We start from the raw sequence: 60,948 nt of genomic DNA, 5'->3' as shown, positions 1-60,948 counted from the left end.
ATAGGCCCACAGCTTCATCTTAGAGCCCATATGTTTTAATAATTGAGCTGAGCTCTTCCTGTTTCCCCAGATGAAGAGTCGGCACAATCCAGCAAGGATCTTGCCAAGCAGCATTCTTTTCTACATGGAAAGGAAAGCATTCCTGTCTACTGTAGAAAATGTCACTGCATTTGCTTAAATGACTCATTGTAATGCAATAGCTGAGCTGACGGTGTACTTCAGTTTGCAGAACTGGGATCTTTAACTACAAAGAAAAATAATGGAAATCACTATGCCTGCCTCATGTGGAAAACATCTGCTACTATAACTTGTACTGTACTGTTATTATGGTGTGAGATTATTATCAGTATTAAAAAAGGAAAATAATTCAGTATGAACGTATTTGCTATCACTAACATGTGTCCATCCCCTTTTCTCTCCCCCCCCCTTAGCTGTTGGAGCATGCTCAGTAAGTAACCTTGAACTGTCTGCTTCTGGAAATTTCTCTGCAGTTCAGCCTTGCCCAGGGAGAGAAGAAGTATCTCCAGATGGCTTGAGGAGAGTACAGTACCATTTGTTAATTTGTATTTCTGCTTTTGAACTATTGTGGAGAGAAGAGTGAAGAAAGAACACTCCGTTTCTTCTGAAACACAACCTGAGGACCCAGAGGACTTTGAACTCTCTTATCTACAAGGACATATTTTTTTGAAAAAATATTTTACTGATTATAAACACAACATTGACTTTCTTTTTGTAATGCTGATGAAGGATGCAAATTAAATTGTGTACTGTGTTGAAAATTATTCTCTCTCTTGCTTTTTATACATCTATCTAGGGATATACACAAATGTATAAATACAGACTACATCTGGTATTTGTGTGTTTCTGAGGGATGACTATAGGTCAGAGCAAAAATCCCAGAGATACTTATGAGTGGACAATCACCCCCACAGATCGCTTGTGTTAAATCTAGGATCTGTAGGGTTTAAAATGTTAAAATAAAAGCATGCTATGTGATTAAAAGTGGGGAAAATTGAATTGAAAGTTTCCATGCCTTGCAAAGAAAACATACAGCTAGTACCAAAGTAGGGGACTGAAGGCTTTGCAGCTTCCTCAGAGCCCATGACCTCTTCTGCACACTCTAGTCATGATTCAGTTTCTGAATGCTGTAATCAGGTGGTAGCAGCCACATCCAAATTACAGTGATCATATAACTCCCCCGTTACAACAACTTCACTGGCTGGTTGTCTGCTTCCAAGCCCAATTAAAAATGCTTTTATGACCTATAAAGCTCTGTATGGCTTGGGTCCAGGCTATCTGAAGGACCTTATCTCCCTATTTGAGCCTTCTTTGCTCCTAAGATCTTCAGGGAAGGTCCTTCTTTTAGTCCCATCACATTCTCAAGGTGGGAATAGGAGAGAGAGTCCTCTGTGGCTGCTCAAAGGCTATAGAATGCCTTCCTTTGGAAGGCTTGGTTGGTCACTCCCTCTTATCTTTCCAATGACAGGTGAAAATCATTTTTCAACGGGCTTTGAACAAACAATGGGGGAATAAAGAATTTAGATCTTAGGTGCTGCACATTTTTATAATTGTATGTGTATTTTAATATATTTTGATGGATCTCGTGGCGCAGTGGTTAAAACGCTGTACGGCAGCTAAAACTGTGCTCACGACCTGGGGTTCAAATCCCAGGTAGCCGGCTCAAGGTTGACTCAGCCTTCCATCCTTCCGAGGTCGGTAAAATGAGTACCCAGCTTGCTGGGGGGGCAATGCGTAGCCTGTATAATTAAATTGTAAACCGCCCGGAGAGTGCTTGTAGCGCTATGGGGTGGTATATAAGTCCAATAAATAAATAAATAAATAAATATCTTTAATGGTATTTAATGGTTTAAATTCTATTATATGTCTAATTATTTTAAAAGTAATAATGCGTTTCTAGGTTATTTGTTTTTAAATATTTTATCACTCATCTTGGGTCCATTCATTAGAAGAAAGGTGGAGTAGAAAAGAGATTTAAATAAGTCAGTCAGTCAGTCAGTCAGTCAGTCAATCAATCAATCAATATTTTAAGCTGCATGCAAAGTGGAGGACTTTAACTTTTCTTTTTTCCCATTTTTAAAAGAATTTTTAGTTACACTGCTAGGACAGATTGTTCATATGTGCACATATCTGCCTGTATTCCTATATGGATTTTGAGTGCTTCCTTTTAGAATGCCAGAGTTTGTCTTTCTCCCCCCTGCCCTGGTTTCTCTTTTCTTGTTTGTGCAGTGGTGGCACTTCCCTGTTTTGAATGTTTTGTGTCCTCTGGGATGCAATGGACAAATAGCTCTGCTAGAAATAATTTCAATATTATTAGTGTTTTATTGGTTAGTTGTTAAATTAATTTTAGCAGTTTTACTTTTATTTTTGCAGTTTTACTGTATGTGGCTTTTTATTGTAAACCATTCATCAGCACCAATGGGAGTGGTATACAAATCAAATCAAATAAATAAATAAATAACCAACCCACACACCAAGTCAGTCATTTGCAATTTATCATTTAGAACAGTGGTTCCCAAACTTGGGTCCCTAGACGTTCTTGCACAAAAACTCCCGAAACCTTCACTGCTGGCTGTGCTGACAGTTGTAGTCCAAGAACATGTGGGGACCCATGGGGGGGAACCATTAATTTAGAGGATTGGTATTTTCCCTACAGATTCAGAAACACACAAACAACGAAGTGGACCCAGACAAGGTTCAAGTTGGAATGCACCTAAAATAGTACAAGGTGGAGTGGAAACCCATTCATGTGACCTTATGAGGGTATGGATCAGGGAGGGTAATGGACATCTGTACATATTACATAACCACATCTTTCTGTCTATCTCCCTATGATTTAGAAGCAGGAAACCCTGTCATGTAGTTCCATGTGTGCAACAATGATTAAGTCAGAGCTGCTGTAGGGGCCAGCTAAATTTTCCATACCATTTTCTATTGGTCAGTACATTACAACAGGAAAGCTGAAATGGCAGCTAGTCAGACAGGACTGTGTCCCTGGTTTCTTCCTCCAGAAAGGGATGCAATTGACAAATCAGGCAAAGGTAAAATAATGTAATCCTAGCAGTAGCCATTTCCTGGGCAATGTTAGATTCAAACTGTGCTTCTTTAGGGGCAGGGTGAATCCATTAAGAAGAGGTATAGCTCCATTATCCAGACCAGTGGGTCTAATATTTGGTAGACTCTGTATTTTTTATTTATTTCATTTTTCCAAGGAACAGGGCACACCTAAACACCACTCTGAAGGATAAATTTATATCTAGATTTTTTTAAAAAAATCTGGAAATACCAGGAACCTTTTGGCCACTGATCATTCCACTTCACTTCACTGCCTTTTTAACACATGGTTAGTTGGCCATAGCCATATAAATCTGCTCAAAGATCAGGGGATTTAGAGAAGGTGTTTTGAGGAGTAGGCCATGGGCTTTTGTAGCCTTCAACACAATCATTGTTGCTGAAACTGCTATCATGCCAGTGAAATTTGGAGGTGTGGTGATGATAAAAAGAGAAAGAGAGAAATCAGCATTTTCTTTTGAAAGCAAGATAGGCACTGAAAAAGGTTACCACTAAGAAGTGAATAAGATAGAGCCACAATAAAAGGTGGGGGCAGTTGACAGGAAGGAGGAGGAGAGTGCTATTGAGATATGGGAAGATGCTCCAGAGTGGACCCACTGAGAGTTGGACCTGATAAATCAGGGTGGTCTCATGGAGACCAAATGTAACCCTCCTTTTGTAGACTACATTCCAGATTACTTGAAGAACCTCAGCTTGGAGGCACAGAAGAAGCTCAAGGACCTGAGGACTAAGTCGCATGCCATATCATAGGCAGTGACGAAAGGAAGCCAGATCCAGTGAGACAGGTTGACCTTCACTCAACGGCTATGGATTTATCCGGAGTCATAGTTCCAAAAGCTATGCACATTGACAAAGGACATCAGAAAAGGGAGACTTTAGGTGTGTGAACATAACTGATGTGTTGGACTTTGGCTGATTCACCTTTTCCATGGCTTTGCAGGTGAATATATGTAAAGACACTGAATGTTATAAATAGTTTACAATAAAGGTTAGGTTCATTCTTTGAACTGTGATTCTGAGGTTTCAGTGATAAGATGGAAGAAGTTGGGATCACCTTTGTTACCCCCATTCACCAGGGAGGGGCCAACCCCTTCACATATGTTTTGACTGAAGTTTAAAAGATTATTTTATTCCCTCCGTTGTTATTGGCACTTTGGGAATTATTAGTCTTTCTTTGTAACTAATGATCTTTCTACCCATTTTGTTTTTCCCATACTCAGGGCACAGTACATTCCAGGCAATAAATAAATATAAAACAGTATTTTCAAATGTACAATTTGCTGCCTTCTCAGGTTATTCAAAACCTGGCTCTACAGCTTGACAATCTCTGTTTCCTTCTTATGTGCCAGCACCACATAACCCAGTCCGCATAAGCCCATGTTTCTAAGTGTATTCCGGATGCCCATATTTTGCAAAACAGGAGATCGTGTAGCTTTGGTTCTCAGTATTTAGCCAAACGACTAACTTTCTATTCTTCATTACATAATTCAAGACATTAAAAAAGAACAAGGACCACACTAATTGGAACAAAATGATCCTGGCCAACTTTGTATTTTATGCAATTATTCAAGGCCTGGTAGGTAAAACCCTCTACCCTCTCCAGATTGTGTCAGTATCTCATTAGTTAACAGCAAGCCCAAAAGGAGGAGCAGGCTTTAATATAAATGCAGCGGCTACTGTAAGTTGTTCTGCCAAGGTTTCCTCTCCTGATTGGCTCTCTAGACGTAAGTACCATTACTATCTTCATCAATAGATGAGTATAAACAACATCCAGCTTTGTGTGTGCTTAGAGGCTGATAGTTTAGACTGTCTTTGAAGCGCTGTCTTGTAATGGAATTTCACACCCAGACTGAACAGTTTTGCCGCAAGCCCAGCGTCACTGGTACACGATGCTACGGATCTGTGTAAAACTTTATCTTGTAATAAGGGTCATGAAAGTTGTGTCAAAGAAACCACACTGGACATGAACTTCACAGGGAAAGAATGCCAGGGGTCTCTCATTGAGAGGTTTTAAGGTAGAAGCACCCGATTGAAACACATGCCACAGAGAGTGCACTGAATTAAAGTCCTAGGATTAATCTAATTAATCTGTTTTGTTAATATTTTAAAGAGCTGAAAATTCATATTTCTTTCCCTAGTTTCTAAAGAACAATTGCAACATTCCTGGGAATAACTGAGTTCTGTTTGTGAAATGAAACAACACATGCTGGCTTTAAAAATCCTCTATATTTCCTTCTTATAAGACATTGAGGGGGGAAAAATCAATACAAAACATCAACACATATATGGGTGCAAGCTGTGGAAAAAGTTGTTCTTACAGTGATAAAGAAAAAAAAAAAACCTAATTGCTTAGATTCTGACTTCTTTTTAACAGCAATAATCACATGCCACCAAGTCTATTCTGACTCATGGTGACCATTTTCCAGGTTTTCTAGGTAGATAATATTCTGAAGTGAGGGTGCCCTGGAACTGTGCAGCTTGCCCAAGGCCACACAGGCTGGCTTTCCCCCACTAGAGGTATTGAATTCCCAGCGTCTGGCTCTGCAGCAAGATACCTAACTCACTACGTTATGCAGCCAGCTGAATTTAAAAAAAATGTTGTAAATTAACAGGCAAAAGCCACTGAGAATTTGTTCTACCCATCTCACATTGAAATGAATGACCAGAGATGTTCTTAGTAAATATTACCCTAAAGCATGGTGGCCCAAGCTGTCCTGCTGTCTGAGGTGGTGGACAAAGTGTCCTTCGCCCTGGCAGCACTGCCATCCCTTGTCAAGGGAGGAAAAGGAAGCAGCAGTGTCTGTAGTGCTCTTCCTCCCTCAGAAAAGAGGAAGAGGCCATAGCGCTGCCGGCCTCATCTGTAGCATAGCGTAATCCATTTTCCAGATCATCCCCCATCACCCCAATGTCAGGGCTCTAAGCCTATTGCACGAAATGTAGGTAGAACCAGCTCTCTATATAGCGAAGCCAGCTTCTGATCAAACTGAAGATGCCGCTGCTCTTGAGGTGGCGGTTGCAGCCAAGGTCTCCTTTTCTTTTCCTTCTGTGGGTGAGGAGAGGCCAGTGGTAGAGACAAAATTACCAGCAGTGCAGCACCACCACAGTGAAATGGGCCTTCCCTGTGTGGGGCAATAAACCACGAGTTTGCCTCTCACAGAGCCCCACCGCTTGAGGTGACTGCCTTACTCAGATTCATTCTGGGGCTTGTCCTGTTTCAAGGCCTCAATCCTGACTACATATTTAGGACTGAAACCACTGAACTCAGTTGGACTTAATATCTGACTCAGAATTACCAAGATATGGCTATAATCTTGGAACCCACGCTAATTATTGTAGCTTTTTGCTGATTCCCCTCATCTAATGCCCATTCCAATTCCTTGTTAAACATATTTATTTTCTTTGATTATATTTTTAAAACCTTACACATGAAAAACATTTCTTGTAAATAATCCTTAAATATAGCTTTGTTTTTCCATATTCTGGTGTTATAGCTTGTTAGGATACATTATACACTCTATCAAATCATACAACTTCATAGAAAGCCATGTGCTTTTGTTTTAAAATGAATGAATAGCTGGAACTCCCTGACCCAGATTTCTCTGCCCACGAGCTCAGCAAGAAAGAACGGTAAATTCATGTCAGCCCAAATCTATTTTAGCAAAGAAAACAAGCAGCACATTCTTTCACTTTCTTTTCTGATGGGACAGCCTTTGCATTGATGCATCCCAGGTGAAATGCTCATGTTAGATCACGTACACTTCCTTCCAGGCTGAGCGTTTCTTTTGTTTCTATACTTGAATGCCCATGAAGTGCTATTAAAAAATAAGCTTGTGGGAATCATGAGCGAACTTTCCCCACAACACTAGCTGCAGGATGAAGGCACCCGAGCAAGGAATCCTCATTTGACCTTTGTAACATGGAAGAGGTGGAAGATGTTCTCATGCTGCCTCTGGCCAGCTAGGGTGGGTCTTTGACCATTTTGGAAGCCTTCTATTGAAAGACAGAGTATCAGTATTTTGGACAGACAGAAGGCCCTTGGCTGGCATTGAGACTCTTTGGAGCTAGTCTTGCACTACCTTTTTCAGTATACTGTATATTTTCCTCTTCCTTTTTCCCCTCCCCTTTCATCTTTTTTTTTACTTTGTATCACATCTCTTATTGTTGAAATGTATGAGAATTTGTACACAGCGATTTAAGCATAGCATAAAAACAAGGTGTGAATGGTATTCCCCTCTTGTCTGTGCCAGTAGCTGAAATAATATTTGCTTTGTCTTGGTAAAAATGTTTAAGAACATCTACTGTATAGGACATGTAGAATAAACTAAAAGTGTTTCAAACATTTGTACTTGATGTAGACCTGTACCTGGCAGGCATTACAGACTCCTTCAGACCACTTATAACAAACATCTCTAACAGACAACTTCAGACTGCCACTAGATATGACTAGGCTGTCACAACCTGTTTTTTATCTATCTGGCAGTTAACTCTCTTAACATCTACTGTATTAGCTGACACCAGATAGAATCTGGCTACATAGATTAGATTATGTAAATTGCACATCTCTAACATTCTAATATTCTTATTTATTCACATACATATATATGCTGGGTTATTCAACTACATATATCCAACACTTATGTTTGTCATGAGGCATTCCATTTTACACTACACTTTCTTGTTTCCAAAAGGAAATGAAACAATTGATGGAATCCTGTTGTTTTGCATAGTAAATTACACTAGAGTAAGCCTGTCACTTAATATGCTAAGTAGAGTAGGCCCATTTGCATTAGTAAAACATATGGAGAAGTTGACCCACCAAATCCTCACTGGTTCAATGGCCTACTCTAGGGTGACTTACTATGCTAAGCAATAGGATCTCAGCCACTGACTTGGATCCAAACCTGAGAGTAGAACTATTTAAATTAATAAGACTTAAGTTAGTAATGAACTTAAGTTCTATTGACTTCAGTGAACCTGCTCTAACAATGAGTACATCAGAATCCAACTGATTTAAAATAATGCAGCAGAGTCCCATGGCTTACTATAGGTAACACCTTTATTATTATATACACTTCCAAGTACCGGAAATGCCTTTCAATTATTCCCTATGCAAGGATCAGTACAGAAGTTGATACCTTTCTTTATCCACTGAAGGAGTTGAAATAAATGGACATATTGTTTGACAAATCACCTTAACTTGCTAATATTAGTTTTGTGCCATCTTTTGGAAACACTCCCATCGATGTTAACCAGCCTAGGCAAAACGTTTTAAATCTTTCTTTTTAAAGGAACCCCGCCCCCCTTTTTTATGTTTAAAATATGGAGCAGAAACAATTCGGCATGGTTTTCATTTTGGGGACACTTGTATGCACAGGACAGAAATGTGCATCCCTTGGCTATTTGACAAGGCACGACAATGTGGTATTGACTAAGAAATGTAGGAGAATTTGTACTGAGTTGATAATGATGTGCCAAACTAAATCATTAGCGCTTATGCTCATTACAGAGTTTGGGATTAAAGCAGTGCAATACTAAACTCCAGTTGAAAGAGAGGAAGAACAGCAGTGACAGTAACAAAAGATACTATTGTCCGTTTGGAGCGATGCACAATAATAAGCCATTTATTTATCATAGGATTCCCACATCACCAATAACTTCTCTCTTAAATTCTTCTTTAAAAACACTTGTCTCTTATTCTCATAGCCTCTCAAGATAATAGCCCTATTCAAATGCTGTGTATGTGTATTACATAAAAATGTGTGGCAAGAAAGTACAGTGACCCTATCCTCTACTTTGACAGTTCTGTTGTAATCTATGACAGGGAGAGTTATGATTCTGAAGAAAGAGTCTCCACTATCCATAGAGACTCTTCACATGCTTTGGAACTGGGAGGGGGGGGAAATCAAAGTTTTAAAATAGGCAAAGCACCTTTCAACAGCAGAGATTTCAAAAAGTCAACCCTCCATATGTAGAGGCTGACAGAACTGGGGACAGAGAAGAGTGGGGTCAAGTACATGTCCCCTTCTCACACACATATTTAACAAAGATATATAATGCTTGAATAGGAAAATATATACAGGTGTGTGAGTGCAATCTGCTCTGATTTGGTCCAAATTGTTTGTCTTAGAAATCACAACCAGTTCACTTCAATCCAACTTGTAATTTGATTTCCATGCGAACGTTTTAAAGTGTTTGTACATATTCTTATTTGTCTGAATACTGAAGAAACATGAAAATGGGGAGAATGAAAGGACTCTGACCTGGGATGGGGGTGGGTTGAAACTCAGTACCATTCAACTCCTTGACTGCCGGTGTGCAGACAAAGCTCCCACCACTTCTCTTCGTTTCTCTCCTTAATTCTCAGCATTCATGGATGTCTGTTCTGAGTTCTTCTAGCATATCATCTGATCGTCTCCTTCCCTCCTTTGTTCACAAATGAGTTCTCTTTATTTTGTATTGGAGCAGGACAAGCCCATAAAAGAAAAAATCTTCTAGCATGCCAGGAGATGGCAAATTCTGTCATAGTCATCTGCATGCATGCACACACTTTTTGGGGACTCACATGATTCATTTTAGCCTCTAAAGGGTTATTGATATGACTCAGGGATTCATGAGGAAGAAGGATAGGCTGGCAGGGGGAAAGGTGCCATCAAATGGCCTTTATGTATTATTTTCCTTTCAAATGCTTTTATTTTGTTACTTATTCACTTTTATTGGAGGGACCAAACTAGCCATTTATCCCAGATTCCTAGGTATGTTTATCTTCAGATTTAGGAGTCACAAACTATCCTGCTTTGCAGTGTTTAGTGTTATGTTGTTACACACACAGAGAAACACACACAGAGCAACCATATGACTTTGATTTGAATATGACAAAAGACAGAGCTTTGCAGGAGGAGTTCTCCAAAGGGAGGGAAATTAATTCCCAGTGACTGCCACTGCCACTTGTTCTGTCCTATAAGATAGAGAACCATGCATTTACTGCTTGTGGACTGTGACACTCCAAAATCAAAGAGGAACAATTATTCAAGGCATATTTATAATTACTGAAGAGATAATGCAAGTTAGTCACAAATGCTGTGCACCACATTTGGGATGAATCGTAAATTACTAACTGAACTGGTCTGGTCAAGACTAAATAGTACAAACTCTATATTGAAGCAGAACAGTCAGATTCAGTTTCAGAGTGAGGAGAAATGAATGTACAGATCAGTTTGTATCTGGAGCACAAATAGAATCAGTTAGGGCACAAATTGCTCCAGCTTCCTTTCCTTTCCTGTCCTTTCCTTTCCTTCTTGAAAAAAAGAAAAGAAATACAAACTTCAAAGGTGCCTACTATGTAACCCCCAAACTGGGCAGTTTTAAAGTTGATCATATCTTCCAATGTCATGTTCATCACAAAAGGAAGGAAGGAAGGAAGGGTTTTAAGTTTTCCAATGCAAAGCAATGGGAAGCCTACAGACAGACTTGGATCAATAGCATAAAATTGGAGGGGACACAAATTGCTCTGGACTTAATCTGAATGCATCTCAAAATCCCGAATTGACCTCCAAATTGGATTGTGGAACCCGTGCATAGTTCTAGTAGTCACTATCCAGTGTGGCCTTTGACTTGCAGATGCAAAGATCAGTTGGCATTGACGTGCCTATGACCTATGAGAAGTATGTGTGGCTTTTCTAGGACAGTTGGGAGGGAGGTCAAAGGATGTAGTGCCATAGGCAATCATTACATTGAGTGGACAATATTTCAGAAATGCAGTTTCTTGGAAAAGGGGCCTATAACTTCCAGTAACCTCTCAGCCAATGTGGCTGCTGGGGTGCTAGGGGTTGCAGCCAACAAAATGATGTTTCCAAATTATGCACTGGACTGATGTGCATGACAGGGGTAATAAGAACACAAACACGAATGATAAGAAAACTATCCCATTTCTCCCAGCATTTGAAGGTTTGAAAAAATCTGTTACCAACATTCTAAAATTCTCTTCTGTAAGGAAGGTGTCTGGCATAGAACTCAGAACGTAACAAACTGATGGGATAATAATGGAACAGAACTCAGACAATCTTGGTTCCCTAATATATAGATAGCAGAGGCTGCTGGTGAAGAGGGATGTGGCTGTTTGGATGAGAGTCAGGGGTGGTTTGTTAGCAACCTGTTGTAGAAATCACAGGATAGAAATCAGGGAAATTGCTATGAAGGGTAAACATTTTCCAGTTGTGATATGGCTGTGGCTTACGGGCTTCCATTGCAGGCTTTGTTTGGCCTCTTTCAAGGGCCCTGATGGATATAACTGAGTGAGTAACAATATTTTAGTGTAAGTAATAGTGTGCATGAACAGTTGATGCACCTATTGGGTTGCATTGACTGCCACTGTGGCTCTTAGTGGACTTGGGAAAAGCATGTCTAGAGTTATTTCGACCTCCCCGTATGCTTTTGTTAGCATCAGCAATAGGATGCATGGTGCTTGGTGGACGAGGCAGTGGCCCTTTTCTGGAGAGTGGGGAACACCTGGCAACATATAGGACTGAAATTGAATGGTTGTGTCTCACCAGGATAACCTCTACTCTCTTCTCAGGCAGTCTAGTTGCTGTTGCTACTTATACTTGTCTTTTCTACAGTAAATAGTCACCTGCACCATTTTTGTAGCTCAACATCAGGTGAAATATATTGACACACCTTTTAGCTGTGGACATTCAGTTCTTGACCTCTGTCATGCAGGCACTGCTCCACAGAGATATGTGCTCTCTCTTGCTATCTTTCTGTGTGTGTGTATGCGAGAGAGAGAGCTGTTTTTGTGCATGCATACTAGAAAGGATAGGACTCATTCTAATGTCCATGCCATTGTTTCTTATCCAAATGGGCCATTTGGCGAGTTCCTTGCAATCCTTGCTTAGTTTGAAAAACAGAGTTCATTTGCCATATTTCCTTTCCTCTCTGTTTCCTCTGCAGTTTATGTCATAATAAAAGTGACCACCAGATCTTTGAAAAACAAGACAAAAGAGAATACTAGTTTATATAAAATTGTACCTGCTAATTTATATGTACAGATGCAAAATTTGAAATTATTTTTTACAACTTACACAGAATTAGAATGTGTTCTTGAGTTTGGGAGACAGTGATTTGTATGTCTTCTGAGTCTGTGGTCTGATGGACTGCTCATTATGGGTAGCCAACACTCAAAGTCCCTGATCCCCTTCCTTATACCTCCTTAATCACACTTGGAATTGAGGAAACCCCTTCAAATGGACAAAACCCTTAAAAGGATTATCCATTGGTACATCTTCAAATGAAGGCCTGTCTATTCTGAAAGAGGACATGTCACCACCCTCGTTGTAGTTCTGTTTTTATTGTGGTTTTCATCCCCTGTACTATTAACTATCTCCAGTTATGCTCCAGTTACAAACCCACCCACCCCATTTTTAGACCACATGCATATTGTATGCATTGGCAATCAGTATGGGAGTAATTTAAGAAGCAAAATATGGTCTTGTGGTCTTGTAATGAGGTGCAGTGCAGCATAGTAGTGCGGCTATGTAGTGGCATGGATTGATTGTTCTCCATCACCCGCCAGAGGATGTCTCTTTTCTTGCCCAGTGTATGATTGGAGCTCATTGGTGTCTGCAGGGTGAGCTACCACTATGCAGTAGCAAAAGGAGAAGAAAGCACAAATAACCAATGGTGCTGGAGAACAAGCACTCCATACAAAATTACATCATCATGTTCCTTCCTGCAAGTTCCGCATTTACCTTTCATGCACAGCTGATGGTACAGTGTACCACTTCTCTCTTTAGTCAAGAATGGCTGTTAGGCCAGTGCACAATTTATCTTACAGGCTGAGTAGCAAGAGACATTCTGTAAGTATATTGTTTGGACACGACATTGTTTGAGTGCTCTGTAGTCCAACATTTGTCCCTGAGAGAGAGGAGTGTGGGACTTTCAGGATTGCTCTGAGGCATATTCTTTTCTAGAAAGCTCCCCTCCCATGCTTACTTTTTTGGAGCACTTTGCCCAATTATCTCCAGCTGCTGGAGTTCATAGAGTGATCCTCAAGTTCCTGCTGGGTGGCCCCTAAGCTAGTGTACCTGTAAGTGCTCTGAGAATGTCAAGTGTACCTGCAAGTGCTCTGAGAAGTCAAGCAAAAAGAAATTTCCATGTTTGTTGTTCTCCTTGGCTGGTGGACAACATGCTCATTTTTTAGGCCAAGTGCTCTTTCACTACTACTAAGGTCCCTCCCACCCCTGTATGGGCTGAATGTTCTTTAGAAATCAAGTCAGATCAGTTGGGCCAAATGTTTTCTGGAAATCAAGTCAGATTAATGTAGCAACATGTTGCCTCATTCTTTAAAAAAACGAGACAGAGAGATGCATATTATCTTCCATGTGTGGGACTTATTCACTGTTGTGTTGATGTGCAATGATTTATAGAAGCTTTTAAAATAAATCTTGTGCTGGGGTAATGTGTAATTGCCAGTGTTGTTTAGTCGTGTCTGACTCTTCGTGACCCCATGGACCAGAGCATGCCAGGCCCTCCTGTCTTCCATTGCCTCCCGGAGTTGTGTCAAATTCATGTTGGTCGCTTTGGTGACACTGTCCAACCATCTTGTCCTCAGTCATCCCCTTCTCCTCTTGCCTTCACACTTTCCTAACATCAGGATCTGATGTTAGTATTTTCTTATTTTTCCTTTCTCTTGCTCTTTGTTGCATCTGGAAGGGACTCTAGGCAGTTGAGGGAGCAAGGGGGAATGTCATCAGGAACATGGTAATAGTTATAGCAGTGATAAGGGAGGCATGGTGGGAGAAGGACAGGCCATTAGAGGAGAAGGCAGGCCAGATGTTTAATACCTGAGTCACGCTCTGGTCTTCTTCTCACCTGGCAGAATCAAGGTAATCTTACCAGCTGATATGCACATGCTGCTGGTAAATGCAAGACTGGTCCAAAATAAATCAGGAGCGATAAATCAGAATAAATTAGCTTTGTGATCTTATAGAACAATGGTCCCCAACCTTGAGCCCCCGGTTCTCGGACTTCAACTCCCAGAAATCCTAACTAGCAGAGATGGTGGTGAAGGCTTCTGGGACTTGTAGTCCAAGAATATCTGGAAGCCCAAGGTTGGGGACCACTGTTATAGAAGATAAAAAGGCTGACCTGATTTGTTTAAGCAAAATGTGTGTGAATGTGGAAGGTGGAGTTGCCCTTTCCCAGACATGCCCTCCCCCCCCCAAGGGTATTTCATCCAGCATCATGGCAGATCAGAGGGACAGAGAAGAGGTTTTGCCACAGTCCATTGAACACCTATTAAGGTCAACAGGATCTCAGCTTCTTTGGACTCAGGCCTAGAATGCTTTCACCTGATGCTGAACCACTGGGATAGACTGGGAATTGGGTTGGTGCACTGCTTCTTCATGACCCATGCTTTCCCTACCAGAACTGATGATCCATCTCAGGTGTTCTGTTGAGGTCCCTGAGACTTTTATTTCTGGGAAACTTTAACATCCCACTGAGACTCAGGTTGCTGGGGTGGCCTTGGAGTTCATGGCCACTATGACATCTGTGGGCCTATCCCATCATGTCATGAGTTCTACACATGTGGCAGGTCCTCATATTCATGGCTGGGCAGATTTGAAGTTGGTAAACATTGAGTCTTCCATCCTGTCACAGTCAGATAATCACCTGCTGAGTTTTGGACTGTGTACATCTGTCCCCCTCCATGGGTTGAATGGACCTATTAGAATGGCCCGCCCTGAAGACTGATGGATCCAATTGGTTTCTAGAATGTCCTTAAGGGTTTACTGGCTGGTCTGACTGGCACTTTTGCTGCCCAGGCCACCCACTGGTACTCAGATGTGACCTGGGCAGTAGACACAACCACTCCCAAACAACCCCTCTTCATTGCAGAGCTCAGTCTTCACCGTGGTTTATGGAAAGGTTGAGGGCAATGAAGCAATTAAGAAGATGGCTAGAGAGAAGATGGACAAAAGCTCCTTTGGAATGCAATCTGGCTGCAGTCAGGGACATGTCTGGCAAATATTGTAGTTTATGTAAGGCAGCAAAAAGAGGCTATAATGCCATACTGATTGCTGGGGTTTCTTACCATCAGGTAGTTGTCTGCAGCCTTACAAATGCCAGTGAAATGCAAACTTTCCAACCAACGTATCCTCTAATTTTCAGCTCCGCTGGGCAGGGCTCTGCCTCTCTCTTTCTCCTGACTCCACCCCCTCATGTGCTAGGTTCCATTCCAACCAAAGCCTAACACGATTGCTGTGTGGAGAAGGAAGAGAGCTGTGCAGAGTGAAGCGGAGTCGTGCGCCCGAGCGCACAACTTAGCAGGAACCTTGTTTACAACCAAGTATAGAAAACTGCAGCCTACTGACAGCCCATCTCTACTTCTCACTCAAGGCCTTAGAACTGAGAACTAGGAGGGTGAGACCTGGCAGCCACAGAGACATTGCAGATGGGATACTGAGTGGCCGCATCCCCAGGTTTAGCTATCAATTTTCAGACAAATGCGGTAACCTTCAGATAGTTCTTTTAAGGACCTGCATACCAATTTTCAGGATGACATTTCCATGGCTTTCCTTACCATTAGCAAGAGAGAGGCTGTCATCTCAGGTGACATTACTAGATGGGGGTCACAATTGCCCTCCCTTATTCTTTCAAAGCCTACTTCCATTTGCACCTTTTTTTTGGCTTGGAGTCAGAATTCACTACCTTTGTTACCTATATTTTCATTTAATTTAACAACTTTATCTCAGAAAGAACTAGTCAGTAACATGCATTTATACATTTATGTTCACTCTTCCTAAACATTACCCTATCATGGAGATGATTATACATGGACAGACAGATCTTGTTCATCATGCTTGTTTGAAGCCACCTCTACAATACAACGCTATCATAATTTTATGAGAAATGTTTAGCATTTTGTGCCATGATTAGGATTGGCTTGAAACTCTTCAGGGGATCTACTGAAATTCTGTTCTGGAACAGATACATGAAATTGCACTGGCAGATTTGGAGACTGATTAAATTAAAATGTTCTTCTGGGCTGCAATCAGATTACATTAATCATGATTTAAATTGCAATCTGATATGTGTCCATTCAGAAGTATGTTCCACTGATCATAATGCAGGTTATCTTCAAGGAAGCAGTTTATTCTTTATTCTAGACCAGTGGTTCCCAACCTTGGGTAGCAGATATTCTTGGACTAAATCAACTCCCAGAAATCCTGGCCAACGCAACTAGTGGTAAAGGCTTATGGAAGTTTTACTTCAAGATCATCAGGGGACCCAAGGTTGGGAGCCACTGTTCTAGACCCAACTTACGTTTCTAGAGCTGCAACCTTCAATTGACAGATCATCCTGCCAATTCTTAACATCACAGTTTGCTCTTACATTAGTTTCTGCTAACTTATTTTTTTCCTGCTTTGTCTCCTTTGAGGAAGTAATCTCAACAGTATCAGGAGGAAAAAAGAATAATAGTATGTGCTACCTGTGGATTACATGCCTATCATTCTGGATATTACTGACAATGGTTGTCACTGAAGAGGGAAAAGTGCAGCAGACAAGAGCTCCTTTGTTCTCCCACAAACCTTTTGTAGTGTTGTGGAATGCACCTACTGACCAATGCCGGCTACGCTACAAGGTGGACTTAGATCTCCATATTTTTGACATCCAGACGAATGTCAATGAGACCCTGAGTGGGTCCACTGTGACCATATTTTATCACACCCACTTTGGGTACTACCCCTATTTTGATGACAATGGCGAGCCCATCAATGGAGGCATTCCTCAGAACCAGAGTCTTGTTAAGCACCTCTTCAAAGCAAAGTCTGATATGGATCGTTCCATACCAGTGAAGAAATTCCACGGACTTGGAGTCATTGACTGGGAAAACTGGAGACCCCAGTGGGACAGGAATTGGGGACAGAAAGTGATTTATAGAAACAAGTCTCTTGAACTTGTTAGGAAGCGACACCCTCAGTGGCCTGCGATCACGATTCTGAAAGCTGCTAAGGAAGAATTTGAATATGCTGGGAGAAGTTTTATGAACAGTACCCTTTTCCTGGCAAAAGATATGAGATCCAATGGCCTTTGGGGTTACTACCTGTATCCTGACTGCTACAACTATGATTACAAAGGCAATCCAGATTCATACACGGGCAAATGTCCAGATATTGAATCTACACGGAATGATCTTCTACTTTGGCTTTGGAAGGAAAGTACTGCCCTTTATCCTTCCATTTACCTGGAATATATGTTGAGGTCAAGCATGAATGCGTTGAAATTTGTGCACCATCGGGTTAAGGAGGCCATACGCATTGCTTCCATAGCAAGAAAGGACTATACTTTGCCTGTTTACGTGTACTCTAGGCCATTTTATGCCTATACTTTCGAGGCTTTGACAGAGGTAAGGGGAGCGTGGTGCGTATACTGGAATTGCATGACCTCTCAGAACCAGTTACTGTTGACAATTGTCTTAAACATTAGTCTGTAAGAATGAGAGCTGTGGTCTTGGACAATATGACCATCGTCATATGATACTTCCATATGAGGAATCATATGATCCTCACAAGGAACCCCTTCTCTTGGTCCTATTGCCATCACAGGCATGATTGATGGGGACAACAGTGAGGGTCCTCTCTGAGGCTAGTCCCAGATTGCAGAATGCTTTCGGTTGGGAGGTTAGACTGTGTCCCCTCCTGATTATCCTTTTTCTGACACTTAAAAACATGAACTTTTAATAGCCAAGTTTGAATCCCCCCTGGATGCTGGGCATATGTTCTTTTTAAAAGTTTTAATGAGCTTCTAGCTCCTAGCTTGCCCAACATTCCTATTTCTTTTTCTTAAAGACTATTAAAGGACACAAAAGGGGTTTCCTATAGAAAAACTCTCTCTTTTTTTAGAAAAATGGGAGGAATGCAGAAGAAGGTCAAGGGATGAGCATATGTGCCCCCCCCCAGGTCTCTGAATATTCCCTACACATACAGTATACCACCTGAGGGGAAATAGCAGAAGTGTGAATGTTGTTCTGTTTGTCTACATATAAGATCTTCTGTGTGATCAGTGTCTGGCTTGATGGTGTGGAGCATGTTTTGACCTCCACACAGTAGTTGCATCCATATAAATGCCTTTGTTCTCTCTAATGAAACCAATGTTGCAGGTTAAGCTTACGGAGCTGCAAAAGCTAGAATGACAAGGTAGAATGAAATTGCTTGAGGCATTTAGAAAATAAAGGCCAGAAGAAGCTAACAAGTGACTAAGCATGCCACTTATCAACCATTGTACAGAACCAGAGCACAAATTAGCATATCATCAAATAGAAGCATATAAAATAAGCTCATTAATTAACACAGTAAAAAGCCTCTAAATCCACATAGAGGTGACTGAAAATCAGAACTGCCTTCAGTATTCTCTACTTCATGTATGTGCTTTCAAGCACATACATTTCCACGCACAAGCAAAGGTATGTATGTTCATCCTTCTTCCAGCTCCTATGAATGAATTTTGCAGGGAGTGACCAAGAAACCAGAGGAACCAGATCACTCTCTACAGCAGTGGTTCCTAACCTTGCATTCCCAGATTTTCTTGGACTGCAACTCCTGGCCAGCACAGCTAATGATGAAGGCTTATGGGACTTTTAGTCCAAGAACATTTGGGGAGCCAAGGTTGAAAACCCACTGATCTAAAGCATGGGTAGGAGCACCTCTGCTTTTGTTCTTTGCTCTCTCTATATGCTGCTGTATCACTATTATGCATATCTGTATCTTACTTTTCAGGAGGACTTGGTGCACACTATTGGTGAGAGTGCTGCATTGGGGGCAGCGGGAATTGTCCTTTGGGGAAGCATGCAGTACGCCAGTACTTATGTGAGTAAATTTCACAAACCGTTCTAGAGAGACCTCCCACACGAAATGCACAAAGTGCTTTCAATCTTTGAACAGAAGCTTATGGCTCAGTGAGAGCTGCCAATATATGGGTTGGGATTTCTTTTGCCATTCATGAATGTCGTTACTGAGTCTGTTGGTGGGTCCAACTTCTTCTAAATAAGTTCCCAAAAGAATAGTAGAAAATAAACATATTAAAAGTAGTGTTGAAGGATTTGTGGTAGGAGAAAATAATTCTTTCATGTGTATCACAAGTGCAATAAAAGAAAGAAAGAAAGAAAGAAAGAAAGAAAGAAAGAAAGAAAGAAAGAAAGAAAGGAAGGAAGGAAGGAAGGAAGGAAGGAAGGAAGGAAGGAAGGAAGGAAGGAAGGAAGGAAGGAAGGAAGGAAGGAAGGAAGGAAGGAAGGAAGGAAGGAAGGAAGGAAGGAAGGAAGGAAGGAAGGAAGGAAGGAAGGAAGGAAGGAAGGAAGGAAGGAAAAGGAAAAGGAAAAGGAAAAGGAAAAGGAAAAGGAAAAGAAGGAAAAGGAAAAGGAAAAGGAAAGAAAAAATGGAAAAGAACAAAAGAAGTAAAGAATTAGCTCACATGAATTAAGCAAAGATACTACCTGCTTTGACTGTGTGGACCACAACAAACTATGGCAAGTTCTTAAAGAAATGGGAGTGCCTGACAACCTTATCCATCTCCTGAGGAACCTATATGTGGGACAGGAAGCAACAGTTAGAACTGGATATGGAACAACTAATTGGCTCAAAATTGGGAAAGGAGTATGACAAGGCTGTATATTGTCCCCCAGCTTATTTAACTTATATGCAGAATACATCTTGCGGAAGGCTGGACTGGATGAATCCCAAGCCGGAATTAAGATTGCTGGAAGAAATATCAACAACCTTCGATATGCAGATGATACCACTCTGATGGCAGAAACTGAGGAGGAATTAAAGCACCTCTTAATGAGGGTGAAAGAGGAGAGTGCAAAAAATGGTCTGAAGCTCAACATCAAAAAAAATTAGATCATGGCCACTGGTCCCATCAGCTCCTGGGAAATAGAAGGGGAAGATATGGAGTCAGTGACAGATTTTACTTTCTTGGGCTCCATGACCACTGCAGATGGGGAAAGCAGCCATGAAATTAAAAGACGCCTGCTTCTTGGGAGAAAAGTGATGACAAACCTCGACAGCATCTTAAAAAGCAGAGACATCAGCTTGCCAACAAAGGTCCTCATAGTCAAAGCTACGGTTTTTCCAGTAGTGATGTATGGAAGTGAGAGCTGGACCATAAAGAAAGCTGCTGAATAATTGATGCTTTTGAAATGTGGTGCTGGAGGAGACTCTTGAGAGTCCCCTGGACTTCAAGGAGAACAAACCTATCCATGCTGAAGGAAATCAACCTTGAGTGCTCACTGGGAGGACAGATCCTGAAGCTCAGGCTTCAGTAATTTGACCATCTCATGAGAAGAGAAGACTCCCTGGAAAAGATCCTGATGTTGGGAAAGTGTGAAGGCAAGAGGAGAATGGGACAACAGAGGATGAGATGGTTGGACAGTGACATTGAAGCTACCAACATGAATTTGACCCAGCTCTGGGAGGCAGAGGAAGACAGTGGCAAGTTGCTATTGACTAAAGACTTTCTTTGGTGATTTGCCACAGTGTGTACAAGTTTTGTGCACCTTGAAATTGCCTTTTATCATCACTAATGATGACATAATCACTGTTGGATACACAGCTGTGCAACAGGATTTCAGCCAATAAGTTCTAATATTAGAAATGGAATGAAATTAAACGATTTAAAAGCACATTGAGAAAAAGTATAAACAAAAAATATTACAGCATCCTCCCTGTGAGCCATGCTGGCCCTACCTGGGTAGGGTGACCCCTCCTCCATTCCCAGATCCATGGACTCAACAGATTGGGTTTCAAACAAAACAGGACTTATTATAACTTGGATAGGAAATTTAACATAAGTATTTTCAGGCAACGGACAAGTCCCAGAGCTAGTTAGTTACACTGCACTGGCTCAGCCCTGCTCTCCACTCCCTGAGTTGGCAGCACTGAGTGGTCAGAGTCCACAATCTGACTTACTGGTGGGTACCATGAATCATCAAATCTTAAGGCCCACACAAGTGAGGGCCTGTACACCTTTAATAGGGACAGGGCATGTTGTGCACTTGGGACCTTGACAAAGTGCTGGTTGGGGACAATGCCAGGGGCTGCTCTCACTGAAGATGATGTTGGCATTCTTTTTGATACTTCTGTCTCCAGCATTGTAGCTGGGTTGGGGTTGGCTCTCCTGAACCGGATCCTGCCTATGCTTGAGAGCCCTGCCTCTGCCATTGTTCCCAATTGTGTAGGTGAGGTGGAGGTCATGGGTACTGGTGTTTCTCCCCCTTAGGTACCCATAACTCCAGGAGAACCCCTGTCCATGATTGCTCCTTTATTTCACAGCCCTACTTCTTGGGTGTTTCTGGTTCTTCCTTTTTGTCCTTCTCCATATACTACTCCTTTCCCATCCTGAGCATCTCCCCAGGCTCCTCTTCTTTCCTTCTCTGGTAGTACTTGTGCTTCCTTTTCCTCCTCTCCCTTCAACTGGCTTCCCACTTCCTCTTGCACTTCTTTAATAGTTCTTACCTCCCAACGAGCATCCTTATCTTGCCCCTCCTGCAGGAATCACTCTAGATTTGCTGAGACACTTGCACCAATGGGTGCTTCTCCTATGGTCTCAACCAGCAATTTCTCTATGTGTGTCTTGCAGTCTTTGGTCCTTGGTTCCCTATAACTGGGTCAGGGTCCCTGAGCCGACCCCCAAACCAGTACAATGCAGGAAATGGAAATACCAAAAAGATCATCAGTGCCATCTTCAGTGTGAGCAGTCCTAGACATTTTTCCCAATCTACACTCTGTTAGGGCTCCAAGTGCCCTGCCCCTGACACTTGCTTTTGTGGGCCTCATATTTTGGCAGCTCAGAGGCACACTCATCAATGTCCTTCTCACAACTCAATTGAATGCTCTTTCCTCAGCCACCATTCAGTTCTCAAAATCTGAAATGGGCTCCAAGAACAAAATGTTGCAGTACAGCCTGTAATGGGGTGGCAGGTGTAATGGTCTAGGATAGCTATCACGTCAGTTTCTGGGAACATATCAAACTAGGTTCTCAGAATAGTCAATTCTGTTGGGGAGACAGGACAGGGACTAGTCAGAAAAGCAGTGAAATGGTACAGAGAATCCTGAAGTAAAGCTACAGGATAGGAACACTCCAACTGCAACATTTTGCTGCAGTTCTTATTTATATCTAATCATACAACTAATTCAATCAGAGATCTCAGTTTAACAGGGATTCATATGTGTGATAATACTTCTCGTCCCTGCAACTATCCATATCTTTGTCGTCGTCGTTTAGTCGTGTCCGACTCTTCGTGACCCCATGGACCAGAGCACGCCAGGCCCTCCTATCTTCCACTGCCTCCTGGAGTTGTGTCAAATTCATGTTGGTTGCTTCGCAGACACTGTCCAGCCATCTCATCCTCAGTCGTCCCCTTCTCTTCTTGCCTTCACACTTTCCTAACAATCCATATGCATTGATCATATTAATTCTCCTGCTGAATTTAAAACACATCTGAATATGACAGGAGCCTTCTTCCAGGCACTGAACAACACGTAAGGTCTCCACATGGAGATGGGTAGTAGGGGAAAACTTGTTAGCTCTAACTCACTGTGTTACATCCTTGTTGACCCCCCACCCTCAGATATAGAGGAGTACTATCTTCAACATAAGTTGCCTTTGGCCATGGATAATGTATATAATACTGTATTAAGAATCCTGTGAAGAGTTTATCTGGAAGATAGATAAACAGTGGATCAAGTAAAGTTCAAAGCAGAGGATAAAGTTACTGTTTCCTTAGCAACAGGGCTACTTTAAGAGGTAAAAGGCCATTTTTGTCCTGGTACAATATTCCCTCATCTCTGGAGAATGTAAATTATCTGGTTTTTGTTTTGCAATTGGTCAAAGGGAGGTAAACACAGCCTTCATTTGGAGTGTGAAACATGGCAGCTTTGAAGAGATGTGTCTCTGATGGGAAAACCTTATTTTTTCCTTTGAATTGCAACACTTATCTAGTTCTTTCCTATATGCAGGGATGAAAGAGTGCTAAGGAAGATTATGAGCACCTGCACATGATTGTTGTGTGGGCTGTTGAGTGGTTTATACCCTAGAAACATGGGCTACGACATGAAGAAAGCCAAGAGGCCTAAAATTAAACACATCTAATGCTTCATTATTGTGCATGTATCTATTTTATACACATGTTACTTAGTGTGTCTCACCAAGCCTTCCCCGTACGTTTTTTTTGGTAGAGTTTAAATGGTGTGAAAAGGAAAAAAAGGAACTATTTCCTTTGAGTAAGGGTGAAATTGTGAGAAGACATGTTAGTGCCTTCTACTTCCTCAGGCTCTCTTTGGCCACACATTTTGCAGTAATTCTCAGTACTATGAGGTCTAGAAAGTTCATAGATAAGCAAATAACTAAAGTTCTCAGTTCCATCTCCCGTCCCCCAGGCCAGCTGGTTCACTTACCAGGCTCCACACACTGCTGGGGTCCTTCTTTGGCAATGGCTCTCCAATCAGCTGTGCTGGGACACTCCCTTTCTTACTTTCTCACCAGAGTGGTTGGCTGCCTGAGGAGACAGGGAAAGGCTGGCTGGCCTTCTGCCTGGACTGAAGTGTTGCTGCCAAAGAAGGACCCCAGCAGCATGCGGAACCTGGTAAGTAGACCAGACAGCCTGGGAGAAGGGAGATGGAACTCAGCACCACCTGTGGTGCTGTGCTTCATGCATCGTACAAAGCACGAAGTGCCCATCTCTAATGTAGACACAGAGTGTGCTACTCATGGCAGCTGAGGGGCAAGGCTCATTGAGGTATATAGGGCTAATGTCTGACTATACAGTGGTGCCCCACTTGATGATTACCCCACTTGATGCTGAAATTGCTTCACGACGATGCTTTTGCGATCACTATTGTGATCGCAAAACAATGTTTCAAAGGGCGATTTTCGTTTTATGACAATCGGTTCCCTGCTTCAGAACTGATTCTTCACATGACAATCTAAAAACAGATGATTGTCGGGTTTCAAAATGACCACCTGCTGTGTAAAATGGCTCCCTGCTGTTTTCAGGACTGATTTTTCACTTTACAGGCACCGGAAAATGGCCACCCTATGGAGGATCTTTGCTGGATGATGAGGTATTTCGCCCATTGGAACACATTAACCGGTTTTTAATGCATTTCAATGGGTTCCCCGCCCGCTTGACAACGATTTCGCTCTACAGTGATTTTAACGGAACAGATTATCGTCGTCAAGCGGGGCACCACTGTATGTCTATAGGATTGCACTGTAAAGTAACCTATCCTTCTCTTTGTTTTCTTTTAGAACAACTGTTTAACCGTGAAAAAATATGTGGATGGTCCTTTGGGACATTATGTCATTAATGTGACCTCTGCCACCAAGCTCTGTAGTAAAGTCCTCTGTAAGAAGAACGGCAGATGCATTCGTAGAAACAGTGAATCAGGTGCCTTTCTGCATTTACATCCCCAGAGTTTTAAGATTCATTTCGATGAGATGAATAAAAAAGTCTTTGTGAAAGGAAGGCTGAAGAAGAAAGATATCAAGGCCATGAAACAGAAATTCATGTGTCAGTGTTATCAGGGCTGGACAGGTAAATTTTGTCAAATGCCTTGTTCTGAAAATGCGTGCCAAACCTATTGACAATAAATGTGGAATGGAAAAATCAGTCTCTTGTTCAATATGCTGTTACCAAATTCTTTTTGAGACATAGAACATCTACCTCATTTTAATCAAAAGCTGGTTTAAGTTTACTAATTGGAGAAATCCTGAAAACATAGCCGTTGGCTACCTAATAATCTAGAAATTGGAGTTGTAGTCCAGGAACAACAACAACTGCTGCTACTACTACTACTACTATTACTACTACTACTACTTTTGCTCATCTATGCAGAGTGCATGAATCAGTCCTCTTACTATAAAAGCAGGAAGTGGAGTATCTCACACACTTGTACCTTCAGTAGCATATTCAGAAGAGGATTTGGGGAGAATGAATCCAGGGCTACAATTAGTGATTAGGAGGCCCCCCAAATGGAATTGACCTGTCTCCCTTTGAGGTGCCCCATGCTTCCATCTACTGTTCCATCATTAGTAGGGTCACATCTGCATGGGTAGAATAGCTTGCTGTTTGGATTGCTTCTGGCGCTGGTTTGGTATATGTGGTCCATGTATGTTTTAATTTAGAGTGATCCATCCTGCCGCTTGTTAGACCCATCCCACTCCTTTCTGGCACAGCAGTGGGGTTACATTTGTTTTCGATTCAGAGCACTCCTAATTAGCCCATTCTGTAGACCATGCAGATAGTTAGTCCATACCAGAATAGAGCTGTAGGTGGTAATGAGGTGACAATACTGTGATGTATTTGGTGGGTTGTGTGATTGAAAGGGATGATAGAGAACTCCTCTTCTTTATCTTTATTCTACTGTTTAAATTTTTAAAAAATACATTTTCCTATTGATGCAGTGCTATTCCAGATGAACAAAATACATTGGTGGCATTATGTGTCCTACGCTAGGTAGATGCATTGCTCTTTTTCTAGGTCACTTACTTTCCTTAACAACAACAAAAAAGGAGAGTCACTATTACCACTGTTATTGCCACTGCACACTTGCCACACTGCCATTGTCCTCTGTTGCTGCTGTCTCCTTACTTGTAGATAAACCAAGTAAACTGAGTAAATCGGTGATCCAAAAAATTGTTTGGACACTTCTAACAGGAGGAAAAACTTCGATCAGTGTGAATGGAAGGATTGTGCAAGTGAGAATTAAAATATTTCTAACTAAATATAAGAACCTTTTAAGCATGAAGCAGAACACCCCAGCTTCCCTGTCTGGATGTGCTCTTAAGTTTTCTTTAACAGTCTCTAGTTCTTGTGACAGGCCTCATATGTTCTGCAGTTTCAGTATTCTTCCATATCCTTTTGGGCCACAGCTTGGGAAATTTACTAGTCTGGACTATATCTTCTGCAATGCCCCAGCCAATAATGGCCAGTGACTATATTGGTCAGAGGAATTTGGGATTTGTAGTCCAAAAAAAGAGAAAATAACCTTTCCAAGTTCTGGATTTGGGTGGAGAAGAATGGCACTGTATGTATAGGCCCTGCAGCCTCTGTCATGTCTCTGTTACTTGCCTTCTGCGCCTTCTCTAGAAATGTCAAAAGCAGGAGAGCATAAATCATGTTCAAGGTGTGTAGGCTCCTCATCTGATTTAGAAACTTGAGCAATCAGGGTTCTAAAATCATGTGTGGATTCTACATGCACAGATTAGGTTCCTTTCCCAAACAATCCATGAGAATAGCAGCCTACACACTTGCTTTCCCCACACTAGAAGTGGAAAAGAAATGTACATTTCCACATAAAATACCAGCTTCGTACTTCCCAACACTGGCAATAGGACAAATCATCCTAGCCTCAGATGATTTGTCCTTTTGCCAGAAACGTGGATTTCCATAGCATGCAATGCATTTTGACAATGAAAAATTGGGCACAAATCTGTGCATGCAGTTAAAAAAATGATATGCCACTGAATATACTGATGCAAAATCTGTCATTTTAAACAATGGGAAATTTCTTCAAGGAGTTCATTTAATTTGTAGAAATCCTTGCTACAAACAGAGCCGACAGTTAATATCGATTTTAAAAAACAAATTACACAAATTTATGAGGGAATTGTCTCTCACTGTCTGGTACCCATCTGAATAGCTGAATGGGTGGGTCTTTATATACAGATATAGTATACCTCTTTGTCAAAGCCTACTTAATTATATCCTATCAACTAACGTACAAGTTCTTATTAGTGGCTACCTTTTTGTTTTTCCAAGGGTCTCTATTAAGTCAGAACTGACTTAACAGCACAGTTTAGTTTTGAATCTGAAATTCCTTGTATTACAGAGATTCCAAAAGTTGGGGGAGGGAATACAAAAGCAAGGGGGGAAAGGAGCTCAGTGGTAGAGAGTACGCTTTCTGTTGAGGTCCCCGATTAAAATTTCATCCCTTTCATTAGGGATAAGATGGAAGCCTGCTTGAAACTCTAGTGATGCTCTGCCAGGATGCACTGAGAATACTGAATGGATCAAACCAATGGTTTGATTCAATGCAAGACACATCCCTTGGTTCCAGAGTTTATTTACTGGTAAGACCTTGGTTCCAGAATGTATTTACCGGTGAGATTCCCTCCACCCTGGCAGAGTGACTTCAAGAAGGTCCCCACTGGAGTTTGTACTGAGGGAGTACCAATTTAATATCCATATATTACAATTCTCTTACGAGCCAGGCACATAATTCTATTCTAAGCATTGCTCCATAGAAGTAAATCCTTAGACTTCCATGGAACTCACATTTGAGTAAGTATGGACAGGACTGCAGAACTTCATGAGCAGAGCATTTTCTTTGCACACAAATGCTTTTGCCAGTTTTCCTTCCCTCTGTCAGCAAGGTGTTTACTCACACACAAGCCACATGCCTAGTTTGATGGCTCAGCTCTCTCTTGCCCCTTTCAACAGGTACCCTCAACAGTGGTCACCACATTTACCACACAGTTGGAGGAGAAAATGATAAAAGCACACTTGTGGCAACTGGATGCTTGGCTTAAATTCTTCAGACCCATTCACACCTGCCTAGGTGTAAGCTCCATTGGGAACCAACTTTTGATTCCAAAGAAGTCATGCTTTGAATTGAATTACATGAGTTTGGCTCATAAGAGAATTGTAATGAATATTTCAAGGCAGTAATGGCTAGTTTGAACTATAGCACTTAAGTGGGACTAACTTTAGTTAAAGAGAGATTGAGCGAAAGCCTCCAGCTTGCCCTGAGTCACCTCTATAATGACATGTTTAGTGGAGAGCCAAGAGAAAAAGGGTTGGCATTCAAGTTCTCTTCTTCATGGGAGAGCTGCACGACTGATGGCAAATCGGAAGGTAATTATATTTTTATTTTTTCATTTCACATGTGAACAATTTGGATGCACACTTTGCTGAACTGAGGCAGAGGTCTTGCTTTTATGCTATTTATTTTGTGTATCTAGTGCCAACTTGTAATGCCTTTTTTTTCCAGAGATGGGAAAATTTCTTTTTTGGGGACTACAACTTCCAAAATAACCCAGCTTCAGGGATATTCTGGAACTTGCAATTTTAAAAAACCCTTCAAACACATCTCTTATTCAGGCTTAGAAAAATACAGCATTGCTGGCTTAGCTCAATTATTTTCCTTGAAGCTGTATTTCTTGGAACTGGCTTGCTTATTGAAATCCAGTTGAGTTTGGAAATGCAGGGACCAGGCAGCCACTCAAGTTATTCTTGACTGGAGGCATGTGACACCTCTGAATCTAAAAGAAGCTGTACTGCCCACAACTGCTGTTTCCTCTAGGATGACACTCTTACTATTGGATGCTGTAAAATCTGGACAGTGCACAGAAAAAATTGGGGGAGAGGGGATTTTTGTTGTTCTGCTTTTGTTGCTGGAGGGTCCCATTGCCATGGATTATGTACTGTGGAAAAACGGTCTGCTGTGCTGAACTACCCTGTTTCCCTGCGGCTTGTATGAGTGTAGAGAGGCTATGTTTGCTAGATGCAGCAGCAGTTGAAAAGACCTATGGAAGGGTCTCCTCTCCTTGTGATCACCCAACGGGCAGCTCTGGTTATTTGGAAGGGTGATAGCTGGGCTCAGCAGAAATAGAGAGAGGTTGGGCGCATCTCAGTCTTGGGTAGAGGAGGAGGAAGTGGCCGGGAGAAAAATGCAACAGCAGCTGAGGTTCAAAGTGTAAATGAGTCCCACAGGCACTCCAGGGAGAAGGCGATGATTGAATTGGGAAGACAACAGTTGCAGCAGCCTGACCCACTTCTCTTCCCAAACTGCCATCTCAAGTGGCTGCCTGACCTACAACTGCGTAGCCCTGGATGGAAAGGAATGCTATGCGGAGGGGTTCTGGGGCTGGAACAGAAGGGCAGGGTTCTGTTCTCCACTGGGACCCTCAGAGAGTGCCCCCAACCTCTACCAGAGAATATGGTGAGTTCAGCACTGAGGCATACACACTTCCTTCTAGTGAGACAAGAGGAGGAGCCATTTCTTACCTCTCCTCTCCAGCAGCAGAAAGCTGGGAAGAGACCGATAGCAAGGTTCTCTAAAGCAGCTATTCTCAATGGGGACCACATGGACTCATGGGGGGGGGGCAGGCAGACACATTTGAAAGGGGCCACAAATTGGAAACAATTGTTCACATATCACTTTATAAGGTTCATTATGCGATTTATATAATCCTGATTCATCCTATATTTCTTTCATATTGTGTTTATGGCCATGCCCCCCCCCAAAAAAGGTTGAGAATGGTTGCTTCAAAGCAGTGGTTCCCAACTTTAGGTAAACGAAGTAATTTTTTTGGGGAGAGACTGCATTTCCCAGAAGCCTTCATCACTAGTTGTGCTGGCCAGGGTTTCTGGGAATTGTAGTCCAAGAATAGCTGTGTCACCCAGGGTTGGGAACCACTGCTGTAAAGCCATGCTCAACGTTTTCGTGGCCACAGCCATTAACACAATATGATAGAACTATAGGCTGAATCAGGATTGTATAGGGCACATAATGAATCTTATAAGGTGGTGTGTGAAGAATTGTTTCCAGTCTGTGCTTCTCTTCAAATGTGCCAACCCCCCTCAGGGGGCCATATGACCCTCGCTGAGAATGGCTGTTCTAAAAGAATGATCTTGTGGATCCCCTATGAACATTATGCTGTTCACTTTCAGCTAGTTTGTTTCAAAACCAGAGCTCTTTTCTTGAGGGCTTTAAATGATGATTGAGATGTTTTGGTACCCTCTAAATCTCATCTCTCCAGAGTAAAGTCCTATTGCTCCACCTTACTTATACCCCTGGTTTGGGGTAATTAGGCTTCTGTATCAGCCAGCAGTGATGTATGGCAATGAGAGCTGGACCATAAAGAGGGCTGACTGCCGAAGAATCAATGCTTTTGAATTGTGGTAATGGAGGAGATTCTTGAGAGTCCCCTGGACTGCAAGGAGAACAAACCTATCCGTTCTGAAGGAAATCAAGCCCGAGTGCTCACTGGAAGGACAGATCCTGAAGCTGAGGCTCCAATACTTTGGCCATCTCATGAGAAGACTCCCTGGAAAAGACCCTGATGTTGGGAAAGTGTGAAGGCAAGAGGAGAAGGGGACGACAGAGGATGAGATGGTTGGACAGTGTCATCGAAGCTCCCAACATGAATTTGACCCAACTCCAGGAGGCAGTGGAAGACAGGAGGGCCTGGCCTGCTCTGGTCCATGGGGTCACGGAGAGTCAGACATGACTTAACAACTAAACAACAGCAACAACAAAATCACCACGGTAGAGGCTGTCTTTCTTTCCTCGTCTGTTTCCCCCCTCCTCTGTAGGTTTTGGGGTTTCTTTCTATTTGCAATTTAGATTCCGCCTTGCCTGGATGTATTTATTTCATTTGTTTGTGTTGGGAACCTCTGCCAAAAATTAATAAAAGCAAACATGGTACTGCAGCCACTGGGCTGCCTCAGTCATTCTCCACAGAACAAGAAAAAATATTGCTTAAGGACCACTAGTCCTTTTCTTCCTTCTCTCATGCTACATTGGGTGAGGGTGGAAATTTCTCCCAAGTGTCAGCTAAAGCAGTTTTGGTTCAGCACAGTCTTGAAGAGTTAGGCAGCTGCAGTTTAGCACTGTGGACACTGCCTTTGTAGTCCACTATATTTCCATGTTTCATAGTTATATCTGCCCCCTTCTGGGTTGTAACTATTTGAGTGCTTCCAGTGACTGGGGATGTTGGAGAGTCAGAAATTTGAATATTGATTTGGATTTGAGACCTTGATTAGAGACAAGGGGCCTAAACTTGCACCAGGTTGAATCAAGCCCCAATTTGATCCAATTGCTGATGCACCATTTCAGATGAAGACTTCATGCAATATGCTCCGTTGTACAATTGCCTGCATATTTTCCACAGTTCCCACAGGATTCAGGCTACAGTTGTACACCAAGGTCCTTCAAATACGTGCTTCCAGATCTCTGAATCATGATAAATTTTTTTCTAATTTCATTCTCTCTCCCATCTATTTTTGATATAACAGTCTGCTGTGTTAAAATGCATAAATCAGTAGCTCCACAGTCCATACAATCATTGCTTGCCAGAATCCTGTTGATATCCATGTAAGACTATATAAATCTTACATGAACACCTATAGTATTTTGGCCACTATATACTTAACTGCTGGTCCAACCAGAACTAAACAGAGATATTTTATCTTTGTTTCTTGAGGAATGCAAGACTTTGTAGAAGAGACCTTTTGTATTCACCCCATTTCAAACTACACAAACTCCCTCCCCAACTGAGAGTATTATTTACATTAGGAATTCTAAATACAGTATTTGTTTATTGAGACCCTTGCAAAAATATACTGCCTGCATGGACTGTGATTAATCTATGTAGCTGCAGCCAGGACACTTTTCTCTTCACGTTAGAAGAAAAGTCATTTCCTGTCAATCTGTGCCAGGTTCAGAGAGTGGGAGTCTTTGGAAATGCAGGTTGGGCTAAAAATAAAATGGAAATGATAGTTTTGCACACAGAGAATGAAAGTCTGGAAACAATTTCAGGCTTGGGATGAAAACAACCACCCTGATCTTCTACAAAACACAGTTGCACCAATCCAGGTAAGAAGAGCCACGTATGGCAGCAAATCTCTCTCCTCTTATTATTTGCCAGATGACGGTCCATGAATAGAAACTGGTATTGCATTTTGTATGTCTGTTTGAATCTGCATCATAATGTGGGTGTTTTCTTCTTGTTCTGTATGATTGCTAGTTTGGATGCACTCCCCTTTCTCTTCTGAGGAGACTAGTCGGTTGATCAAGATTTTAATTAAGCATTATCAATAGAAATGGAACAGAGATGGTTGTTGTGGGTTTCTCGGGCTCTTTGTCCGTGTTCTGAAAGTTGTTCTTCCTGACATTTCACCAGTCTCTGTGGCCGGCATCTTCAGACCTTTTGTGTTCCCACAGCTATAAATACTCAGCTATCCAACAAACAGCAACAGAGCATGGACAGAGTTCCTACTCCTGTCCTCTGAAGATGCCGGCCACAGAGACTGGCGAAACGTCAGGAAGAACAACCTTCAGAACACGGCCAAAGAGCCCGAAAAACCCAGAACAACCATCAGATCCTAGCCGTGAAAACTTTCAAGAATATACAGTATGGAACAGAAATATTAGCACTTAATCCCTAGCTTTAGCTCCATGGGTCACCTTGTAACTTTAGTTCTTCATTTAAACCTTTAAAAGTTGGCAGCATAACTCTACATCTGGCCATTTCTTCCTTTCAGTTGCAGGTATGTATTAACTAACACTTTTAGTTGGCATTTTGTAGGATTCTAGCCATGCTGGCTGGGTTTTATAGTTCCCAAAGTTTTTAAAGTTCTGATTCAAATATATATATTCACCTCAAACTATACAGAATAGACTTTTTTTCTCACTAAATCCTAAGGTTTGCTAAGACCAATCATTAAAGAAACCTAATGAAAATCATTTTTATTAAGGAACTGTACTTTGACTTTGGGTAGCATTAGTTGATGAACTCAGTGTTCGTTCATCAATTTTTTAAAGCTAAATACATGAACAAAGTTGTTCCTGTGAAATCCACATTCTGCATTCCTATAAGATAAAGAGGAACAGAGATTGCACATATTAAGTCTTTGTTTTAGCACAGTAAATATTTCCATTCTGCTTTTCTAAAAATAGCAATGTGATGAAGCCAATTAGTGACACAACTGAGCTGAAAGTTGGACTTCAGTTTGAAGCCCAGCCTAGCTGCTCCAAGCAACTGATTTAGGACTGGCTCTGCAGTTAAAAAAATCAAAAAGCAATAGGAAAAAGCTTTCCTATGATTGACTGAGGATCAGCAAGACATTTCTTGGCTTTCTATTTTATTGTTGGATTATTCAATTGACACCTTCCAGAAAAATGCAAATCTGAATGTAAGCAGTAGTTAGAAATCTATATATTTTTGAGTTTGTGGTATGTTTCACAGAATAAAACAAACAATGTGTACATTTAGAATTGCACATATTTCAAGAATTAATACCAACACATTGTAGTCAATGGGACAAATAAATACATTTGAATGATGTACACATTTTGAAAGACAAAGGAAAATACAGTACTGTACACACAAATGCCTGTGTGAGCAAAAACACTAAGGTTTAAGTAAGGAAAAAATCTATATAGCAGTGGAAAAATTTGCAAACTGAGTAAGGAAAAACATTGCAGTATCCAAGGGGAGGATTTCAGTCCAAATCCAAAGGAAAAAAGAACAAAATTGGTTCTTTTAAGCCTGAGGTTCTTCTGTTTCACCAAAGTACTGACATGTCCTCATACTTTGATTGTATAAGATTTTAAATATGATAATTAATTTTCCACTTCTGAGTGCAGACACTTTCAAATACTACTTTGACAATTTTGGTAAATTTTGGTGCTCTTTTCCCTTGTTGTTCCTAGACCACATGGCCAGTCCCATCTTGGGGCAATAGGCAACTGGTAGTAAAACTGCTTCAGGTTCCCTTACCTGGCTATGGTCACCGTCTTGTCACTGCAAAATTCATTACAGCCCAGCCTTAATGGTCACCTATGCATACCTTAGCAACAGCTGCTGTTTATCATATGCAGCTGGCCACCTGTGCTAAAATCAGGAGAGCCAGATGAAAGATGGGTGACAAAAATAAAAATATCATACAGGTCTTTCTTTCAACGCTTGTATGACTGTACTGGTGTTGATCAGTCATTCACAAAGTAATGCCATATTTTCCTAATGACAGCCCAACTGATTCAGCCTTGCCATGATGCAGCATCACAAACTACAGGTTACTTGTCCATCATGTTATAAGCACAGATTCACGATCAGGAAAGGGTTAATATCATCAGTTAGCTAACTAAGGGTGGTAGTGCTTCTGTGGCTGCCTCATAATTATATTTAAGGATCTTTAAACTAGGAGTGCAAGGGAAAAAATACCTTGTTTGATTGTTTGGCTGGCATGCAGGCAATTTGGGATGTATTCTTCTCAGTCAGCCCTTGTGGAATCCAGGTGTTTGTTTGCTTGTGGCATTTGTTATGGGGATTTTGATGCAGTTGGTTGACTGTGATAGTGTGTTTTGTTTATTTTTCTTTCAGTGTCTATAGGTGATGGTAATAGGGCCTTTTATTCCTGCTTTTGCAATCAAAATTTGATCTATTTGTATAGCTCAGCTAATGCCATGTTTACTAACTGCACCCTAGGAGGAAATAGCTGCAGATCAACAGCAGTTCAGAAAATTGTTGTTTTCAGTTTTAAAACTTACTGTTAGAAAACCATATTTTTTTAAACAAGGCATTCCCATCCTGCCATCCTCTAAGCACCCAAATTAACACAAAACCATTCATCTAAGCCAAAACACTCTGATATAACTTTTCCTTAAATAGATCTGTTTTATTTTAAAAGGCACATAAAATAAACTCCCAGTGACACCCAGTGGCAGAACAAAACACCTACAACTATGCTGACAAGTAATTTTAAAATAAATCTAAAATCCTTTGTTAATCCCAACTGAAAAAAAAATCATGTTACTTTCATCTAGAGTCAATGGAATTTATGTAACTTTTAATGTATCAGATTCTTATTGAGTCAGTAGTCTACTCTAGTTGGGACTAACAAATGGATTCAAATTATACAACTAAATCCAATATTGAGATCCAAACTGGAGCAGACCCCCTGAGATTAATAAAAAGTCTCATTAACTTCAGTGGGTACATTCTATCTAGGATTAACATTCCACATTCTCCAATGATTGCATAGTGTCTCTTGAGAACATAGGATTGAGGAAATCAGCACAAAACCATCTAGCAAACCTAGAAGTCTTAAGAAATGATACTGTAGGAATCAATAGTTAGCAGTGCATCCTGCTCCAATTCATCAGAAGTAAACTATAGTAGGTTCATTGAGAGCTACCTCTCTGTGGATATGAAGATTGTAGACTTATGTATTACTTAGGAGGAAACATGCGTTGAATTGTCAGACAACTTTGGCTCTGAGCTTTTCAGTCTTAGCCAGAAATATTATGTTTTGATGCCTAGAGACATGCTTTCTTTATACAATTAAATAAAATATTGCCTGATTTCAACTGAAGATAAAAATGCTAAATATAATCTTAGGGGTTTCCTGCCATGTAATCAATGTATCTTGTCCACATTGCATGCATATTTTAGTACTTTGTAAGCACTACCATCCTCTTTGTTAGTATAGCTGCTACATGTCTTTTTTTGTTAAAATTCATGGTGGTAGTAGCAATCTTTTAAGTGTGATTACAAAGGTTGTTTTAATGTTTGCAACATCAGTTTTCTATATTCACCTATATTTCATTATTTTTTTAATTGTATACCTATTGCCCTTTTTAGCTGTTCTTGTGTTTTAAGTATTGTGGGCCTCCTCAAGTCCCTTTATGGGAGAAAATGGCCAAGATATAAAATAAATAAATAAATAAATAAATAAATAAATAAATAAATAAATAAATAAATAAATAAATAAATAAATAAATAAATAAATAAATAAATAAATAAATATTATTTGCAAAAATTGTTCCTATCATTGGTGTTCTAACGAAAATTCAAATATCACTTTCTATCACTCAGCAGGTCCATTTCACAGTCTGGTTGCAGCTGACATTAATGTGGAGTTCTGCATTTCCCATGAAACCTGCCCAGCTACCTGTATTCCGAAGGAAGCCATTTATAGCTGCCTGGAATGCACCAACAGATCATTGCTCCATCAGATATAACATAACTATTAACCTGAAAATTTTCCATGTGACTGGAAGCCCATTTGCCAAGGCGAGAGGACAGAATGTCACAATATTTTATGTCAACAGGCTGGGATATTATCCATGGTATACGCCACAGGAAATCCCAGTTAATGGTGGCCTACCTCAAAATTTTAGCTTGCAAACACATCTGGAAAAAGCAGCCCAAGACATTAACTACTACATTCCTGATAAAGATTTCACAGGATTGGTTGTCATAGACTGGGAACATTGGAGGCCGCAATGGGACCGCAACTGGAGTACTAAAGATATTTACAGGAAACAGTCAAGAAAACTCATTTCTGAAATGCAAGAAAATATTTCAACAAATGCCATTGAACATTTAGCCAAACTTTCCTTTGAACAATGTGCTAAGGCTTTCATGAAGGAGACAATTGAGCTAGGGATTAAAAGTAGACCCAAGGGACTGTGGGGCTACTACTTATACCCTGACTGCCACAATTATAATTTTCATGACAAGAACTACACTGGCTCTTGCCCAGAAAGTGAAGTTCTGAGAAACAATGAACTGTCATGGCTATGGAACAGCAGTGCCGCTCTATATCCATCCATTGGTATTAAGAAATCCCTTGGAAACAGTGAAAATATATTACATTTTTCACAATTTAGAGTGAATGAATCCATGAGGATTTCCTTGATGACATCACATGATTATGCTCTTCCAGTATTTGTATATACCCGACTGGACTATAGAGATGAGCCTTTGCTATTTCTTTCTACGGTAAGCTGCTTGGGGAATAAGAGCAACTGCAAAGGAACTCTGAAACGGGAGTAACTTGTTCATATTTTACCTCAGACAAGAAGTCATTAGATTGATTTAAGCAGATATCTCTAATCCTCAGCTGCCTATCTTTAATATGGATATAATAATACTTGCCTATCTGATAAGGCTTACTCTCTTATAAGACTTTTGTAAGGCTTCTTTGAAAATTCAGAAAAAACAATATATAAGTGTTAAATATCGGTTAATGTCCAGAATCCTATTGTGTTTGTGCACCATATATCTTAAAATGACAACTGGTGTGCATGATCATTTTCAATGTCTTTTGCATGCAAAGATATCCCTTAGATCCAGCTATGGCATTGACTGCATGCCTGGGTGCATGACAGCCAGCCAGAAAATTGCACAATTTCCCTTAAGCCTAAAATGGCTGAAATCCTGCTGCACGGGTATGTAAATGATATTCCTTCTAAAAGTTATGTCCTTTGCAACTGTATAACAGGTCTCAGGCATTTCTTTTACAATGGCATTCACCAGCATTTCACATAGAGGATGAAATCCTGTTGTGTAGTTATGCAAGCAGTGTAATCTTTAGATGTGAATTGCTATAGTTAAGAACGTTGCACAGTTCAGTATGCAACAGATTATGTCTACCATCATTTTTTTACTTATAACAATTTGCATCTGAAGGTTACGCTGCTTGCGTAACTGTGCAACAGGATTTTAGCAAGTGCTTCACAGTGCAATTCAATACATTTTTACTCAGAAGCAAGACCTCAGTTAATAGAACTTACTCCTGGGTAACTGGGTCATAGTCTTACTGTACTAACATCACTTCTATACAGCTTGCTGGGGAAAACAAACATATTTCTCATGTCATGTTTGTGGAAAAGGAGCACATTATTTATTTTTTAAAATGTATGTACCACTTTTAATTTTCACAAGAGCAGTTCACAGAATAAAATAACAGAATACTATAAAAACATTAAATAAGAAAATAAAATGGCATAACAACTCATTTACCATGACCAGGAGAAGGTGATCTTGTACATAGTCTTGGAAATATCCAGGCAAAGGAATAAGTTTTTGAGTAGAAATATTCCACACTAGGAGCCTGCCTCATCTTCATGAGGAAACAATGCCACATGGTCTGTGACAAAATGGAGAAGGCTGTCCGCTCTACAACACAATCAACTGAGCATTAGTGAACTCTTATATAATAAGCAAAGTCCCCTCCACAGAGAATAATGCCTGGGCAACCTGCATGAAAAAAGGTTCTCTAGCCTGAAATATAAGACTGAAGCCTTAGAAAATAAAGTAATAGACATGTGCACATCATTATTTATCTTAAAAACTGACTTCAGTAACATATTTTAGTTTTTTCCTCCCCCCCAACTAGATTGTTCAAAGGCTTGGTTTTGAATCAGAGTTTTTTTAATGGAGATTTTTTCACTACCTTGCATTAACCAACAACAAGAATATATCACAGAACTTCGTTGACTAAATTTGAGATTATTCCAAGATATGGGGACCCATTTGGGGTGTTCCTTTATGCCCTGGGAGTAAAGGACATCTGCAGAAATTTTGTCTGTTGGAGAGAAACTTGCACACTGTTGTGTTAGCATAATTTCTACATATAATTTGTGTGCAGCTAAGATGCAGTGTATCTGTTTGTGTATAAATGTAAGAAATAAATATAGAATGTAAGGGGCTGAGAACCCACCTTCTGCTCCTACTACTAAGATGAGAAGCATTGCTGAATGTGAAAGTTATTCTTTAAGAAGAATGGTGATAATAACCTGCTGAAATCATCCATAACAATGGTAGGATAATCCTTTAGATGAGGACAAACATTACAATATTTAAAAAGTAATGAAACATGCTACATATTTTAAAACACTGGTTGGAAACCAGTACTGTAACTTATGCTGTGTAAGGATGTCATCATCCACATTTTTTTATTTATCCCAATTATCAGTCTTAAGACAATTGTTCTACCATTTAAAATATATAAATTTTAATGTGCCATTGTTTGAATGTCGTAATTCTTTTTAAAATAATGTTTTATATGTGACGTTTATTTTATACCTGTACTTATGCTTTTTTAAAAAACATTTTGTGAACACAACCTGGCTACCTTGGATAGATGGGTGGTGTAGAAATTAAATGAATAAATGAATGAATTTGTTGTGAGGAAGCGGTTGGGGGCTGCAGGACATGGGGAAAGTTTTTAATTTTTTAAAATCACAGCCAGCAGTAAAATAATTCCAGTGCTGGCATTTTTTGGAAATTAAAGATGAATTCCTCATGATGAACGGGATCCCAAGAGACCTTCAGAGTGCGGTGGGGTAATCAGAAATCATAAATTTCCAAGAAAACACTGTGCCTGATGCCGTCATCAGCCTTACATGGCATAACTTTGGCAACCAGATTTCAGCCAATAAAATGATGCAATAAATAAATGCTTTTTAAACAGTACATGGAGAATGGTGAAAAGCACATTTCCTATTAAAACCCCTTTTAATTTAGCCAAAAGTCTGTCTAAATTAAAAGCTCCTAGCCTACCACTAGAAGGAGGGACCAACATGACTTCCCTTTATGTCATGAGTTCAGCCAAAGAAGGCCTGGAATCAGAGGGGTTAATTACAGCTGAGGAAAATGCTGGGCAATTAGTATCAAAGACAGCTGAATCACCACCAGATTCTCCTCCCTCACTAGCCAGAGTGAGATATAAGCTTTGGTAGAGATTCACAACACAAGGTTTGAGGTTCACATGAATGCTTCTCACAGGAACATCAGGTTAACCAGTCCAGAGTTTTAACAGGATGGAATGTTTCTAGGAATTAGGTGATTGTTGCTGCTATATAATGTACCCAGAGTCTTGGAAGCAACACATCAATTCCCTGGCTTGTGTCCACGCTCCTGCTTATCTTGAACCTTGCTCTCTTGACCCTTGGCTTTCAGACTCTGACTTCTGACTATGGTTTGTGTTTTGGTTTTGACAATTTGGACTGGCTTATTGGACTTTCACCTGCTGAATCCCCTAGGAACATGACACTTTAGAAGGAGTTCCACTATCTGGAAGGCGGCACTGGAAATGTCATCTTGTGTTCTCCTCAGCCCTGCCACGAAGATAGAAGGATTGATACAAAGCCTTCCTCTAAAGAAGAAGAAGAAGAAGAAGAAGAAGAAGAAGAAGAAGAAGAAGAAGAAGAAGAAGAAGAAGAAGAAGAAGAAGAAGAAGAAGAAGAAGAAGGGGAAGATATGGAGGCAGTGACAGATTTTACTTTCCTGGGCTCCATGATCACTGCAGATGGAGACAGCAGCCCCGAAATTAAAAGACGCCTGCTTCTTGGGAGGAAAGCAATGACAAACCTTGACAGCATCTTAAAAAGCAGAGACATCACCTTGCCAACAAAAGTCCGAATAGTCAAAGCTATGGTTTTTCCTGTAGTGTTGTATGGAAGTGAGAGCTGGACCATAAAGAAAGCAGACCGCCGAAGAATTGATGCCTTTGAATTGTGGTGCCGGAGGAGACTCTTGAGAGTTCCCTGGACTGCAAAGAGAACAAACCTATCAATTCTAAAGGAAATCAACCCCGAGCGCTCATTGGAAGGACAGATCCTGAAGCTGAGGCTCCAGTACTTTGGCCATCTCATGAGAAGAGAAGACTCCTTGGAAAAGACTTTGATGTTGGTAAAGTGTGAAGGCAAGAGGAGAAGGGGACGACCGAGGATGAGATGGTTGGACAGTGTCATCGAAGCAACCAGCATGAATTTGACACAACTCCGGGAGGCGGTGGAAGATAGGAGGGCCTGGCGTGTTCTGGTCCATGGGGTCACGAAGAGTCGGACACGACTAAACGACTGAACAAAAAAGGGCCTTAGGTTGACAATTTTTTTTTATCTTGTTTAAATTAAGTTTAGATTCATTATTCCTCATTATATGCCCATTACAGACAGCAGGCAGAGACTTAGAACATGGGAGGCCAGAAGGAGTGAGGAATTGAGTGTGGCTTTAAAAATTAAATAAATTAAAAACTTCCTATATTATGTAGCAGATAAAATGGTTCTGTCAGAAACCTAGAAAGCAGATTGACATCACATCTCCCTCAGCAAACTACCCCTTATTTGTTAGTTTACTTTAACTGACACTTATTTTCTCAAACATTCACTCAGAGACTCTGGTAATGAGAAAGAATAACAATGTTTCTGTTTACTTACAGTTCTTCATATAGAAAAACAAACATCAAATTGTGTAAAAAATGTCAAATTGTTACATTGACTGAGCTTAACTGGTTAACTAGCTTCACTACTAACCAACTGACTGGTTACATAGCTGACAGAACTCTTCATTCTGTCTTCTTCTGACAGACTGAATATCTAACACTGGCAGTCAGTCACTGGAAAAAGGTGTGTGGGGGGGAAATCTGAGATAGAGAGGGAATGCAGTAATCAGCTGATACTGAGTTGACCAACAGCAACCTCAGTCCAGAAAAGGCCCTCCCAATTAAAAACTCCTTAAAATGTATCATATGCAGGTTGTAATATATCCAACACAATCATCCTGTAAAACAGTGCCTTTAAGACCCACCACAGAGAGATAGCCTAGAAGGGCGCCACAGCTGATGATACTGAAATCTGCTGAGAAGCCCAGCAGAATGAACAGGGAGCCAATTCTCTTGTCTAATTCTTTGGGGAGATCATCCACCAAGGTGACCAAAGCCCTCTTCATCCAATAACCATGACAGTTCCTTTTGTATTTTATTCAGTCATCATGCCTGAAGCCAGACTGGAATGAATCAAAATGATCTAGGAACCTTTGGAGCTCAGATATTACCATGTACTTCAATACCTTAGCCAAGAATCTAGTATTAGAGAGTGGCTGGAACTTGCTGGATTCCAGCTTGCTGGATTCAAAGAAGGGATTTTCAGCAATGGTATGCTGGAACTCTGCCTTGCTCCTGTAAGGAGGCAGTCACCACATCTATTATTCATGTGGCTAATGCCCCAGGCTACTTTTACGAGTTGGGAAGGGCACGTGTAGTGGATCTCACTTCTCCAAGGGTTCAGTCCACATCCTTAAGCTGTACAAACTGGAAGTTATCCATTATCATGGGACAAAAAGTTGCCTAAGTTACATCCACCGATGTTGTGTCAGGTGCACCTTTCCAGTAAGAGTTGAGATGGACTACTGTGTGTGCAAAGCATTGTGCAAAATCTTCACAGTAGTCTGCATTCTGAATGGTCTGCATTCTGTTCTTGTGAGCCAGAGCATTACAGGTCTTTGACTACTCGAGACACCTTTGCTGGATTACTCTTTGCAGATGCAGTGCTAGCAGACAAGAATATTCTTTTTCACCGCTGCTGGCTCTTGCCCATGTTCTGTCTGATTTTTTCTGAATTTTCTCCCAATACTGCTGTAGTCTTGTAATCAGGTTCTCCTGAGGCCGGAGGCGGTCCCCTTGTTTGGGCGGGAATAACAGTTGGAGGCGATTTTAAAGATTGAACAGAATCCTTTTTATTCTCAGTAACCGCAACATCAATTAACTCAAACGGATCAAATGTGCTCAACTCCAGTAAAACCTTGTAACTATGAACCTTCACCTCGGGAGTAAATATATCGCTCCTCACATCGGGGCCGGACCAAAGCGCTCCCGATCTGTCATTGCCCGCAAGGGCATGCTCTGGACCGCGCAAACCGTTCCACAGCAAGGGTGTCTCACCCAGTCCCCTTTGCGTGGTGGCAGATTGAAACAGGGACTGAGGCAAATCACCTTCCTCCCCCAACACTGGTTGCAGGGGTAGACCACTACTGTCCATTCTGTGGTTCAATTGTCGCTTTGCCCGGCTTGGCTATGGGTTAGGTTAGGGAACTCCTTTATCAACCTCTTGACCTCCTCTGCATCTCCCTCATCTCCCATCTGTATAGCCTTATCTCTCATGCATTTCGTGGTCCCATCCATTATGATTCTGAATTCCTGTGCCTCTTCCTCCTCCTTTAATCTCATCCCATACGATGAGGTCTAGCTCCTCCCCTTTATCATCAGCTAAGCACACTTCTAAAGTTTTCCTTTCCTCCCTCTCCTCTCTTTCTATCTCAACCAAAACTCCCTCCACGCATCCCTGGTTTTCCTTTGAGGTCTTTCGGTGAGGACGGCACACTAACATCTCCTCCTTCACAAGTCTCCATCCCACTCACTTCGTCACCAGCAGCTCCACAATAAACCAGGTGTCCAGTCTGGCTCCATTACATGGGAGGGGATGCTTAGGAACAAATGCCATGCTCATTTCTCCATTCTGGAGATCGAGCAGGTCTAAGGCAACAGGAAGGTCTCTAGCACCGTGAGAAAGCCATTCAGATCATCACCTTCCTTAGGATGCCATCTTAATTGTCCCTGCTCCCTGAAGGGTCTCTGAGTTCCAAAGATTGTTAATGCCATCAAGTAATGACCTGTCCATGACAAGAGAGCTGCAGAAAGTTCCTCCATACCCAGACCACCATTGTTCTGCTTTTACAATAAAGCAGGTCCAGAGTATGCTCTGTAGCATTAATGGAGCCAAGTACAATTTGGGACAGACCTATAGTACAGATACTATTGGAGACAGATGTGAAATCCTGAACCACTTTTGACAGGGTGCTCTTGACATAAATGTTGAAGTTTTCCAGTGCAATAACCCAAGGTTATTTGAGCACCTTCCCTGACACGAGTTAGCTCTGGGAGAGGAACTCTTGTACACTAGGCAATAGAGCAACGTAATTCTTATTCTTTCCTGGGCACCCGTCTTAAAGATATGCAAACTGCAGAGGGTGATGGAATGATGACAGACCACTGCAAATCTGCCTCCCTGACTCCAGATCTCACCTGCTGCTGTTGCACAGAGAATTCAGGTGGAAAATTCTGAGAGACATTAATATGATCATCCTGGATCAAGTTAATGATTGTTGTTTCCTTGTTCACTGGCCTGGCATTTAACAGTAAGGTTGGTGGCCAATTGAGATGTCCTCTCCCAAGAGGCTGGTGGATCTAAATAGTTTCCTGATGGCACTGGGAAATGTCCTGTTGCACTGACAGGCAAACCTATTGAAGTACTGTCATATAAATTATGATAGAGTTTTTGTTGAAGATTGGGTTCCTGGTGGCTATTGTTTTCCTTTTCATGGATGTGGCAATCAGAAGCAGGTACTGTAAAGAAATATGATCTCACAATATAGAAATTTTATGGACAGAGGCTAATATTCTAGGGCTGATATATGCTTGTGGAAGAGAAATCACAAGTCATAGTAACAAATCGGTACCCACTAGTAAAGTGTTGGTTGCAATCCTCAGCATATGGCCGATGGCACTTTGTGAACTGCAAAGCTGGAAGGGACCTTATGGATCATTGAGTCCAGCCCCTGTCAAGGAGGCATAGTGGGGAATCAAACTCTCAGCCTCTGGCTCTGCAGCCAGATATCTAAACCACTGAGCTATATTTAATGTGATTTTTCTTACACAAGCATACACAAGCAATAGAATTCTCATCAGAGATGGAAGATGAAGTAAATATTGTTGACTAAAGTGTTAGAGTTAATCAAAGACAATCCATTTACTGGAGCATTTCTCCTAGTTCTACAACTTAAATGATGAATAAGGCACAGAAAACTATCCGTGTAAATATTAATGAGGTGTATTATTTCTTCTGACGTGTACAGTGCTGGAAAAGAAAGAGCAATATAATATAATAATGGAGCTGGCAGCCTCTTAAACATCAGCTGATTTAAAAGAGGAATACAGTAGAACTCTACGTTGGACATGGATACCATCCCTAGCATCTCAGTGGTAGCTTAACTGACAGATGACAGGCTTGGTTCCTCATGTTCTTTAGCATTCACAATAGGAGCTTTTACCTAGGCATTTTCAACAATATAAACTGAGAAAAGAACTGCAATATACGTATACACTGATATTGTTTTCCTATTTTCATTTTAGCAAGACCTAATAAGCACAATTGGGGAAAGTGCTGCCTTGGGAGCTGCAGGAATTGTTATCTGGGGAGACATGAATTTAACTTCATCAGAGGTAAACAGATGCCTTGATTCTAACTCCAGACAATTGTCTAATGCCATAAACAGAATTTCCACTCTGTACAATTCAGATTCATTTTACTTACCTTTTAAATATGCTTTCATCTGACAAGTTGTTCTCAGGTAGCCTATGAAGGTTGTAGTGATATATCTGGTGTCCTCATGCTAGGGCTAGGATGTTTATGTAGTTCAACTACAGGACAATAAGAACCAGAAGCTGATTCTAGGGATTTGGATCTGCATTTTAGAATAACTGTTTTTTCCCCCAGACTTCTGTCTGACTGAGTAGACATATGCTGTCAGTTCGCCTACAGTTTTCTCCTTTCTTGAAGTTTAAACTGGGTAGCTTGCTCAGCATTAAGACAATATAGAAATAGAAACCAAGAAAATATGTTAAATATTCATGCTTTTTCTCAAGAACAGGGAGAAAATTAAAGACTTTAAACAAAACTCTTAGCACTCATTCCTCAAATGATACATTCCAAGATTCTTCAGGACTAAATTGGTTTAAAGCTGACCTTTTCATTGCACATAAATATGGAAAGGTACCATTAACTTCAGAGGCATTATAATGCATGGAGGTGAGAAACTGAAGCTGTCATAGAAGAATCTTATACTAAACCACTTATTTCTGGACTGGTGAAAATCTAGGAAGCAGTAAAGGTCAAAAACTATGAATCATCCTTTCTTGATATGATAGAGAACACATCACACAAAATATCGTCTGAGGATACAGTAATTTCAGCATAATCAGACCATTGGGGTGTTCTAAGGACCCCTTCCCCATAATTTCCTTAACAACAACAACAACAACAACAACAACAACAACAACAACAACAACAACAACAACAACAACAACAACAACAATAATAATAATAATAATAATAATAATAATAATAATAATAATAATAATAATAATAATAATAATAATAATAATAATAATAATAATAATAATAATAAAACAACCCATACTGTATGTGTGAGTTTCAGGGACCAGAAAGAAGAATGCAAGCTTCTGCATCAAGAGGGAATTTCACTACATGCAGTTTTTCTCACACTTGCATGATGGGTCTCACCTTTCAACAATCATTTTTCCAACTCAGGTGCTAAGGCTACAGAAGACCTGTTCTTCCTTCAGAGTGTCTATAGGTTTAACGCTAAATTGGTAGTAAAATGTCAAGATCTATGTTTAAAAACATTTTTTAAAAAATTAAAACATTTATTTTTACTTTATGAGCTTGCATAATCTGTACATTGTTTTAAACCTGAATTACACTATCAGGTAATTCTGTATTTCCTGCTATCAGAATGTTTTTCCCCACCAGGCCTGCAACTCCTTCAAAGCACAATCAAATATGCAAATGAAGCTCATGTTCACCACCTGATGAGCAATCAGTCATTAATTTTCAACATGTGGGTGAACCAATGAAGTGACAGGATAAACAGATGACTTTCACCTCTTAAAGAAACTCTGCTTCAATTGACATGCTAACTGTATTGTCATATTTGAGCCTTAATAACAATAATAATAATTGCACACCATCAAGTTGATTCCAACTTATGGTGACCCTTCCCAGGGTTTTCTAGTTTTAGAATACTCAGAAATGTTTTATCATTCACATCTATTGGGGGTGCATTGGGACTGTGCAGCTTGCCCATGACAAGATACGCTTCATGTTTCTTAAAAAGGATGGCATCAGCAATGATTTCACAATCTGTAATGCTTTATTTCCCTTCCTGCTTTTTCTAGGTCAACTGCACAAAGGTGAAACGATTCATTGCTTCTGAGTTAGGTTCCTATATCATAAATGTAACCAAAGCAGCAGAAGTGTGCAGCCGGCATTTGTGCCAGAACAACGGGCGCTGCATACGAAAGAACTGGAAAGCCTTGGACTACCTTCATTTAAATCCCCATAACTTTCAAATAGAAGTCTCAGAAGACCAGAGATTTACTGTGAAAGGGGAAGCGTCACAGACTGACCTTCAAATAATGGCAGAGAAGTTCACCTGCCATTGTTATCAAGGGTTTGAAGGTGTGGATTGTAGAGAAGTTACAGTGCTAGGACATTCTGCCAACGTTGTCTCATCTGCACTGATAGTTATCATCAGCTTGGTTTCCTTGATATTTATAATCACTGAGATATCTGCTCTGATAGTCATAGAGTACTGAGTCACTTCAGGTACTACTGTGTAGATGTCGCTTCATCAAAAGATTGAATTAATTTAAAAGCCAATACATGCAGTCAATTATGACTTACAGTGACCCTTTCCAGGGCTTTCCAGGTGGAAGGTACTCTGAAATGGTATATCATCACCTTCTTCTGGGGGCACCCTGGGGCTGTACAGCTTTGCCCAAGGCCATGCAGGCTAGCTCTGTTGGCAGGAGGCAAAGTGGGGAACTGAACTCCCAACCTCTGGCTCCACTGGGCCTAAACCACGGGGCTATTCAGCCAGCTCATATACATTCTTACTCCCAAGTACATATGTGTAGGATCTTATCCCTTAACAAATGAGTTCCAACTAGGTACACAGACAAAGTTTGGCTCTCAGAGGGCATTGTCTACTGAAGGCATTTTAGAATAGTTCAAAGAAAGCTGCTAGTAGTTGCTTTTGCCTGGTGGCTTCAAACAGATGTGTTTTCAGAGAGGGAGAAGTGTTCACTGGATCTCATCTTCCATCCTGTATTGGGCATATAGTGTAGTGGCCCAGAGGCATGTCTGCAATCCCATGCCCAATGTCCCCAGCTGTTCCAGCCTGACCCCCTTTGATCCCAAATCTTGTGCACTGAGTGCAAATTTTAAAGATGGGTTATAATTACGTTCAGGTAAGTATACTTAAAACCTTCCCCAGAGCCAGGCACCTCAGTAATGTCTCTGTGGAATGTGCTTAGAATCCTCCTTTGAGCCAGAATCCTCTGGAGAATGCCAGAAATATCCCATGTCCTCACACCAAACTTCTGAGTGGGCCTTGTATAAGCAATAATACACCATCTAAGCAATGCCAGATGGTGTATTATTGTGGACAGAGTGGTAAGAGTGCAGGAGCTCAAGACAAGGATACTGCACCGTAGGTTTGAGGAGGAGTAACAACTTCATTTGAACGGGAAGCATCCACATTTTTGTTACAGCTGAAGGCACCCTTGGCATGTGCATGGGAGATGGCTACACCACTGCCTGGATTGACTTGTCATTAAATCCCACTCCTCAGCCTGCTTGCTGAGGGGGACCCAGGGATGACTATGGGGGAAAGCACATGGATGCAAGCCAGTATACAGTATTACCCTTCCTGTTGCCTGGGAGTGAAGTGCTTTCCCTTCATAAGCTAGTTATGTACCTTCATCTTTCACCCCCACAATCTTTTCAGGAGATCACCACTAGTGGAAGGTACCTCAGTCTGTTATCTCCCTGTCCGTGACAACTAGATCCATCCCCATGCTGACACCCACAGAAGTTGTGAAGAAGGAAAACTGATCTTTCATTTTACTATATTATGATTTATAGCAAAATACAAGCAATTATCCCCATGTTTCAGTTGTACACGTTTAACCATTTATTCAATGAGGACAAGTAAGAAACACAAACCAAGTTTGGACTCACTGCTCTGACATTACAGTGCTTGCTTTTCTACCCAGAAAGTGAACCAGAGTGAAGACTATTGCCCTCAGGTCTGCCCCAGCTAGGCCCACCCCCTCTGTTCTTGATTGGCTTAGGAGCCTGCTGTAGCCTTCAATCAGATACAGGCCTGTGAAGCATGCAAGGGCTCCTGGGAGCTACACAGGCCAAGATGGCAGCTGTCATCTCTCCCTTCTGCTAGGCAGCAGAGAAGGCCAGTGGTATGGTCTCTCCAGATGTGCTTGTAGGAAAATATATCAGCCCTAAAATATTTGGATATTGCAACTATGTCTGTTTCTGAAAATGAGCATTTTTTCCTGTTGTGATCAACATTTGCCCCAGTTCTTCATGTAACTAGAAAGACCCTTATTGACTGTGAGATAAATATTGATCTAATAAAGAGGGGAAAAATGAATATTGTTATTATGACTTAGTAAAAGTATTAGGAATATTTCTGCCTTTCATGATGGAGTGAGGCCTTTTAGACTTTTAGGATATGAAACCTCCATAAATTAATTCTGCATGATATAGTCAGTCTAATTGGTGAGTGAATAATTTAAAGCTTAATTTTGACATAATTTTATATTTTTTGGTCATATGTAAGCTTCAGTATTGACTAATGCAGTTAATAAACTATATGCAATACAGCATAATTATTAAGGCAGCATAAAAAAGAATTAACATTTCTCTTAATTAGTGATGCATTTTTGTTGGCAAATAAGTATTAACACATTTAAATACAGTACTGTATTTTGATTGTTCAGTGAAAGTCAGTGTGTATAACAATTAGCATATTTGGATAACCAGTTCAGGTCCTCACTGGTCCATGAAATTGTCTGGATGACTTGAGCCAGTAATTCTCTCTAAGCCTGGCCTACCTCATCAGATTGCTGTGAAGGTAAATCATGGACAAAGAGAGCCATATATAACAGTCTGAGCTCATTGGTAAATTAGGACATAAATCAGTGCTTCCCAACCTGGGGGTCACAAAAAAATTTTTGCGGGGCTGCGGGTCACCTTATATAACCTTTGTTAAATAATTTGTTCCTTGAGTTTTCAGAGTCAGATGTTAAAGTTAGCCTGTATGTGTATGAATGAGAAACAGGCCCTTTGGGGGAGAAAGAAGCCTCTACTTTTCAAGAAAGGATAACATTTTAGGCAAAAATGGCAGGGGTGGGCACAGATTGTTTGACTATTATAAAAAGGGGTTGTGTCTCGAAAAATGTTGGGAATCAGTGACATAAATAAATACTGGGAATGTTTCACATGACAAAATCTCAAACATGAAAAAGAAATTCTATGCAAAAGAAGGGGGAAGGTAGGTATCTAAAAGGTACAGTATAATTACAGGCATGCTTTTCTGTTCTTAAAAAAGCAGCGACAAAGCTGTTTAGTGATCATGTTCTTATTCAATGGGTTTAGTTCCAGGGCCTGCAGTCAGAAGATTTCCAGGGTGTATGGTAAACCAGGTGCAGGAGATTTACAGTGGAGCCTCGACTTATGAACGTCCCAACATACGACCATTTCGAGTTATGACCAGCTCCGGCCACAAAATTTTGCTTCTACTTGCAACCAGAGCTTCGAGTTACAACCAGAAAAAGGCAGGGGAAAAAGGCGGAGAATTCAAATTGCTAACCGTTGGTGGCAAAGAGGCTGCTTCTTTGTAGCTGTTTTGCACTAGCAGTTAGAGAGTGTGGGATTGGAGGAGGCTTTGGACTGCCTGTGAAGGTGCTGCTTTCTACTTTTAAAAAACTGTTTTGGGTGGGCTTTGCAGCGTGGTTTTGGGCTGGGTGGTGGGATTATGTTTATGCTGTGATGGGTCTTGCAGGGTTTGTTTTTTAGTGTCTCCCCTCCATTTCCGATGGGTCTTGCAGGGTTTGTTTGCTTTCTGGTTTGCTTTTTTTTCATGTCCGAAAGGTCTTGCACAGTTTGTTTGCTTTCTGCTTTGCTTTTTTTGCATTTCTGAAGGGTCTTGCACAATTTGTTTGCTTTTTTTTTCTTCCTTCAGCCAGAACAGATTGATTGTGTTTCCAATCGGTCTTGCATGGTTTGTTTGCTTTTTTTCTTTTTCTTTTTCTTTTTTTTCTTTTTGCATTTCTGAGGGGTCTTGCATGGTTTGTTTGCTTTGCTTTGCTTTTTCCCCCAGTTTGGTCGGAACGGATTAATAACGTTTCCGATGGGTCTTGCAGTGTTGGGGGTTTTTTTGGTGATTTTTTCCTTCAGCTGGAACAGATTAATTGCATTTCAATGCATTCCTATGGGAAATGGTGCTTTGACTTATGATCATTCTGACTGGAGTTCGGAACCAATTAAGTTCGTAAGTCAAGGCACCACTGTAATATCAGAGTCCAAAATAGTCCAGGTACAATGTAACAAAACAAAGAGATCCAAAGGTATAATCCAGCAGTCCAAAAGTCAAGAAGATACAAGCCACACAACATTAGAAATAGAGATGGTCATGAACCAGCAAAATGGATGTTTGTTGTGGTTTCTGGCTCAGTGAAGTCCACAAACTACAAACTTCCTACATCTTTTGGAAAAAATGAATCACAAATTAGTTCATTTTTGGTTTAGAAGTTCAGAAACCTTAGAATGGCCCTCAGCCACTTAGAGATACCAAAATCGCAGGGAAGCTTTCCCTGACTTTCCTCTACACCCCTTCCAAGTTTGGTTATTTTAAACATCGGAGTTAAATACCCTCAAAGCAGGTCATCCCAGGAAAGGGTCCTTTAGCAGCTGGCTTGGGGGAAATTCCAGCAGTGGTTCCTGCCAGGGAACCCCACAAAGGGTGTTGCTTATCAGGAGGTGGACTGGAGAGGGACAACACCCTTGCCCCAAACTCCATGGACAGTGCCAAGCTAGATGTCTGAGCGGAGGTACAGAGGTTATTGTGTGGCGTGGGGAATGGGGGGAGACAGGCTGCCTGACAAGGGCAGCAACATGCCATTGGACATCTGAGCTATCTAAACTGGTTCTAAGGGTTCCTCTGACTAGCTGAAGTAGCTCTCAAGTGAAAATGCCTCCTGTGAATTGGTCTTATAAATAAGAATAAGCAACTCCCCCAGAGCCTTTTGAGCCATACATTTGGCTGCCTGACCTGCCAATCGAGTAGTCTCTAGGTCTCTCCCAGGGTTGCCTAGTGCTTCTGATTAACTGGTGCAGGCTGTCAGGGCCAAGGGGGGAGAAAATGGGCAAATAAACCAAATGGACCAAAAATAGCTTAAAATGTTTGTTGGTCCAGTTTGTTTTGGTTCATCGTTTTTGAACTAAAAACCAGTGATTTTTTTAAATGAACTTGTGGTTCATTTTTTGGGTTCCTGATCTCTAATCAGGAATCAAACGGAACAATATCTTCCATGCAAACAAAGACCCAAGCTGTGGTTAATATAGCTTGGCTGCAGGCATTTGGCCCACTGGTGGGACAGCACAGCTGCAGAATTTGGCCTTCTGGAGGCTTTCTTTCAAGGAGACCATCTACTTTTCAAGAGGGCCTTTCTCCCAAAGAGACTATCCCTTCAGTCAAATAGATCTTGCATCTTCTCTCCGTATTTGTATCTTTAACATTTGGCATCTGTATGAACTCAGCAGGGGTCCAGACTGCTTAACGTAACCACCGGAGTAGGCTTTGTCTGGGGACCCCAAGCCCCAAAGATACATCCTCATCTATGAAGGTCCAGGTTTACTAGATCTGTAAGTTGGGTTTAAGAGGCTCTAACCCATGGCCTGGCCAGCTGTGGATTATGACCCCAGACTGCACATTTTCCTTCTCTGGTGGCAAGGGTGGCAGTTCCTCTTTGGCTCTGATGACTAGCTGTGGAGGACCGGGACAGGGAGGACCCAGCCACAGTGAGCCAGGCCAGTCGCCATGGGGATTCAGAGGTGAGGAGGAAGCGGAAGGCAGGAAGGGGAGGGAGAGAAATGGTGGTGGAGGATGAAAAGGCTGCCACTATCACCGCTGCAACACCTCTGTTGCAGACCAGCTGCAGGCATCTTAGGGAGGAAAGTTGAGGAGGTGGTGTCAGCGAAGCTACCACGTGAAGGGAAGATAAAAAGGGTAACAGTTCACTTCTTGAGAGAAAACTCACCCCTTTCAGTAAAACCAAATTTTATTTCACTCTTGTTACTTCCCCGCTCCCTGAGCCAATTAAAACACTTTCGGGGGTGGGGGAGACAAGTGGCTTTAACAAACATTCAGCTGTGAATTTTGAAGCCGGTTACCCAGCTGAAATTACAACCATCACATTAAATATCAGGTTAGAATTATATTTTGGAAACTCTATTTTAATATGTTTTCTTTACCCGATTAAAATGCCTTTATATGCAAATATAATGGGGATTGCAGGTTACTTGGGGGTCACGACTCAAAACAGGTTAAGAAACCTGTCCTCACAATGCATCTGGTGAGTGTATGGCAACTCTTCCATCTCATTTCTGATTTTGATGGTCTGCTTAGGAATGGTCCTGGAGACAGCGCATAACACAAAGCTCTGTGCTCCAACAATCCTGCCCATGCACATTAATCATGACCTGAGGCAACTGCCTCACTCTATGTGATAGGTGCAATTCTAGTTTTAAATATTAAGAGTTAAATGGACCACTAATTTCAATTCAAAAAAACTGAAAGCTTCAATTTATCAGGAACCTGGAAAACATGACTAACACAAAATGACTGAAACAGTCAAGACACAAGAGGGCAGCAAAGAGATTAAACATACAATATCTTTGGCCATTGAATGGTTTCCAGATTTTTATTTTCCAAATTTTTCCAATGACATGCCTGCGTAGGTGATTTTCCATATATCCCTATTGCATATGTCATAGCAGGATTTTGAGAAAGCCTGTTTATACCAGGATAATGTTAATATTTATTAGGCTTTTTCAGCCATTCTAGAACAAAAATGTTCTGAGTTATGAAAAAAAATCAAATATGGAACACTACTGTACCTAAACCATCAAACTAACACTAAAAACAACAATTAAAAAGCAACACAAATGGCTATACTCATGTCAATGAATGCAACACAACAAACACAAAATCAATCACGTGCAGCTAGCACATGAGAATAAATGAAACCTAAAATGTCTGTAGCTTGGTAATACCAACTGGAATAAATAATGCAAACAAGAAACTCATTAGAAGCCATGGAGAATTAAACAAGGTATTTGTCTGAGAGTAACAAAACAAACCAACCCAAAAATCAGTATCGGGGCCAGATAGTGACTGTTATGGGGCAGTTGTTTCTTAAAGGAAAGTATTCTCACGTACCTTCCCTCACAACACAACATGTTACAGTATTAGGACTTTCTATACTTTATTCTTTCTGCATAGATAGAAGCTGTGTTTTTGGTGAATGGCTCATATGTGATTAAGGGAGCCCCATTATTATCTTTCTTAGATAATTAGCAGCCACCCCCTTGGTCCTCTTAAGGTGGTCGAAGTGTAGCTATTTCTGAGGAAACCCTCTTCAGAGCCAGGAAATCGACGTGGTTATATCATGGCTGGTGATAGGTCTTTGATTTTTAAAGCTCTGCTGACCTATCCATTTACATATTTATCTGCTATTCATGTATTTCATTACTATGCCACCTTTCTCCCAATGCAAGGATTGAAGTCAGCTCACAAAGGAATTAAAACAGATATATATGGAACGGATAAAACCGCTCCTTAAACATCTCACTTACCTTGACAGCCCTATTAGGGTCATTGTAAGTCGGTTTTGCTTACAGCACAGAACATAAGTACTACATTGAAAAAAACAATTCAGCAAATGAGGGTATCAAATAGATCACTAATTTAAAAATAGTTTACAACTTTTTGAACAATGCTTAAGAAGGCAGTAAGGGACGTGGTGGTGCTGCGGGTTAAACCGCAGAAGCCTTTGTGTGCTGCAGGGTCAGAAGACCAGCAGTCATAAGATCGAATCCACGTGACAGAGTGAGCTCCCGTCGCTTTGTCCCAGCTCCTCACCATCCTAGCAGTTCGAAAGCATGTAAATGCGAGTAGATAAATAGGTACCACCTCGGTGGGAAGGTAAACAGCATTCCGTGTATAGCTGCGCTGGCCACATGACAACGGAAACTGTCTTCAGACGAACGCTGGCACTATGGCTTGGAAATGGGAATGAGCACCGCCCCCTAGAGTCGAACACAAATGACTAAAAATGTCGAGGGGAACCTTTACCTTTACCTAAGAAGGCAGTAAGGCCTGCAGCATTCAGCATTAAAACTCTTTTTCTATTGTTCGATTCAGGTGCTGAAAGGCCTGCCTAAAAAGAAAGGTCTTTGCCTGCTGGCAGAAGGATACCTGGCAGAGGTCCAACCTTGTCTCCTAAGGGAGGATACACCATAGCCTGATTGTACGAAAAAGGCTCTCCTGTGTATCCTCATCAGATAAGCCTGTATTTTGACTGAGAAAAGCCCTTCCCCAAAATTCTGAATGTGAGGAGGTTCGCACAGGGAAGTACAGTCCCACTTAGGTATGAAACCTGCATCCCATTCAAGATCCCCGCTCTCCCTTGTATTTAGATTACCTAAATAATTTCTGGTCACAGCACGGTCACATGCTGGTCACTGAAGCAAGCAGCATGAATTTGACCCAACTCCAGGAGACAGTGGAAGACAGGAGGGCCTGGTGTGCTCTGGTCCATGGAGTCATGAAGAGTCAGACACGACTTAGTGACTAAACAACAACAACAAAGAATTTTTCTGAAGTAAAGCAGGTAAACAGAATCTACAGAGTGTACTTGGTGCTAGAACACTTCTAGAGAAGTTTACTCTATGTTGCTTTCCATTCATGGCTGGAAACCATGACAAACAGCAACAGTCATTTAATGAAAATGATCAGAATCCAAGTAGTGTTTCTGTAAGATCTTTGTAACCTGCCACAGCTAACTGCAACTAATTGGCAAGGTGCTGAAGCATGTCTCAGTTATGTGCCTGGTCACACGCCCATCTAGTTGCACAGCTGAGATGATCCCCAGCGTTTTGTCAATTAGCTGCAACAACACCAACAGGATTTCAGCCAATGAGTTTTATGTTGGAGGCAAGGCCACCCGAAACATTTTGCTGCCTGAGGTGCAGGACCAGGCAGTGCCTCTACATATTATAAAAGCCAACTGAACAAGTTGTTAAATCTTCCTTTAACATTGATGACTAGACATGAGATATCCCAGTTTCTTCGGTACTAAAACTGTTGGATTAATCAAAAAGTTACATTTCTTATCGGCTGAGGCAAACACAGAAAATTGGTAAGAGAACAGATCCAATACTGTATATTCCACCAGTTGTTAGTTGGATGATTCTGGAAGTAGAACTCCCTGCAGAGCGTGGTTGCCCCAAGTAATTTTGCTTCCTGTGGTGAAAGACACCCCTTTTCCAGTCCACACACAAGAATGTAACTTTTTGATTAATCCAACAGTTTTTGCATCGAAGAAACTAAGATTTGAAACTAAGAATGCACATTCTGTAAACATGGGCTGAGGTTTCTGAACCTGCTATGGGAATTATACTAATTTTAATATATCCCATGTGTGTTTTTTTTTATTCTTTTTGAAAATACCAACCCCAGTTCTCTGCAGCTTCTACTCACCATGCTCCAAAAATTCAATAAAATCTTCCAGAATTATATGTATTTCAACAAACTTTTACCAAGGCTTCAGAGAATAACAGTCATTTTGTAGCTTATAAATTATTCTTCTGCATTCTCCCAGACAAACATCCTGCAAAACAACATACATTTTTAATACCCATTTCCGCTTCAGCTTGCTAAACTTAGGGAGTAATGCTCAAACAATACTCAAACATTTCCTTCACCCCTGACCCAGTAAGGGAGATGCCCACAAGGGGAAGGCTTCTATGTGCCAATGATGTGGCCATAAGCATACACCTTGTATTCCTTATTTCAAAGAGGAAAACATGAATACCAATGTAAATAGGATATAGCTTCCATACTGATGTCCTATACATTGTGTCATTTTATTTAATTTCAAGCATTTGTAAGTTACCTTTCAGGGTAAATCTCTCCCATGGCTCACATGTGTAAGCAAAAGGATAAACTACTTCATTATAGATAAATAAAGATAACTTGACTGTCTAAAACATTGCACAGTCTTATACTGTGCTCCTGGGAGCTGGTTTAAAACTGCTTAAAGGAAATCTGTAGCATTTTCGAACTATCAAATAGCAACAGCAACAACGGGAAACAGTTCACATCTTGGCTACAAGCAGACTGGAATAAGTAAATTTCAAAGCAATTAAGATGGTGTTAAATCATGTATGTCCCTTGGGAGGTGGTTCCACAAAGAAGTTGCTCCCACCAAACAGGTCCTCTCTTTGGTGCCTGAATTGTATATTCTTCAAAGCTCCTCATTTATGGTGCAGTAGCCTGTCAGGGTTTCTGAAGCGATTAAATAATCTGGATAAGAAGTCATGCGGGAAGGATAATGGGGAAGAAACTCATTGCTGGTTTTTGTACTTGTACTATGTACAGCCTAGAAGGCATGGCAGCCATTTATGAGATTAGGTGTGTCTACAGGTCAGATTAGACAATCTATATCATTAATATTGGAACATCCATAAGTACCATAAGAGGACTATTTTTCATAGTATATAGTATATGCTATTGAAAGTTTTTTTTTTACTTGACGCTCCCTTGACCTACTGGTCACTGGTCATGGCTCCCCAGTGCAGTAGGGCTGCCATATCTGCAGGATTAGTACCAGTGGTTTCACTTCTTCATTGCCTGAAAAAAAGTTATTTTTTAAAATTAAAAAACTAAAACCCAAAAATACACCCTCTCAGGGTGTATTACCAGGACTGACCACTAGAAGGAACCAGAGGCTTTGCTATATACAGGTGTCTTAATGGGGAATCAGCTTCCAGTGAAATGGAGAAGCCACGTGGGGAGGAGGCAGCAGAAAAGCTGCCTTGTGAACAGGAAGGCAGGAAACCCAGTCCTGTGGCAAGATTGGCCCAGGGTTCCTTCTTTCCTCCATGTATGAACACCAGAGAAACTGGAAATGCTTCATCCTACTCTATGGTACTTTGGGTGTGGATGGTGGAGAAGGTGGTCCCCTTGGCTGGGTTTGGTGAAATTTTGTATGAAAATTCCAATTTTTTGCATTATGTTGCCCAATCCGTGCAATTTATACAATTTATGCAAATTTCCTCAAATGAGGAAAACTGGTGCTTTTCTTAAAGAGGTTGAAGCACTGAGTAGAGTGTTCGCATCTTTCTTTACAATCAGTCACTCTTCCTGTGCTTGTTTTATTTCTGTGCTCTGCCTCTCATAGTGAAAAGACACTGGAGACTTTTTACACAAATTACAGATCCTGAGAGAGGAGAAAGAGCTCTCTCTCTCTCTCTCTCTCTTTTTCATTCTTGTTTGGACTTCAGGAGTCTTGCTGGAGTTTAAACTTCCTCATTGAGGTTTCTCAAGATACCTGTATCAGGATGGAGTAAATTGATGAGAACAAGGAATTAAGTGAGTATTCTTTCTTTCCCTAATTTTGGGAAGGTAGTATACTTTACCCCTAACATCTCATTTGACCCTAAATCTGGTTGGATGTATACTCGTGGTGGCAACTACAGATCTGGAAATCTCAATTATTTCTTCTCCTTTTTAAACTGGAAACAGGACATTTGTCAGCAAGGAAATGGCAACTTGGAGGAAAACCCTTAACTAGTTTTCCATCTTTCTTTTTTCCCTTCCAGTAGCCCCATTTCGCTCGCTCTCTAGTTCTCATATACCTGTGGGAAGAATTTTTTTAGCAGAAAAGCAACTGGGAAGTGGAGAATGAAATACTTCCTCTCATTTATCACTTCTCCATTACAAATTACTCTTCTCCTCCTTTGGCAGAAGCTGTAAAAGGTGGTTTAATACATACACCTAGTGATGTAGTAGAGCTAAGGCACCTAAGGCTGAAACACCAGGATTTTGTGACTAGTAGGGACTCTGGGTGTGATCACATGGGGGAATAGATTGTAGTTTGGAGTGGTACCGTGCAATTTATTTCCTGTAGATCGCATGACACACAAGGAGATGCACTCAGCCCAACCCTGAACCTTACTCAAGGGCTTCTACTTTTTGGGTCTAGTCTAGGGTTATTTTCTGGCAGACAGAGGGGTTGCTTTAAGAGAGATCATTGATGGCCTACTGCTAAGCTGGCTGGTCCTTAAATAACAGAATTAACTGACACATACAACATAATTGGAGAAAAAGAAGTCACAACTTTATTGATCACAGCAGCAGTTGTCCTGGCCAAATATTGGGCTGGATCCACCTCATTGGGGGATCCAAATGCCCCCTGATGCCATCCGCTGTCTCCTTGAGAGACCTCTGGGTTGGCAGTTTCCATGGGAGGCCATGCGGATGTAAGCCACTCCATGTCTACTCTGCCTCCTAGGTTGGGGGCAAATCTCCCCCCCCCCCAAGCTGGGGCAGATCCAGGTCCCCTACCCAGGTTCTTACATGGGGATTTCTCACCCCATGCAGACATGCAGGTCACCGCCTGCTGTCCAGAAACCGGTTGAATCCCAGCGGTCACTCGGGCCTCAATGCAGGACCGGGTAAGTCTGTGTCCCAACCTCCCATGAAAACAACCCTTTATGATGCAAATCTGACCACACCCTTTCTTTTCATCTGCCAGCTGAGACTATGTTTATGCATATTCCTGATTCAGAAACGTCACTGAATCATGTTTAGCATGGTTTAAATCAACATATAAAAGGTAACTACATGGCACATGGAAGAACGGATTGCTTTGACAGGAAATTGTCTTATTTAGATCAGAAACGAGACACACTATTTTACTCTTCTGCCAGAGGGTCATTTATTTTAACTAGGATGTTAAACTGATTTATTTTTTGATCATTTTGGCATGAGTGAATGCCTCTGCTAATATAAATTGTGTCTGTGCAGTTTGCCACTCACTGGTATCCATTGTGTGCTCCCTTGCCTTCTCCTCGTTTGTGTGCATATGTGTGTGTGTGTCTTTCTCATTTGCAACCCTAGAAGTGCCAATCTAGTCAAAATGCCTGTCAAAATCTAGTCAGAATATCTGGTAAGTTTTCAGTGCCAGCTCCATATCGTCCTCCTGCACAAGCCTACCAGCCCTCCTTTGCAATCCTGGTCAGTTTCAGCCCCAGCTCCACATTTCCCTCTCCCTTTTCACCCTCTGTGTGTGTGTGTGTGTGTGTGTGTGTCTGTCTGTCTGTCTGTCTGTCTGTCTCTATGCACATGTGCCAGGCTGCAGAGAAAGCTCTTACCTTAATTTTTTTTTCTTTCTTTCTGCTCTAGTGCTATTTCAGACTGCAAGAAATGAAAAAAAATCACAGCAAATACTGGCTGTGAGAGGCAGCCAGTGTGAGGATGGGCACAGGGCCAAACCTCAAGTGCAACAGTTTTAAAAGCCTGTGTGCCCCCCCTCAACTGATATAGAACACAGTTTAAAAATGGAGTGAAAGTTTTCCCAAAAGGATGCAGACATCAACTGCAAAAACACGTGACTACCTGATGACTTTAAACTGAATTCAAGAACTCCAATCCTTCACCCGATTTAGTTCTATGTTCTAAGATCACTCTGGTTTCCCTGTGAGTTTACAGTGGGGTCTTGACTTAAGAACGGCTGGAGTTAAGAACATTTTGACTTAAGAACCACTCTCATTGGAAAATATTGACTTGACTTACATACTTAGATTTGAGTTAAGAACTGAAAAAAACCACGTGGGAGGCAGGGAAAGTGCAAAATTTGAACTTTCAGTTAACTGTTGGCCAGTGAAAAGGGTGCCTGTCTGCTTCCTCACTCCTCCCAGCGTTTAGAGAGTGGAATGGGAGACAGTCTTCGGACTGCCTGGTACTGTACTGCCTGGACTGTATTTTCCCTGCCTTCCCTGAACCTTTCTTGACCTAAGAAAAAAAGAAACAAAATATCCCCCTCTAGTGGTCGAAGGTAGAATAGCAGCTTCCCATTAGTTTCTATGGACGGAAAAGAGCAGATACGGATCAAATGATTTTCAATGCATTCCTATGGGAAATGCAGATTTGACCTGAGAACTTTTTGACTTGAGAACCGCCTTCCAATACGGATTAAGTTCTCAAGTCAAGACCCCACTGTATCTGTAATCTTTACCATAGCTAAGGAAAAGGGAATATATTCTTGTGAACTAGCCGTACTGCTGTGCAAATTACAATCATTGGCTTAGCCTTGAATAAGCATTTGAGGGTCATTAGTTCTGTAACTTTGTTGATACAGACAAACACATCTGCCTTCATTTTTGGACCATTTTTGGACATTTTGGAGTGTATCGATTGCAACAGCCCAGATAGGCACCTGCACTTCAAAGCTTATCACTGCACATGGCTGCTACTGTTAGAGTAGTTTCACCATGATAGATGGAAGCCTTAGTGCTTATTATAAAGGGAGGATGTCTCCCACAAGTTGGATTGTGCAGCTGTATCGCAATGCAAGAAACAAAGCACCAGCAGTCCAGACTAATCATAATTTGTAACTTCACAGTTACAAAACCAATACAAATTCTTCCTCTGCTTTCTTGATTTGTTCAGTGAAGGTGATTGCTTTCTATAACCCAGCTCTGAGGTATCAGCCCTGTAATGTCA

At 41.1% G+C, this 60,948-nt stretch overlaps 2 protein-coding genes across 2 annotated transcripts; both read left to right on the top strand.

The window, feature by feature from the left end:
* The first annotated feature begins 2,075 nt into the window (after positions 1–2,075).
* LOC110084064 (hyaluronidase) lies at positions 2,076–33,808 on the top strand. Its single transcript, XM_020803099.3, has 3 exons — positions 2,076–17,494; positions 18,864–18,953; positions 24,391–33,808. The coding sequence occupies exons 1-3, from the start codon at positions 16,568–16,570 to the stop codon at positions 24,724–24,726; spliced, it is 1,353 nt and encodes a 450-aa protein (XP_020658758.2). The 5' UTR covers positions 2,076–16,567; the 3' UTR covers positions 24,727–33,808.
* Positions 31,662–48,899, top strand: LOC110084065 (hyaluronidase-4-like). Its single transcript, XM_078376803.1, has 4 exons — positions 31,662–31,742; positions 35,749–36,654; positions 44,627–44,716; positions 46,472–48,899. The coding sequence occupies exons 1-4, from the start codon at positions 31,662–31,664 to the stop codon at positions 46,889–46,891; spliced, it is 1,497 nt and encodes a 498-aa protein (XP_078232929.1). The 3' UTR covers positions 46,892–48,899.
* The last annotated feature ends 12,049 nt before the right edge of the window (positions 48,900–60,948 follow it).

The sequence above is a fragment of the Pogona vitticeps genome, chromosome 5 (assembly GCF_051106095.1).
Source record: "Pogona vitticeps strain Pit_001003342236 chromosome 5, PviZW2.1, whole genome shotgun sequence".
NCBI lineage: Eukaryota > Metazoa > Chordata > Lepidosauria > Squamata > Agamidae > Pogona > Pogona vitticeps.
Note: the sequence above shows the minus strand (reverse complement) of the source record. Positions and strands in the feature narration are given on the sequence as shown.

What these genes read in the sequence shown, in the direction of transcription:
- LOC110084064 (XM_020803099.3), top strand. Translation starts at nt 16,568, where the DNA reads ATGTGCTACCTGTGGATTACATGCCTATCATTCTGGATATTACTGACA. An exon ending in CTTTCGAGGCTTTGACAGAG is followed by an intron (nt 17,495 to 18,863) that starts GTAAGGGGAGCG and finishes CTTACTTTTCAG; the next exon opens with GAGGACTTGGTGCACACTAT. An exon ending in TGCAGTACGCCAGTACTTAT is followed by an intron (nt 18,954 to 24,390) that starts GTGAGTAAATTT and finishes GTTTTCTTTTAG; the next exon opens with AACAACTGTTTAACCGTGAA.
- LOC110084065 (XM_078376803.1), top strand. Translation starts at nt 31,662, where the DNA reads ATGAAAGTCTGGAAACAATTTCAGGCTTGGGATGAAAACAACCACCCT. An exon ending in ACACAGTTGCACCAATCCAG is followed by an intron (nt 31,743 to 35,748) that starts GTAAGAAGAGCC and finishes ATCACTCAGCAG; the next exon opens with GTCCATTTCACAGTCTGGTT. An exon ending in TGAATTTAACTTCATCAGAG is followed by an intron (nt 44,717 to 46,471) that starts GTAAACAGATGC and finishes TGCTTTTTCTAG; the next exon opens with GTCAACTGCACAAAGGTGAA.